The 72,089-nt window shown below is 39.7% G+C and overlaps 1 long non-coding RNA gene across 1 annotated transcript; it reads right to left on the bottom strand.

The window, feature by feature from the left end:
• Positions 1-12,727: 12,727 nt before the first annotated feature.
• LOC119867626 lies at positions 12,728-53,763 on the bottom strand. Its single transcript, XR_005384183.1, has 6 exons — positions 53,492-53,763; positions 52,456-52,565; positions 45,989-46,121; positions 21,942-22,039; positions 15,442-15,671; positions 12,728-12,861 (listed from the first exon to the last, which is right to left on the bottom strand). It is a non-coding gene; the product is annotated as an uncharacterized LOC119867626 (long non-coding RNA).
• Positions 53,764-72,089: the final 18,326 nt, after the last annotated feature.

Here is a 72,089-nt window from a genome sequence, read left to right as displayed (position 1 = left end):
TATTATTGTGCATGACCCAGGGCAAGTGTCTTCATTTCCACTCTAAAGAATAAACCATTTCAAACTCACACTGAGGCCCTCACATAACCGATGAGAGCAGGGTACTATCAAGAACCTGAATAAGAAAGAGCTTGAGAATTGATTTTCTATGTTGCTGTGACCAATCTGCTTTTCATTAGTTCCACTAACATCAGTACTAAATATATAAAAACAAGAGTTGTGTGTGTGTGGTGTGGCATGGTGTGTTGTTCTGTTTTTGTTTTATCTTAACATCATATCACCCCCCACAATGCTGTAGCCTTCCCATGAAAGGGACAAACAGTCCTCATCCTTCTCTTACTTGTCTTCCAGACCAAAATTTCCCTGTTTGCCCAAGTCAGCAAATGCCTTATACATAGGAAGCACTAGACTTGGCTCCTGAAAATATTGCCTGCTTGTTAAATCACCCACACTGGATAGGCCCTTAAAAAGCCAGACATGCCTTGAAATTTACTGCCACAAGCATATAGATCTTTCTAAGACCTGCAGTTCTCAAGTCTTTTCCCCAAACAAGGCTCCCGATATTCATCCCTGCAGAGGGCAACCAAGAGCCATGCTGCTGGCCAGATCCATCCTTGCACCCCGAAGAAACAGTGAGCACGGATTGCCTGGCTTGGGCTTTTGTAGGACCTTGACAGCTAATCAGAGTCATGTGAATGGCTTTAAGCTGACCCATCTTTTCTTTTTAATTTAGCAGTATGAGCAACTGCTTGGGAAAGACCAATTAGGCTGACCCATCATTCCTTCAAAGGCTTGATTGTTCTGCTGCTTGGTCAAGTACACACACTACACATAGATAGGCTGGAGAAGCCATATTCATAACATAAATCTACAGGCATTCTGACTTTTACTGACTCCAGCCCACTCCTTCTCTGCGTAGGCAGATTCGGTCTTATTTGGCATCTCAAAGATTGGCCCAACCCATCAGAGCTCCTTTAGACCATCCTAGAACAGATTTATTTCATTAATTAACCCCCCTTTGCACAAATGGAATCTAACAGTCATAAGCCACAATGCTATTAGCTTGGTAGCAAAGAGTTGCATAGCTATGCAGTGACATTTTAAAAAATTTCCCAGCTGAAGTTATCTCGTGTGCTGTGTTACCATTTAGAGCACAGCAAATTTGCCTCAAAGCTGACAATGTCCTGTTCCTCATTACAGTATCCCACGACTGCACCATTAAACATTCACGCAGTGGGCAGACATGCAGGGTCCCCCTACACAATTGCCCCAATCAGGCATATCCAGCTTCAGTTCAATATAATACTGCCTGCTTCCATTGCCTTGAAAAGTAAATTAACTCACTATCTGAGGGATCCCTGGGTGGCGCAGCGGTTTGGCGCCTGCCTTTGGCCCAGGGCGCGATCCTGGAGACCCGGGATCGAATCCCACATCGGGCTCCCGGTGCATGGAGCCTGCTTCTCCCTCTGCCTGTGTCTCTGCCTCATTCTCTCTCTCTCTGTGACTATCACAAATAAATAAAAATAAAAAAAAAATTAAAAAAAAAAAACTCACTATCTGAGAAAACACAGGTTTAAAATAAAATGTCTCTGAGATTTGTGGAGCTCACTGTAGAGCTTGTTTGCTACTGCTTCTTGCTCCCATGTAGCAGGTACTCTGTAAAGACCTACACTCCTGACCAATTTTCAAATTACCCTTAGCACACTTTAACTTCATTAATGGCATCTCACGATTTCAGGCCCACAGGGAACCACAGAGAACACAGGACAAACTGAAAAATTAAACCATATTATAATAACACCCGAGACCAGTGTTCTCAGGGAACGATCCCGGGACTAGCAGCATCAACATTAACAGCACCTGGAAAGTTGCTAGAAAAGCAAACTCCTGGGTCCTACTCCACAACTGCTGGCTTGCAAATCCTGGGTCTAGCCAGCTGTGTGCAATAAGCCCTCCAGGTGAGTCTGATGCAAGCTACATTGCCTTCGACATTCTGGAGGCTTATGAGATTTGCAAGTTATGACGACATATAACAGTGTCACTTCATTTCATAACAACTTTGTCAAATAAGCAGAGCAGATATTAGCTTCTCCAACTCCCTGAAGATGAAATTATACTTTAGAAAGGGAATTTGTTTGAGAGCATTCTGTTGCTAAATGTTAAAGCAAGACTAGGTCACAGGGTTTCTAGCTCAACATTCATTCTACTGCCTCCCCCTCCTTGACTAGCAAGGCAGCTACTAAATGGAGGCTCAGCTGGCCCTAGTGACTATCCTGGTTTGGCTGGCCAGGTAAAATCCGTAAAGGCCAAGCACCATGAAAGTAATTTTTTAAAAAATTTAGAAAATTGGATTAAGGACAGGGTACAAAGCTAAGGAATGAGGAGAATCCAAAATCCCAACAAAGACAGTATATGAGGTGAGAGAAAGCAGACACACCATAAAAAGTAGAAAAAAAAAAAAGAAGAAGAAAAGGAGGAGAGCCCATTTAAAAGATGGAAGAGGGCCTGGCTTAAACATTTTTCTTAGGCCATGTGGTGAGAAGAAAAATCATTCAGATTCAGAACAATGTCTATGACAGATATGGAAGCCACAATTGTTTTGGCCCCAAACACTTTCAAGACAGTCCACTGCCCCCCCATTTATCTTTGCCTCTCAATTACCAAAAATCAGTGTTTCTAATAGTGATAGTAGACCAACTGTACAGAAGTATCAGATTGTTTAAAATTCAGACTTCTGAGCAACACATTAAATTGACCAGATCTGGGGATGGGGCACAGAATCACTCTATGCCATGTCTCAGGTGAGCTTTCTAATTTAAGGTTGCTAGCTAGACCAATGAGTTCATGATCTGTGTTAGTGTTGTCTCTCTGTGTGTGTGTATATGTGTGTTATGTGCACATGCATGAACTAAATAGGATTGGTGACTAAAAAGAGAAAACAAACTTCCTTCTTGACATCCAAGGAAGGCCAAGAAAAAGAGCTCTGGTTTGAACCCAGAGTAAAAGAAAAAAGTCAGACCCAGGACAAAATGGAAAAGCCCTTTGTGTGAGTGATCCCTATCTGAACTGAGTAACAAGGAAATAGCATATATAATGGACCTATGTGGTCATGCCTGCTCAGACATATCACCATATTATGGTAAAAATAAATATTATTTGTTCTCAAAGTACAAATATTGCACAAATATACATTATATTAAAATTATTCCCAGGCAGCATGATTCCATGGAGAAGTAAAGAGTAATTTATGGGTCCAAGGATAGAGTGTCTGGAATATCATCTTCCCTGCCTCACCCCAAGTCCCTCCTTCTAACTAACAGGATACAAAGTGCTCATGCAGTAACACAACTGGATAGATTTCTATTTGTGTGAAAGGTCCTGACACTATTTCTTCGTGCCATTCTCTGTCACTCAAATATTAGGAAAAAGTCAGAAAAAAACAAATATCTAATAAATAAATGAATTGGCCCAACCCATCTCAAGTCAATTCAATCTGCTCCAACTAATACTTTTTTTTTTTTTAATGCCTAAACCAATGTTCCCCAACATACGCTCCCAGGGTTTATGATTTAATTGGTTTGGGATGTGGTCTGGGCTTTGGAACTTTCAAAGATCCCCATCTGATTCCAATGTTCAGATAACTTAGGGAATCATAACTTTAAATTAATCACATAAAGTGAAAGTAAAGTGAGCACTGAGTATAGTACTCAAATGCAATTATTTTCTCTGTGTTAAGCCTTTCAGTGGGTCCACTTTGCATAGACTATGTTTTTGGTCTCATAGGGTGAACCTCAAGTCTTCAGCAAGAAAAGGCAGCCCTGACCATTGCTGATCTTTCCACGTTAACGTCTGTCTTCCTACCTAGCAATTCACACTCAAGAAATGGGAAAAGTGTCTGCCTTTCGTTCAGGTCACGATCCCAAGGTCCTGGGATCATATCCTGCATCGGGCTCCCTGCTCAGTAAGGAGTCTACTTCTCCCTCTCTCTCTTCCCCCTGCTTGTGATCTCTCCTTCTCTCTCTCAAATAAATACATAAAATCTTTTTTAAAAAAATGTGAGACTTTTCCCATATGAAGATGTTCAACAATTATCTGTTGAATAAGTAAATGAAACTGAGAAAGTATTTCCCGAATGGATATCTAGAACCTCTCTAACATGCACAAGAGTAAAAACTGGGAGTGCTTTGTGGACTTGGGAGGCAGGGCAATATATTATTTATTTATTTAATTTACCAGCTGGTTTGCTGTCATTTTCAATCACCAATTATCAAATATACCAAATGCTTTGTTCTGAGGCTTAGTTTGTGTCAGAGCTACTAAGATGCGAGCCCTGATGATTGTCTTTCCAACTGCACTTCTTCTGCATGGTTCTTCCTCTTGTGTTGCCACCTTCTGGTTTCTGTAGCTTGCAGCCACACCTGCTCACATGCTGGCTTGGCAAGGTCTATCTTCAGTGGAAAATACCGTATCTCATCACTGTATAGAATGAAAATAGAAGTTGAACAAGAAAGAGGGGTGGGGGATCCCTGGGTGGCATAGCGGTTTGGTGCCTGCCTTTGGCCCAGGGCGATCCTGGAGAACCTGGGATCGAATCCCACGTCGGGCTCCCTGCATGGAGCCTGCTTCTCCCTCTGCCTGTGTCTCTGCCTCTCTGTCTCTCTCTGTGTGACTATCATGAATAAATAAATAAAATATTAAAAAAAAAAAAAGAAAAAAAAGAAAGGGGTGGAATCGCACTTCCTTTCCCTTGGCCTTAGACACACAGTTTCAGAGATTAACACGTCAAATATACCGGGATCCAGAAACATACATCTCAAGGAAGTGCATGCATTTCTGTCATCCCTTTTCCTGGTTTGGTTGCTTTTCCTGAGAAGCCACGTCTCTGTCACACCCAGCCATATCCGGTCCAGCCTATCCAAAAATCTCAGAATAGCCACTCATGTATATCCAAAATAACAGCCTACAAATATCTTTCCCAGCAATTTGAGCAGGAACTCCAACCAAAACGTTGGTCACTGTCTCACCCACATTCTTCCTGACCTCTAGTGTTTGCTTGTTTGTTTGATTGATTGATTCCTGGCTACCCACTCTGTCTTAATGAAGGTCTGGTTCTATCTTTTCAAATGACATTAGATTGAAAGCAAGCAAAGTACATTATTCCAAACTACCTGAGAAAACATCGTTGCTCCACAAAGGGACTGAGTCTGTTGGGCTCTACAATAGAGATTTATTGTGACTCTTTAACTTAATAAAGTTACTTTGAGGGCAAAATAAACAGTCTTGGGAAAAAAAAGCATCAGAAATTGCTACCCCTGTGGAGAGCTGGCAGCCAGCCCTCTTGTCTATCCAAATATGTACTTACCATTGCCAAACACAAGATAGCACATTTATATCAAATCCATAAACTTTCTCTGGGCTTAATAGTGTGAATCTACTCAAATGTATGGCAAAAAGTAGATCTGAAATTAGAGGCACACCTCCCACCACTGACCAATACATCACATAGGAAAACATAAACACAGGTACATTCAGAAATTATATAATAAGGGCATGCTGGACTTATGCCATGTCATTTGACATTTTCCAGGAGATTTCAGAAGCTAATGTATTTGCTCCCAGTGACACTTGTAGATAATGTATTCGTTGTTAATGAAGACATAAAGAAACTGATCTGGAGCTGGTACATTTCACAAATTGAAGTGGCTTATTATGATATTTCAGGGAAGGTGTTTTTAGTTTTGTTGTAAATAGAATACCAAAGATGAACAGGCGTTTGTGCTTGGACATGAGCAAGCATACCAAGACAACACTGATATTTAAAAGTATCTGGACAAGGAAAGATCAGGTGAATACAAAAGAAGGTTTTGGTTTTTTTTTTTTTTTTTTTTTTTTTTTTGAGTATCTATTATGTACTGAGCCTTCTATGAAATGCTTACAGCATAAACTTCATACACTAGGCTTACATTTGCAATTGGCTTTCACCTTAATTCTTGAGAACCATACCAGAAAGGATTTGCTTAATATTTAAGGTATATTTTTATGTTTTTTAATAGATAAATGCCAGCTTATTTTTTACATAAAGTTTGTAATGTCCTTTCTGTTTGCGGTTGCAGGGCTGAATAAGGAGACTGAAGAGAGAGTAGGGGTGTAGGAAACTTCTTACCCAGTAAAGTCAGTAACACCATTAGTCAATTTGGACACTCCCAAATATGGCACCTTATAAACTTGTTTTTGAGGTTAATGATTTTCCCTTCAGGTTTACATTTTGCATCCAGTGTCTTTTTTCTTAAAGAGGCTAATTGTGTCAATGAGACTAAGCATAAACATGAGAACTTTTTTTAAGCCCCAAATAAGGAAGAATTGCTGAGATTTAAGAGTGCAATATTTTATTCTTCAGAAGTAGGGATAAGACTATTTATTATTTTAAACCTGGGATCTGAATGGCCTTTGAAAATAAGTAATGATGCAAATAGGTTATTGATTACCTCTCATACTACAGTCTGAGAGAGCAAGGATCTGGTTCCTCATTTGACCAGAAGGAAGGGATGATTTTTTTTTTAATGGAAATAAGTTTACAGTTTTTAAGTTATAACAGTAATGGTGATTTATTATAAAAATTCAAATACCAGAAGGTAAACACCAGAAGACTATTGCACATGGTATTAGATTGTTTACAGGTTAAATAAACAACCTCAAGAAGCCATAGCAATAATTATTATTCTCATAAATCTGGAAAAACATTTTCTGACTTATGTGGGAGTTAAAGGAAAATTGGGGCATATCAACATACAGGAAGAGAAGAGAGAATTAAAAAATGGGATGGATTCTATTCATAAATATATGAATTTACCACCCATTAAAATATCCACCACAAACAGCTGTTAAAAAATTGAGATAGTATAGGCAATGTTCTCACAACATGATGGGCACCAAGTGAATATTATTACTCTATTCTCACCTTCTTTTTCACTGCCAAGAAACTGATATTATACTAACACTTCTTGAGCAACTTTTTAAAATGATCTCCCAAACCTTATATTTACAAAAAGCAAACAAATGAAAAAAAAGTTCAAGATAATTATTCATCAGAAAAATACAAATAAAGATGATATCACTAACAACCTGAAGAATGATAATTAATAATATAAAGGGTTGAGGAGAATGAAAACTCTTTTGAATTGTTGATGGGGCTATGACCTGGTACAATGACTTTAGAAAACTATTTGACAGCACCTATTAAATATATATACTCCATGACCTATAACTCCTTCTCTGAGTATATATACATTGTAATGAGTGTTTCGTCCTCCAAATTACATATACAACAGTTGTCACATAGTAGCCCCTCAGTGGAAAAAAAAAACAAATATTCATCAACAGGAGCATAAATAAATTGTGGTACCTAACTAGAACAGAATCTTATTCAACCATAAAAAAGAATGAATGAAAGGTACACATAATAATGTAGGTGAACATCATGGACATAATGATGGAGAAAGAATTCAAGTTAAAAACATCCATTCTGGGGATCCCTGGGTGGCTCAGCAGTTTGGTGCCTGCCTTCGGCCCAGGGCATGATCCTGGAGTCCCAGGATCGAGTCCCACATCGGGCTCCTTACATGAAACCTGCTTCTCCCTCTGCCTGTGTCTCTGCCCCTCTCTCTCTCATGAATAAATGAATAAAATCTTTAAAATAAAAAAAAGATGTGGTTTGAAGTTTCAACTGTTTAAAAAAAAACATCTGTTCTATATATATTTTTTATAGAATATTCAGAAAGAGGTAAAACAGAGTAATGGCTCCTCTTGGGGTATATACTGACTGTAGGGTGGGGTGGGAACCTTTCAGAGTGTTAGAAATGTTCTGTATCCTACTATGCATGGTGTTGAAAGAAGTTTATACAATATGCAAAAATCCATTAAGATTTTCATTTAAAATCTGTGCACTTCAATATATACATGCATGATATAACTCAACAAAATCAAGCAGCTCAAAATGAAATCTGCGATCCAATTAAAGAAAAAAAAAGAGAAATCTGAATCCAAATACTTTTCATCAACTTTTTGTTATAGTTTAATGTTGTTCCATGTTTATGTATCTCTTTATTTTGTAAATTTGAGAAAATTATAGCCTAGAAACTAGTAATTCCATACCCCAAAATATCTAACATATCTAATTGTTTTTATGAAATTGAAAAAAGAGCTCTAGTATAACAGAAAATATTTTTTTATGAGAGACAGTGCTCTCAATAATTCACACATTATTCTATTTTATTCTCAAATTAGACTTGTGAGGTAAATTCTACTATTTATTTTATAGATAAGGAAACTGATGCATAGAGGAGTTAAGGAGATTATGTAAGATTAGCTAGTAAATGATAAGGACAATGGCAGACTTTAGAATCTGCGGCTCTCTCAATCCAAAGATGATATAATTAAGCAGTCCACAGAACCGTCACAGGACTGACATAACTATTCAGATTTTATGGCAAATAACACAAAGACTAAGCAGACAATACTCCAATTCCCTCCATAGGTATTATTGTCTTCAAAAAGGTAAACGTATGATGCATTCTATCTTTAAGAGGTGAAGTTCTTCTGTAGCTTCTAGATCATTCTCCTATCAACTTGTTGAATATTTCCTCAACAACTCTCCTCAACCAATGGTGGAATGAGGTTTCTTCATTACTTCAACAACAGAGAACCTTTAGACACAATTTGTCTGCTTACTGATCACTTTTTCTCTGCTTTATTTCCTTGAGAAAACATCTAAGATCAAATGTAAGCTGTTTGTAGCCTTCGTTCACCTGTCAGTGAATGAACACATTGACGAATATTTCCCAAGTGAAGAAATAAGGCTGATTTCTCCTGGAAGGATGAGATATTGAGAAAGTGAAGATATGGCATGATTTTGCTAGACCTAGTGAAATAGGACATTAGGCTAACATTTTAAACCATACTCCTCCTATTTCCCCAGAGAAGAAAAAAAAAGACAAAAATGAAGCAATATTTTAGTGTTTCTAACATGTATATCTATTTCAGGTGACAATATCTTATTTGATCAATTTTTAAATAGTTTGCTATTTAACACGTAACTTTCCTTTTCTTAAACGTTTTGGTACATAAATACTACTTTCAAGGAAATTCTGGTATCCTTCTAACAAAGCATACTTACAAGAGGTGATATTCCCCACAGAACAAGCAAATGAGGAGTCTATTCATTGGTCTAAGAGCCAAGGTGACTGAAATTTAAATGGAGCCAGTGAGTTGCTTCTGCTAAGGCTTCACCTTGGCCCTAACAAAGTCAGACAGCAAGAGAGACTCAATAGAAGCAGAGTTGACATTAAGATTTTTCTTTTTCCTGGGATCCCTGGGTGGCGCAGCGGTTTGGCGCCTGCCTTTGGCCCAGGGCCGGATCCGGGAGACCCTGGATCGATTCCCACGTCGGGCTCCCGGTGCATGGAGCCTGCTTCTCTCTGCCTGTGTCTCTGCCTCTCTTTCTCTCTCTGTGACTATCATAAATAAATAAAAATTTAGAAAAAAAAAAAAAGATTTTTCTTTTTCCTATTTAATGGATGTGGCAGTGTTTTTCCTTTCCTCCAATTCTAATTTTCACTTCTAAATGAGTCTTAAAAAGAACACAACTTTATTTTCTTAGAGCAGTGTTAGGTTTATAACAAAACTGAGAAAAGGTACAGAGATTTCCTGTACACCCTCCTTCCCCAGGCACCCACAACCCCCTCCCCAGTATCCACATCTCCACCAGCACCATACATTTGTTATAATTGATGAACCTACATTGACACATCATTATCACCCAAAGTCCGTAGCGCATGTTACAATTCACTTTCAGTTTTGTACATTCTATGGGTTTGGACAGATGCGTAATGACACGTACTCATCATAATTCCGTACAGAGTATTTTCACTACCCTAAAACTCTCCTATGTTCCACCTATTCATTTCTCCCCCCATCCCAACTACCAGCTCTGGTGATCGCTAATCTTTCTACTGTCTCCATAATTTTGTCTTTTCCAGAATGTCATAGAGTTGAAATCATACAGAATGTAGCCTTTTCAAATTGGCTTCTTTTACTTAGTAAAATGCATTTAACATTCCTCCCTGCCTTTCCTGGTTTGATAGTTTCATTTCTATTTAGCACTGAATAATATTCCACTGTACACATGGACCATAATTTATTTCTCCATACACCTATTGAAGGACAAGTTTATGAATTATGCGTTGAGCTGCTATAAGCATTTGTGTGCAAGGTTTTGGTGTGGCCATATGTTGTATGGGTAAATACCAAGGAGAACAATTGCCGGATCATATGTTAATAGTATGTTTAGTTTTGTGAGAAACGGCAAACTGTCTTCCAAAGTGGCTGAACTATTTCACATTCCCACCAGCAACGAATGGAAGCTCCTGTTGCTCCACTAAGCGATTCCTGATGGAGGAAAATTTCTATGCATTTTATGCCTTAAGTAACCTGGATCTCTTTTTAAAGAGCTTATTGCGCCCCGTTTTGCTTTGCTCTTCTAATTATTGAACAATTAATGTCACCATTATTGATCACAATTTGTAGACCATGTTTATTTTTACCATTATATGCAATAATTTCATGTCCCTCTCCTAAGGGAATCATTCAATATGAAGATCAGAAACAAGACAATCTTGTTTTTGTTAAAAACAACACTTAAGAAAAATGCAAAGTTAAATAAAACAAATAATTCAGGAATAAAGCAGTAAGGAGGACTACCTGTTTCCCTGATTTTTATGACTCTAATGCCTTGGACTTGAACATTAATACAGCAGAGGCCTTCTCTGCACATGGCACATGCTGTTATTCTTCACAACAAATATCAGACATCCAGGAAGGAATGATTGCAATCTTAACTTTAAAAAGAGACAGAGGAAGAGAGAGAGAGAGATTCATGCAGCAAAAACAAAACCAGTCAATGCTATGGAATTAAAATGGAGTGTTAGTTTTATTTTTGAAGTACAATCGGAGGATCTTGGTAAAATCTGACCATGATTATCAAACACAGCAGCTTGCTAGGGGTCCAGGGCTTTTCCAGTCCAGATGCTTTCATTCTACTCTGTGTCTCCGGCTAATTCAAGGTTAGATGTCAGGACTCCATTTGCTCCAATGCTATGAACCATAAATAGCTCTAGCCTTGGATGGTTAGAAGACTCCCGAAAGTTTTGAAGAATGAGAACAAATGGTCGTGTGGGTTTCAAAGTTGGCTTGCACCTTTCATTGCCTTATTTGTTGTTCTGTTTTGTTTTGTTTAACTGTGTCTGCCCAGCACATTAGTCCACGAAGTCCTTCGGGTTGAACTGTGACCTGTGACCTCACTCCACTTAAAAATAGACCACTCACATTTGGGAGAAGTCCAGATCTGCTTCCAGCTTGCAACCTAACTGCTCCAGCCTCCTTGTCGCTCTGTGCTCACTACCGTTCATGTGCAAGTTACAAAAGCCAGAGCAATCTGCAGCCTCCATCAAGGGCAGGGCTCCAATTTAAGAGTAATGGCTGGAGTAGGTGTTATTTGTACCCCGTGTCAAGCGGTGATTGTTCACATCTGGCTGCAAGCTGAATAGGGCTTTAGATTATTCAGAGCAGTGCAGAAAACTGGTGGTGAGGTGGGTGGGGGTTGGGAAGGTGATTTTGACTTATCTTGTGGTTTTCAGGCAAGTAACCAGTGACCTTATTAATACAGAAACATAATCAAGTATGTTCTCTTTAATAACGAGGGATCCCATGGACATATATCCATTCTCACCAATGCCACAAAGTCAAAAGAATCAGCCTATTAAGGTATCAAAGTAGAAATGGCATTCTTGCCTGTAAGCTTTTCTGAGAAGGATATTGATTATGATGCAACAAAGAGGTGGCCGCCACTCACAGACACCGCTCGCACGTACACGTGTGCATATGTGTGTTAATATCAGCTGAGGTTTCACATCTAATTTCTCCAGAGCACAGAAGCAATGATATTGAAAAATCTTATTTCTGCTCTCTTCTTCTTCCCCTTTTTCTCCTCCTTGGCCCTTTTGGATAATGTAAACAAAGAATACATGGCTAGGGCTCAGTTCTTATACCCAAGGATTAGGATGAAGCCACAGGTAAAAGCTGTGTGAATACTGATAGAGAGACTCTAAGACGTCCCAGCTACTGCTTTTTCTTGAGAGAAATCTCCTGGGGTGAAAAGCACACACAACATCAGTTGCTATTCAAATATTTCATCTCATGCACTGATGCAGAGCTGCATAAAAATGTGTGTTGAGGACATACCATTCTATGTGACAGAAAAATAGAAATGTGGATTATAATTAGAGAGCACCTAAAAAAATCCACTACATGGGAAGCTAACCACAGATCTGAAAAATTAAAACAATATAGAAAATAGAATTTAAGCCTAAGAAAACAATTTATTCTTCAATAAACCTGAAGATCTGGTTAGGGTTGTCCTTTTCTCTGAAATGTTCCTTGCTACCTCTTCCAATATTAGTTTGCAAAACTGAGTTAGTCCTAGAGCAACAGATAGTAAAATATACCCCCAAAAGTATGAATTACCTTGTCATTCTTTTAATATCATGCCATGAGATAATGTAAATCAGATAAGGAGATGATTAAACAGGTCTCTTTTTTTTTTAACTACACAATTGAACCTCAAAGAAATAACGCAGAAAAGATAATTTTTTAAGCTGTCATCTTGACAGCTGCCCTTTAATTCATTTTTAGGTAGGGACCTTGCATAATACATAAGAAACCTGGAGAACAAAAGGTATAAATGGTGATGCTCCAATGTACAAGATCGCTTTGGGTATTTGTCTTCCTCTGCAAGGCTGCAGCCTTCAGCTAAAATACATAAGATTGGGTTAGGATAGTATGCCCTTTATTTCCTTTTATTTTGTAGATCTTTATGAGAACTCAGCAACAAGAATTAGAATTTCGCAGGAATGCACACACTCCTGAAATAGATATGATTTTGACTTTCAGAGTCTGATTTTTCTAAAGTGTAATCCACAGCAGTATGATCAGTATGATGAAACTACTCTGTTCTGGGATATTGGAAAACATGACTTCAATGAAAACAATTAATGTTCGAGATGACCACTGGAATCGTCTTTCTTCCTCCGGGGGCACTTTTTTTTCTACTTGGTCCATCCTTGGGAGACTAGCATCCATCATCATACAGTTATCTGCCTTTCTTGCCATCTGTACATTTTGCAGGAACCACATGAGTGTTTTGCAAGCTTCATTTTCAGACTTGCTACTTGCACTGATAAACACTGTGGATTGCACTTTGTACTCTGGTACACTGGAGTGCCTACAAGAGCCTGCACCTTCTGGTATTCACACCTTTGGGTAATGCCTTCTCCTTAAATCTGGGCTGGGTCTGAACCTTATATTGAACAACAAAACAATGGAAGCAGCATTGTCCCAGTTCCAGGCCTGAGGAGGGAAAAGGCCTGGAAGCTTCTGCTTTTGCATTCCTGGGAGCCTTGGCTTCCCTATGAGAAGTCTGGCTACCTGGCTAGAGAGACCATGTGATGAGACCACGTGGAGAGAACATACAGAGAAGCAGAAACCCTGAGTCTACAGGAGGAAAACTGATTCCCCAGTTGAAAGAGAAAATGGAAGTCCCAGATATATGACCCCAGTTGGGCCAAGCCGAGCCATACACCTCTTACAATCCCAATAAACTGTTGCCTTGTGCCATGATGAGAAGAGATTAAAGGGTGGTTGTTTGAAGCCACAGAGGTTTATAAATGTTTGTTTATAGTGATATACAACCAAAATATTTCTATTGACTTGACTGCCTTTACATTTTAAAAAGTCAAATAGAATTTATTTTTCACAACCAGTAATACACAGGCCCTCTTCGATTATGATACTGTATCCAGCATCCCCAGCTTTGAGTCAGTCTCCTAGATTGAGAGTCTCTAAGAGACTGGATAATGCAATTCTTAGAGAAAAAACTCTTTAATGGCTTTAGGTCTTTAAAACTATTAGTTCATGTGATTATCTAGAGGAGCTTCTTATTTCCTTTCTCAATGAAGATACTCTTACGTGTTGCCTTTCTTCTTGGCAACTCTTAGGCTAAGGGGAACAATTTTCTAATCAAGAAAACCCCTAAGGGAAACTGAGAGAAAGATAAGAATGATTTCAACTCAGGAGAATGCATTCCAATCTAGAAAGCAAAATCTCCCTGGACTCTCTCGATCTTCCTGGGTTTAGAGTGAGCACTGAGATGATATTCCATTTTCACATCACATCTATTCATTTGTGGAGAATTAAACAAACTTACAAAGAACTCCATGATGTGTCAGAAGTGCCATTTTCCTTCTGCTACTTTTTTTAAACCTTTTAGTACCCATCAAATATAAGGTGATAAAGTTCAAGAGTAATCTATTTCTCTCAGATCTTTTGAAACCAACTAGATTTAAAAAAAAATCCATCACAGTTGAGACATTATACTCTTTTCTTTTTAATGTTTGTTTCAATATGTAGAGCTATCCAGAAAGGATAAGCATATGAAATGGATGGATGGAAGGATGGAGATACATAAATGAACTTATATGAATGAATGAAGCTGGATTAAGTAAAGAATGAGAAGTTAAAATACTACAAATACATCTCATACTGAACATTTATTGAGGTTTATCACTAGAAGATAAAATAGAGCCATATTTGGAAGGCAGGAAGAATGTTAATATAGTCCTGGAAGAAGAAAACTGGAAGGTCAGTGGACTTGAAAATAAAGGAGAGAAAAATAAATTCCCTGTTGTCTGGGACAGGAGATGGCAGGACAGAGGCCAGCAGTGTCCTGTAGGCACTGTAGAGCCACTACTGGATGCCATTCATGTATCCTTTTGGTCTAGGAAAATAAGCAGAGAGAATACAGAGGCCAGGAAGCTTGCCAACCCCATCATACCAGACAGATTCCAGTACTTCCTAGTAGGGTCCATTTGGCTCGGTTTCTGGGAGGAGCCGAATTTGAGGTCAAATATTAGATACCGTACATAGAAGCAGAAAAAAGTGAATGACTGTAAATGTATCCACTAATTGCTATGCAAGCAATGAATAGAAAGCTCAGGGAGGGTGAAAATATGAAGAAAATTGCCTGTATCATCTAGAAAAAAACTCATAAATGTTCAGACGACAGGAATGCTAGAAAGCAGAATTATCTATTATATAGAGGAAAGGGAAAGGGGGTGGGTGGTGGCTTTAGGGCAAATCCAAATCTGTCTTTGTTCTAAAGACAACATTACAAATACCTTGCTATGTAAAAAAACTACCCTAGGCCCTAGGAGTTAAAACAACACTGATTTATTTGCTCATAATTCTGCAATTTGGGCTGAATTGTCTTTTACATGGTATCAGTTGGTGTGGCTCAGCTAGGGCTGAGTACATACTTTCACATGTACTACTCACTTGGTAGTCTGGGAAACTGATGCCACTTCTCAGCTTGAAGCTCATGGGCTGCCAGCAAGGCCTTTGTTCTTCCTCAATTGGCCTCTTTCTGGACTTAGGTTCATCTGTCCTCTGGACCTCAAAGATTCAAGTCATTTCCACATGCAAAGTCTATTTACTCCCCTCTATGATCCATAAAACTTCATCTCATTACAGCATGGTCTTAGGTTTAAAGTCCAGATACTCACCATCTAAATTCAGACACAGATAAGGTTCATCAGGCGTAGCTCCACTTGATTTGAAGATCTGTGAGCAAATGAGATAGACTTTCCCTCCCTCACATCCCTAATACACAATTGTAAATCAGGAATAGGAAAATCATAATAGAAACTCCCATTCAAAACCAGGGTACAGAAGGCACGTAGTATCATTGGTCAAAGAAATTCTGAAATCTGTTAGGGTAAACATAAACAGTTCCTTGATCAGGGTCTAGGATTGTTTCCCCACAAAACAATCCTCTGACCTGTCCTTCCTTTTCCATAATAAGTAACCCATATTTGTAGATAAGGAGCTTTCTCAATCTACTTGCTGCCAATAGAATGTCAAAGGTCCAAAGTTTCCTTAATTCGGAACTGTATCTGTCCCTTTTAATCCAAATCGGAAATCCTTCTATTAGCACAATTATCTTAAAAGCTTTGTAGATTTCCAATGAATCTCACTGCAGTTCATTAATCCCATTACTATGAAACATAAATGTTACAACATACCTCTTCAAAAAGACTCCTCTGTAGTTTTGGCCATGGCACAATGTTCTATAATATTTAAACTTCCTTTGTTTATCTGAGGAGCTCAGTGTGGCAAACTTTTACGATGCTCAGAAACCCTGTTGTCTAGCAGAGAGAATCTAGGAAACACCACTTTAAGTCTTTCAAAGGAATTAACAAATGGCCTTAAGATCTGACCCTAAACCAGACATCACATTTCGTCAACAACGACCTGATTTGATCCTTGCCCTAAGGCCATTTATAATTTTGAGAATTATTTGACAAATGGAAAAGCTGGGAATGAAAAGCAACTTTATATTTGAATGAACCAAATCCTGACTTCTTTCTAATTCTTTTTAATTTTGCTTGACAACTAAAATTTCCTTGTTACTGCATCTCACGCCTTTTACCTTTATCAGAGGAAATACACTGGCACTTTCAACTTTCTGCTTGGCAATCTCCATAGCCAGATCCACAACCTGATGGAGTATCTTCCATATCACCTGCCTTACCACAGGTAGAAGTCTCCCACTCACTTCTCTGTCGGTCCCATTTCCTCCAGGGATCAAGAGGAACTTCCTTCCACCTGCACAGCTGACTTTCCTCAAGGAAAGTCTCCTTGAGGCCGTTCACAAGTTCTGCCCACCACCTAATCCCAAAACCAATTAATACCATGTGGTTCAGCTTTTTGTTATGGTGACATGCCACTTGCAGGTACCAAAATTTTTTTTCATTTTCTGTTGCTGCCTTAAAAAAAAAAAAAAAAAAAAAAAAAATCACCCAGAGCTTAATAATAGCTTACTAGTGCTCACCATCATCAGTTGACTTGGCGTTTTTTTCTGCTCTGCCGACTGCTGACTGATGGCAAGCAGGTTTAAAATACCCTCACTTCCTAAGATAAGTTGGTGCTGGCTGGCTGTTGGGAGCCCAATTGAGGCTGTCTGCCTGGGACCTTCGGTCTCTCTGCTGGCAGGGTTCCTGGGTTAGCTCTCTATGTGCTTATCTTGAACATTCCCAAACACGAAGTTCTCAGGGAAGTAAGGCTTCTTACCAGTGGCTGATTTCCACAAGCACAAAAGTAGAAGCTGCCAGGCTATTGTAAGTCTCAAGTCCAGAAATGGCACGGTATCATTTCTGCCTCATTCCATTGTTTAAGGCAAGTCACATGCAAAGGGAGTTGACCTCAGGAGGTGTGATTTACAGGGGGGCACAGCAGTTAACAGTCTGTCACAATAAAATTCAGTTCCCTTTGCTACAAGGGAATAGTAGCACAAGGGACCTTAAAGTGTGGTCCCCAGACCAGCAGCATCAGTATAACCAGGAAACTGTTTCCAAACACCAATTCTTGGGCTGCATTCCAGAAGCACTGAATCAGAAATTCTAAAGACAGGTGCACAGATCTATGTTTATCAAGCCTTGCAGGTAATACGGATGCAGACAAAAGTTTGAGAATTCAAGGGCAAAAGAAATATATTAGATTACATTTGTGTCATATGTGGGAAATGTTAAAGCATAGCCAACTAGTTAACACTTAATATGAGTTAGTTAACTTGTACTTTTTAACTTGCTGTTAGTTGTAAGAAATTTGTTTTGCTAGCAGTGTTCTATGACTATTAATATTAACTATTCTCTATACTATAAGCATAGCTGATAATTAACAATTTTCCTTGTTTCTATACACACACACACACACACACACACTTTTCCTTCTATTTTTTCACCCTTGCTGTTGTTGGTTTTATTGTTGTTTTAATATTTTATGTTTCAATGATGAGTATTTTTGTCACACATAGTTGTGTATTCCCAGACATGTGAATAAGGAGGTGGACGATGGTAAAGAAAAATACTGGCATACATGACAAATGTCACCAAGAGCCATGAACAATTTTTTTCTGTGAAATTATTTTTGAAAACAACTTGAAAATGTAAATTTCAGATGCAGTCACTGAGTTAGTAAGGGATTAGCATCTTGTCCAAGGACATTTGGTAGAGAAAAAAATTATACTTATATATTGATCATTCTCTGTTCGTTCCACTGAGGTTATGCATGTGCCATAACTTCAGGCTGCCTCACAATCCTCCAAAGTAGTCAAGTGTTTGCAAAATTAGCCTCTCAAAATATTGCAACTGCAAATGGCCTATTGAATTCCATTAATTGATTAAATTTGCCATGCCATTAGAGCGGCATGTCTGATTGCCAATAAAAATGAATCACGGGAAGTGGCTTGTTGGGCATGAAAAGACAAAAATAAAAAGGATCCAAATATCTTCTTGGAACCAGAAAGAAATTTGTAGCACTAATCTCTGTGCAAAAGTTCTAAAATCAAATGACATACTTGATGAGGGTACTGAGAGCAGTTGTGGCCAGAAGAGCCTTGAGCACATTCTATTTTCTTTATTTCAGCCAATGCTTATGGAGCACATTACATGTGCCAGGCCCCATTCTACATCACAGAGTCCCTATACCATCCTGGGTGGTAGGCAGTATTATTATTCACATTTTATAAACGAAGAAACAAAGTCAAGTAGCAAGATTGGGATCTGAACTCAGACCTGCTACAGAGTTCATGCTCCTATCCATAGTGTGAAATGGATTCTTTACATTGATTTTAGACTCTCACTGTGAAAATATTTGGTTATGGACCAATATGGCAAATTTTGAAGAAGTTAAAACAATATTCTTACAGTCTAGCCATCTCAAATTAAAGTGGGGGCTAGCACCATAGAGCAGATAATAACCTTCTCCCTACACAGTTGCTTAATTTTATAAGGTCCTGAACACACTCCATCTCATTTGATTCACAAAATTCTCAAAAGGGCTTTGTTCCAATCCGATCTTATGGGAAAAAAAAAAAAAGAAAAAAGGAAAAAAGAGCCTTCAAAAGATTAACTAATTTTGGCAGTTTGTACAACTGGTAGGTGCCACGGCCAGAATTCTTTGCCAGTGTGCTGATGTCAAGTCCCAAACTTTTCCTGGAAACTCCAGAAGTTCTCAAAAGTCAACTAACAATTCACAGAAGAAAAAAAAAAAAATAGCAGGGGAGATTGTAACCAATTTCCTCAGCCTTATTTATCCCTCTGAACAGCAAAATCCCTGAGCTATATATAGGTCTTTAAAATGAGGCATAATTTTTTATCTTACTTTATTTCAAATAAACTTCAAAGATATACTCCTAATGCATCCCCTACTCTTACATTTTAATTTCTTCCAGTGGGAGAGACAGAATGAAAATAGAGACAGATATCTGGGGTAACCCAATTCCTGTTTTAGGGTACTCACAAGCAGGAGTGCAATGGGAAGTGAAGTGACCTTTCCCAAGTATTTCCTGGGAGACAACTGCCTGACAGTCATAACTGTGGTGACAGAACATAGTTTTCCTTTCCTTAGGATGCACCTAGCACCTAAAGACAGGTAGCACTTGATGGCTCTCTCTACTGGGTAAGTGTATATTCGTAAAAAATAATCAGTCCCATGACCCCATTTCCACTCTGCCTCCCTTCAGCACACTTCCTGAGCAGCCACTAAGTTTAAGAAAGCTTAGAGCAAAAAGAAGAAAAGAGTGCATACAAAGGGAGGACTGAATATTTGGGGAAGGCCTCCATAAAACCAAACAACCGGGAAGCAACGTGGGTTACAGATAAGCAAGCACTCAGGGTGGGGGGTTAGAAGAAGGGCAGGGCTGGAGAAGATTCATATTACATCCAAGGAGACAGACTAGCCCCCATTCGGCCTGGACTCTGCTAACTAGCAGGACCGACCACAGTCAGCTTCACTCTGGCTCAAGTGAAGTAGACACTTAGCCGCATCTGTTGTATGAATTTCTGTCTGTGTTCTGGGTGCTCAGGGCAAACACTGTTTCCATTTTTTCCCCCCATTTCATGCATCATTTCAGAGTTGTGTAGTCACTGTGCAGAAACTATGGGTGCTGATTTTAACAAGTAGGAAAACAAGAATCGGAGAGCCTGCGTTGCCTACATCTGCCCCTCTCATTTCCAAACCAGAGGATGGGAGGAAAAGGGCAAGAACCAAATTAACAACAGAGGATCCCGTGTCTGCCCAAGTGTCCCATTTTAACTAAGAGGCAAGTGTGTGTAATCCCTTCAGAGAATCAGACTGCTGGTTGGCGGGCCTGGGGGCCCAGAACACCTGCACCGTGAAGAGGCACGATGCTCTGTGCGGGGTGCCAGCCCTGGCCTTTCCACATCACGTGCTGGGCATCTGACTAAGGACAGCAGTTGTTTGCAAGGGCCAGGTGCTTACAGAAAATAACTAGGTCTCTGTTGAGACTCTGCTACTTGCTGCTTTTCTCTCTGAATCTGACTACACTCTTTCACGCTCTGTCCCATCTTGTGTGGCTTTTTAAGCCAAAGCCTGAGACATTTAACCGGTTTATCAATGTTAAATACAAAAGGCATAATCTATGAGTCCCTGAAACATCAGGAGAGCCGTGTGGATGGATAATAGAAATTGGATGGCATTACGTGGCAGTCATTTTGCTGAGACCCTGATATTTCCAAGCACACGGAGGATAGGGTCTCTCCTGTGGGTTCACACCATTGCCTTATATGGCAGGGGCTTTTCCATCCCACTTCTAATAGTGTTTGGCCATGCCTGGCGGAATGAAGGAGTAGCAGAACTGACAAATGAATGGACAAAGAACTGAATGCTAATTTATGTAAATGGACTAGATCTGGACTTTATGTTGCTTTTACAATTTACCTACTTGGATAACTTTCAGAAAGTAGCTTATTTTTAAATATCTTGCCTTTCCTCCTTCTTTTATTTCTTCCTTCCATTTTCCTTCCTTTCATCCTTCTTTTTCTTTTCATTCATTTATTCATTCATTTTTTTCTTCTTTCCTCTGTCTTTAATGTAATATGAGAAGACAAATCCATAGGTAATGGACCCAAGTTTGCCTCTGAGAACAGAAATTTTCTGAAGGTACACTGGGGACTGTTGTATCCTAACTGACATCTTTCTAAAAAATGTGCATTTCCTTAAAAAAGAAGGAAACCATGCCGTTTGTGACAAGGATGAAACTAGAGGGCATTATATTAAGTGAAGCAAGCCAGACAGAGAAAAACAAATACTTCATGGCATTATGTACATAGAGATCTAAAATGGAAAAAGAAAAAAGAAAAAAAAAAGTTGAACTCCTATAAATAAAGAGTAGAATGGTAGTTGACAGGGGCTGGCAGTGGGGGGAAAGGGGAGGATGATAAAAGGGTATACACTTTCAGTTTTAAAAATAAGGTCTGAGGATTTCACATAAAACATGGTGACTGTTGTTCATAATACTCTATTATATAATTGAAATTTGCTAAGAGTAAAATCTAATGTTCTCACCAAAAAAATCATATATTTGTATGTATGTAGAGGTGATGAATGTGTTACTAATTCAGCTGTGGGATGTGGGAATCCCTTCATGATACACATGTATGTTGAGTCATCACACCATATACTTTAAATGCCTTATAATCTTATTGTCAACTATATATCAATAAAGCTGAAAACAATTCAAAGCTGAAAAAAAAATAACAAAAATAAATGTGTATGTCCTTCCTGATGGCATTTACCTTCTCTTCCATTTATTCAGTGTTCTGGAAAAAAAAATGATCCCACCATGCTGATTCCCTGCTCTGGATCCAAACCAAAATTAGAGCCATAAAAAGGTCCTGCATAAGTAATTCGGCAAAAGTTTTATCTTCCAGCTGTAAACCAGCCTGAGACTGGAGTCCAATCAGAACAATACTTACCAAGATAGTTAAAGCCAATACCCATCATTGAACATTTCACTGGGTGGCATTAGCTGGGCTGGTCAGCTGTGTATCTTCACACCTCCCATCAAATGTACCTGTGAGTTTGAGAGGAGAAGGACCTTGTTAGATACTGCATGTACTGTATACACCTTTCTGGAAAATTCTAATTAGGAGAAGAGCAATGCATGAGATTGGACGACAGCTTCCCTGGAAACCATGCTGTCAGTATAAGTGCTAGATACTGTTGCAGGTACTCTCAAACTGTGATTCACAGGGCATCCACTTCACAATACTAAAATCAATGAATTAAATTCCTAAGCTTACCAAGGAGCTTTAAAGCCCATGTAACAATGATATGACCCCATATTTTTACTAAGAATATAATATTTACAATAAAAAGAAACTCATTTGGTAGTTTTTGGCTGATCTTTATTAGTTATGACAGAAATCCACATGACCTCCATGTTGTTGGTTCACTATTTCCCTTGGAAATGTCCATCTCCATCACCACCCTCACATGGCATCCACATTTTATTCAATTTTCCTTCTAATCGCTTTCCTGAACTTTACTTATCTTATTTAGGATGGTGCCATCCTTTATATCATAAGACTAAGGACAGATCAAATTGAGGAAATGAGTGAAACACCGGTTCAATTTTCTCCATGAAAAGAGAGGTTGGGAAGGTAAGTAGATTTTGTACTAAAGCTGAACTGATTCTGTTCATTCCACAAGAATAATTACAAAAACCTACCAGTGGCTAACACAATATTACCATTGACTACTTGTACTCGGTGGGTGGTTTAAAAGGTTGATCACGTATCATAGAATAGCAAATAAATTCAGATCTTAAGAAATGCAACTCTTAACATTGTTAAGAAAATGTTAGGAATCTTCTGCTTGCCTCCTCTCTGGTGAGAAGCAAGGTTTTATTTTACAGTTTTGAATATGAGATTAATGCTAGGAGATTATTTTTTTTTAATCTCACCAGTTTCTACTTGGCATGAAAATCCATCAAGAGAAATAGGTTCAAAAGACATTTCTTTAGAAACACCAGCTACCAGAGCAATCATAACATACTTAATAATATGATTAGAACTATTTTGATGTTTTCAATATAAATGGCAAGAAGTAAAATCTTTCATTTTTATGGCACTTTCTATTCTGGATAAAATTCGGTAAACTTGGTATCTGGAATACTAATCTGAATATTTGCTACCCATGAAAACAGCAAGTCAGCCATGAAAATGCCTATCTTATTAACTGTGAAAACTGAAACACAGAGGGAAAATACAATCTGTCTTAAATATTTTCTAGCATGCAGAGAAGTGGAATGTATTTGGAAGGTTATAACTGGCAATATCCTCTCGCTGTTTTCTAGGATGTGTTTATGTAGAATTAGCAGAGCCCCAAGAAGAGGCACAGAAAGAACCAGTGACCTGATATTCTTGTTTGGAAAGGCTAGAGGAGGATACTTAGAGTATTTTATTTGTATTCCTAGGTGACAAGGTAATATCTATTTTTTTAAGAAAATAAATTTTCTTCAAAAACATAGGCAAAAGGGTTACAATTAAACCTCCTCACTATAGAAGTGTGTGAAATTTTCCACCCTTGAAGCTATAGTATATGTATTTCTCAAAAAGACAAAAAAATATATATATTGGCAAACCACAAACATATGTGCACTGGGAAAATTGGATTGTTTCTCTTAACTGAGTGAATAGATTCATTTACTAACTTCTTAGTCTCTATTTGAATATAAATGTGTGAGAAGTGATTATTTCTATTAACAACAGGCAAAACAAACCTACAGAAATAAGAGTGGGTTGAATCTAGCACCACTGGCCAGGTCAGGTCCTGCTGCTACCATTGACCTTAATTACGATACCTTCTCTTTTTTTGCCTATCTTGAAGACTAAAAACTCCATAAGGCATTCCCCACACTGACTGGGACAGCTATCTTTCCAACATGAGTTATTCCACCCTATTAATCAGAACAGGAATATTTGAGATCCTGATATTTTACCACTATTTTCCATAAAAATAAGGATGTGACAAGGATGTCGGCTCGAGTAATCTTTTTGGTTTTACCTTTGGGTGTCCATTCATACACAAATCATCTGACAAAGACGACTCCAAAGCTTTGAACTCTCATAGTACTCTATGTATGATCCACCAACTTCCAGAGTGAGCCCCTACATACCTGTATAATCATGTAACCATTTTATTTTGTCTACACTTTTTCTTTCAAAAATATTCTTAAAGCTTCTTGATGACAGGAACTTAAACTCCTCTACAACCATCAGGAACTTTATAATTGATGCATCTGGTAATTTCCCATCTTTCCTTCCTGTGGTCACTCACTTGCTTCTCTTTCCTCTTCCCACCTTTCTCACAGGTAGGCAATCTGAGACTCCACCCTACTGTGCTTCATCCCACCTGCCACGGGCCAATACTTGTTGATGTAATTTGTACAAGAGGGCTAGTGGGTGTAAGATTTCCAAGGAGCACAGAGCTCCCTATGCTGAAAGGAGATAAATGATGCTTTAGTGAAAGAACATCACAGCTAACACAAGTTCAGAGAAGGAAACATTCTGGAAAAGTGTTTCTAGAAACCTAAAAACTAAAATCAGCGAGCAATGAAATCTACATTCGAATCACAGCATGGTCCACGTTACATTACAAAGGGAAGTGTGAGTATGTTCAGGGTGCTGGAAAGGGGGCAGATGTCAGGTGGGCAGGTCAAATCCAGGGCAAATTCTGACAAGATGGATGTTCAGAGAATTCAATTATGAATGATCTCATTGTAGAAATTTGACTTGGTTTCAGTGATATGGCTGATTTGTTTTGGACGCACTTGGATTCCAGGTCCCCCAAGATCACTACTTTGATCTATACATTGTTCTGGATAATGTGAATTTCTCTACACTGAGGAATATCCTAAATCATAAAATATTAGAGCAGGCCAATTTGTCTCAGTGATTGTTTAGAATGCAAGATATAGGATAGGTATATGCATACATAGAGAGAGAGTGAGAAAAGAGAGATTTTTGAACAGAGAACAGTTCTGCATCCCAAACTGAACTTTATACAGAACAGGGGTATAAAAAACATACAAGAGTAGAGCTTGTACCAGTTTTTCAGTTTTTGTAAAAAGGATATATTATAATCTTCTCTTAGTAGTTACTACAGAACCATTACAAAGCCATCCGTTGTTTCGGCCCAATCAATTCCATTTACAAATGAAGGGCACAAAGGCTCTGGGGAAAATTCATGCAAATCCACACAGGAATTTCTAAAGCTGGGGTACAAGCCTACATCCCCTGACTTGGACCAAGTGTTCTTTCTAGTACATTACACCGCTTATTTACATACATCCCACTGTAACTCCTTCCTTTCTTTTCTGTTTATTTACTTGCTTGCTTTTAGTTTAAATATTTTCAAGTTCTAACACTGATAAGTTATAAGAGTACACTTCCTTATTTAGTATTTTTACTAGGCTTTATTATTGTTCCTAAAATCTACTTTAGGCTCTTACCATCAAACTTTTGGTCAAATGCAGAGCAAAATAAATTCACCTAGTTGATTTGATCAAAGGTTCAAACTAATGAGGTTTAATTAATCACACCAAACCATGGAGTCACACTCAATTTTGAAGATAAAAATCCTATAAAAGTAATTTACTTAGAATGTTCTATACTTGGTTTCATTGTTTTATAAGATTGAAGTCAATAATGGCAGAGTTATCTTTTTGTAATTAATTGCAAGCTACAAACAGTTGGCAGTTTTCTAATGCAGAATCTACCAATAATAGAAAAAAAGACTTTATATACCTAATGTAAGTTTTTTTTTTTTTTCCTAATGTAAGTTTTAAAGACAGAAAATGATGCACATGGGTAGAAAACATGAAATTCAAAAAAAACATGATAGTAGTAATTAAAACAACAAAATGTCTGTTATTTTATTTGTTGTTGTTTTTAAAAACACACCTTGTTAATTACTACAAGTAATCTCTGAAAGAGTACATTTTCACCTTTCCAAACTAAGGACCTGAATTAACATCTTTTAACAAATTCAAAAATTTTTTTAAAGATTTTATTCATTCATGAGAGAGACAGACAGAGAGAGAGGCAGAAACACATGCAGAAGGAGAAGCAGGCTCCCTGCAGGGATCCCAGATCCTGGGATCACACCCTGAGCCAAAGGCAGACGCTCAACTGCTGAGCCATCCAGGCATCCCAACAAATTCAAATTTGATACTCAAGGTAATTTTACATTTTGAAGATTGTTCTGAAACATCAAAGATCTATCTAAGCATGGCACTACTTTAAATTATCATAAATGAGCTTTGCTATATTATTAAAATAAAAAAGTTGGTTACTATTGTTGGCCCTTCATAAAGAAGGGGTAGGATTTCCATAATACACCAATGTGAATAGTTTAAAAGTTCAGTAAACAAAGCTGAAATTTTCCCATTTTTAAAGGCTGAAAAATATTTTTATAAATATATATACTAATAAAAATTATATATATATATGTATTTGTGATGAACTATATTTTTCAGATGGCCAAATAATTAAAATAATTAGGCTGCCGTCACATTAAACAAACATCAGTTCTTAGACTTGGTGAGTCAATAAACAATGAGAACAAGATCATGGGCTTTGGAGTCAGAAAGCCTGGTTTGGATGTCAGATCTGGTAGTGTGACTCCGGACTAGTTGCTGAATTCTCTAACTCATGATTTCCTTACTTGTGTAATGAGGATACTATTAACTGACTGATAGAGTCACTATAAGTATGTAAAGTAGATTCTTGATGGAACTAGAAGGCATTATGCTAAGAGAAGTAAGTCCATGAGAGAAAGCCAATTGTATAGGATTTCACTCATATGTGGAATTTAAGAAACAAAACAGAGGAGTACAGGGGAAGGGAAGTGCCCATTATATCACATGTTCCCCTTAATGTCCATCACCCAATTACCCCGGGCCCCCACCCCGCCCTCCAGCGACCCTCAGTTTGTTTCCCATGATTAAGAGTCTCTTATAGTTTGTCTACTCTAATTTCATCTTGTTTTATTTTTTCCTCCCATCTCCTATGATCCTCTGTTTTGTTTCTTAAATTCCACATATGAGTGAGATCATATGATAATGGTCTTTCTCTGAATTATTTCGCTTAGCATAATATCCTCTAGTTCTAGCCACATCATTTGAAATGGCAAGATTTCATTTTTTTGATGGCTGAGTAGTAGTCCATTATATTTATATACCACATCTTCTTTATCCATTCATCTGTCAAAGGACATTTCAGTTCCTTCCATACTTTGGCTATTGTGGACATTGTTGCTATAAACATTGGGGAGCAGATGCCTCTTCAGATCATTACATTTAGTTTGGGGGTAAATATCCAGTAGTACAATTGCTGAGTTGTAGGGTAGCTCTATTTTCAACTTTTTGAGGAACCTTCATACTGTTTTCTAGGGCGGCTGCACCAGTGTGCATTCCCACTAATAGTGTACGAGTATTCTTCTTTCTCTGCATCCTCACCAACATCTGTTTCCTGACTTTGTTAATTTTAGCCATTCTGACTGGTGTGGGGTGGTATCTCATTTTGGTTTTGATTTGTATTTCCCTGATGCCAAGTGATGTTGAGCATTTTTTCATGTGTCTCTTGTCCATTTGTAGGTCTTCATCAAGACATCATGCTACTGGCACAAAAGCAAACATATAAATCAATGGAACAAAATACAGAGCCAGAAATGGACTCTCAACTCTATGGTCAACTAATCTTCAACAAACCAGGAAAGAATATCCAATGCAAAAAAGACAGTCTCTTCAACAAATGGTGTTGGGTGAATCGGGCAACCATATGTAGAAGAATGAAACTGGACCATTTCCTTACACCATACACAAAAGTAGAGTCAAAATGGATGAAAGACCTTAATGTGAGACAGGAATCCATCAAAATCCTAGAGGAGAACACAGGCAGCAACATCTGTGTCCTTGGCTGCAGCAACTTCTTGCTAGACATGTCACCCAAAACAAGGGAAACAGAGGCAAAAGTGAACTATTGGGACTTCATCAAGATAAAAAGCTTTTGCACAGCAAAGGAAACAGTCAACAAAACCAAATGACAACCTACACAATGGGAGAAGATATTTGCAAATGACACATCAGATAAAGGGCTAGTATCCAAATCCATAAAGAATGTATTAAACTCAACACCCAAAGAACAAATAATCCAATCATGAAATGGGCAGAATCCATGGTCTTGTTTCTATCCACCACACCACCCTGCCTCCTCTGCCCAGCCCAAGTGATAGCAAAAGCAGAAGCTCCAGGCAAGAGTTGGACACAGAGAGAGATAAATGTTAACCCAGCCAACAAAGCAGCAGTACTCCATTAAGATAAGCTTTCTCCCTCGCCTTCCCTCATCCATTTCTCCAACAAATACTGGAAAGCATCAGAACTCAATCCCCACATGGTCGGAAATGGAGCATATCTCTCTGCATTTCTGCCCACAGCATGAGAATGGCTGGTCACAGTCTATGGCCATTACTTCCAAAGTGAGCAACACCAGAGTCTGATCACCAGCCCCTGAGGCAACTTTATTTTTAAAAGGCCACTGCCATGAAAACGAAGTAGGAGTAGAGAAACATTTTGATTCTCATGGAAAACAGCTCGGCAAACATTCCATCATATTTCACAGCAACTATATCCCACCCACCCGCTCGCATAGAACCCTTGTCCGCTCTGAGTACTTGCAGCTTTAAAAAAAAAAAAAAAAAGAAAAAGAAAAGAAAAAAAAAAAGAAATACAAAGAAAACAATCTTTCTTTCTTCTTTTGAAATTTCCATGTGGCTAGGGTTTCTAGCCCCATTAAACCCAGTACTATTTAATGGAAAAACAGCCACTCCCATTGCTGGAAAAGGCAAAACTTGATTCACTAAATAATGCTTTCAAGCCACCAAGGTTAAAAAAAAAAAAAAAAAAAAAAAACAAGGTTATTACTAGAAAGTCAGGCAAGTCCCTTTGTATTCATTCCAACAGCTGTTTAACATGATTGGAGGCCAAGTAAGGAAAGTTCAGGTAAATATTCCAATTTAGCAGAGTTATCCAGGGGTCAAAGAGGAGCTATGTGCTTTTGGGGGGGATGGTGTTGCATTTACCCTTAAAAGGCAATTTTTAATGGAAAAAGTGAAGTCCCTTGTTTTTACAGACCTTAACATATTTTAGACACAAAAATGTAACCATGTTATGCTTGCATGACACCGCAGAGTGCACGGCTAGATTAAGAGCTGTGCCCTGGGTCCCAACTGGCCAGCAGGACAGCAAAATGAGAGGCCTGGTCCTACTGGGAACACCATTATCCCTGCCTTCCTAGGTATCCGAGGCCACTTGCAGGGCTGAAATTCTATGTCACTAAATAATATGATTCCCAGCACAGTGCTTCTATCTCGATGGCACAGATTATCCATACCTATTTACCCTCTCTACTCAAAAATCATCCTATTGGCCTATTTAAGAATTGGATTTTGAAGACACAAGAAATGGTGTCTGAATGTAACAACAGATCTCTTCCTCCCCCACCTCAATAAATACAATTTTAGACAGCCAAAGCAATCATTACCTGAAAAAAAAGTCTTGTTTCTGGCAGAAAAAAAAAAAAAAAATCGATTTAATTATATGAGATGTGTCTTACGTTTTAATTGTTGTTAAGTATAGTGCATTATTGACAAAGCCTCCCTGGATCTCAGTTTATGAGCTTTTACATTACTCAGATAACTTGCTGAGGAGAAAAAAAAAATCCATCATGTTACTTAAAAGAACTGAAGCGGCATTGTGCCTGAGTCATTAGGCCCCTTGACTGCACTCATAATGATGAATGCATCATTTTTCTTGCATGAAACTTTGGTAACAAATAGCACAGCCAAGTCTTTTCCAGCACTGTTATTCTGTTTTAAAAAACACTGACATTTTCTTAAACAGACATAATTTACAATTTTAAGGAGCACAACAGTGCCTTGGTGTTTGAGGGCCAGAGAGCAAACAACACTCCTTTCAGTTCGATTTTTTTAAAAAAGGAATCTCGTGCTCAGTGAGTTCACTCTAGCTTAAGGCCAGAGAGACAGAGCAGCAGCAGAACAGAGCACCACTGCAGCACGTGAAGGTCATGACTAGGCGGTCACGTTACAGTAAGGGTCGGCGGGCCAAACGGGCGAGCAGAGCTGCAGAGCCCAGTACACCCAGCCCTCCCGTGAAAACACAGGCACCGTGAAGGTGCTATTCCTGACCCCCCCGGGGGGAGGATCCCTTCCCACCAGCCCAAGAGGGAAACAGCAGCCTCCAGATACTTCTGTACTGAAGAACTCCCCGGAACAGGCTCCTCTGTAAATTTCACACAAAGAGAGCCCTGCCAGTGTCCATGTGACTGGATCAATATCTGGAGCAATGTTCGATTTCCAGTGGGGTCAGCTCAGCCCAAGTAGATAAATGGAAGTCTGCACAGGATGCTGCAGGTCTGTTGTTTGGATGAGACCTCAGAAGCTAAGGTTATGTGTAAAGATTAAAACTCCCAAGGTGTTGTTTCTAAAATGGTTGATGTGCTTCGGTGCCACTGGTGAGGTTTCTCTTCCTATATTCCCTAATAATCCTTTGCAGACATGAACTCTCTGCATTTTCTCCTTAGTTTTTCCTTAAACTGGTGATGCTCTTAAAAAAAATAGTTCAGTGAAAGGAAGAAAAGAAATCCTCCCATTGGGGGTGTTTGGCCACCTTCTTCCCGCACCCCCAGTCTTAGTCAGAGCCTCTGTTCTCTGTACCCGTGGAGCCCTGAGGACCCTCAGGCTGGCTTCAGCTGGCAGTTGCCTGGTATCCCTCTCAGTAAATGGCCTGGGGACAAGTTGTTCATGACAGAGCCCCAGGGATGGACAAGAAGGCTCTGAGCTGGGTCTACCGAAGAGAGATCAGAGAGTGAGATGTGGTTCAGTGAAATGAAAGGTGGCAAATGGAGCCCAAGGAAGGACCCATCTCCTCCCCAGAGGCCCACTTCTGAAGATGCTCCATGGACTGGGGACCCTCCCTGAGACTGTCATGGGAGGAGTGGGCTGAAGATGGAGGGTCCCATGAGGGAAGGAGACCATGTCACTGTGTCACCTCCAAAGCCGAGTCACCGCCCTCCAGGAACACTTGAACACTTGAACAGGGGCACACTGGCCTACAGAAAATCCATGAAATGTTAAGACCTGCCAATTTTGATTGATTTCTCCTGACTTGTTAGGATTGGAATCCAGGTCTCTTAGTTAATACATTTGGGGAGACCCTTCAGTCCGGCGCCCCTGCCTCCCTATAGTGACAACATACAAAGGCGAGAGAGAACCTTAGCAGGGGCAGATTCCTGGGACCCTGTGGGCAGCGCCAGGCTTCCTGCAGCAGAAAGAAACTTTAAATCAGAAAAATGAGGCTCACGCAGGGACAGGACCCCACCACTGCCCTGACTTGCTCTTGTGCACAGAAGGGGACATGGCCTGGCCCTGCTTTGATCCCCTTCCACTGCTGCCTGTGCTGGATAAGTGACACACGTTCTGTTTCAGGGCAGAGTTAGGGAGAGCTGCTTCCTAGCACCTGCCTGGCCACCCTTTCCCCTGACCCAACTGATCTGCCCTGCTTGTCTGGCCCTGGTCTACCTTAGAGATGGAGCATTGCCCAGGGTTCTGAGCTGCCTGTGGAGCCGCACAGCACACGGGCACCCAGAGGCAGAGCAGTGGCGTGCCATGCAGCCACGAGGGCCTACCGCCTGCCACCAGATCCACTTTCCAGCTGGTCTAGGAGCACCTGCGGGTGCCCTGCTGGGGATTTCTGAAAGCTGGAGCCATGGCCCGAGTCTCTGCATTTCCCTGGGAGATCCGGGCATGTACTGCGGTGCTGGTTTTGATAGTAAAGACATGATGCACCTTAAGAAGCGTGAAGGCGCTTGGCAAACGGTGTTCTGCGTGCAGTGAAGTCTGCGGGAATGGGTGAGAAGAACGGACCAAGGCCACAGGCCGGGGAGGCCCTCAGGTCGCCTGGGGTGGAGGCCAGTCCCCTCACACGACAAACCTGTGCTTGTCGCCAACCGATACAAACCTGAGCGGTGCCACTTCAAGACACTGTCGACTTTCGGAAGCAGGCAGAGAAGAGCCAGCCTCCCGAACTTGCCCAAGCAACTGACAAAAATCCCATCTTCAGAGCATCAGACAAGGATGGAGGACAACTCTGGGAGGACATGGTAGACGAGCTGAATGAAGATACTTCTTTTCCCCGGGAGGCCAGAACTGCCTGAACAAGAACTTGCGAGATGGAAAGGGGAGAGTCCAGGAAAAGGAGGAAGCGAAAGAAAGGCTGGAGCCTCTGCATGCAGCAGGAATGGAGCAGGTCCTGAAGGAGAAACCCCAACAGTCAACACCAACGGCCGAAAACCTGCTGAAGACCTTCCTTCCCCTTCTCTGCTCTCCTGAGAGGTCACGGAGCCGGGAAGGCGAGTGAAAGAGGGGAGCAGAGGGCAATCACCCCGTGCACCAGGCAGCAGTCGGCTCGGAAAGTACCACTGGTGACACTGACTTCCACGTGTCCCTTCAAAGTACTGAAGGGAAAAGTGAGGAACTAGCAGGGCCATCGTGGGAAGGAAAGCCGATGAATGAGGGGCTTAGGGACAAATAAGCTTCCAAGCCAACGAAGCATCTTTGCAGCGTGAAAATTCACAGCTTGAAAGTGAGATTGAGCAGCTGAAGCCGAAGCTTCAGATTCTGCCTGAATTACACCAGGAACACATCACGCAACGTCAGAGAAAAGTGTCTGAGGAGGAAGGACTCTGCTGGGGAATCAGTAAGAAACCTCCCAGCACGTGGAGAAACATGAACTGTGCAAATCAGATTTGCAGCCTCTGCAAGAAGATGACTGAAGACGCAGGCAGAGAATCGAGAGAAGCACTTGCACCATCGAAAGGAGATCCTCTTCCATGAGGAAAGGGCCCAAGACAGCGAGGCGGCCTCTTGTTGACTGAGAGAATCCTCAAGGAGCTGAGAGAAGAAAATCATCACGCAGGCAAACGCTGGCCACTGCCGGGTCCAACTCCAGCCTCTCCCAAGGGGCCCGTTTGCTCCCGCTGCTCCACCCGCAGCCCGCAGAGGCTGCAAGTGTCCAGGGGTCCCCAGGGTCACTTGCAGGTGTGACTCAGCTCACAACGGCCGGGTCCCGAGCACCCCCAGCCAGGGCACAGCATCTGTACATGTCTTTACAGCAAATTTTCATTGATCTCTTTTTTGGTTTAACTACTGTAATTTATTTATTTTTATTTTTATTTTTTTATTTTTATGATAGTCACAGAGAGAGAGAGAGAGAGAGGCAGAGACACAGGCAGAGGGAGAAGCAGGCTCCATGCACTGGGAGCCCGACGTGGGATTCGATCCTGGGTCTCCAGGATCGCGCCCTGGGCCAAAGGCAGGCGCCAAACCACTGCGCCACCCAGGGATCCCTAGCTACTGTAATTTAATTGATGCTACAGTCACTCTTATTCAAGTAGATCTAGCAGTCTAATTTTAAGATAGTATTTTTCAAATAAAGATTCAGTTAATATAATTCTTATGAATTCATTATTTTCACATCATTGGGCCCTCTAGAATTAGATAATGTAAGTATTGTATTTTTATTTAAACAAAAAATTCACTTTGACTTTAACCGTCATTAAAATTTGGCATGGATACCGATATTCAAAACAATAAAGAACATTTTTGTATGGCATGAGCATTTTTATATGCCATCTTGAAATATATGAGCATGTATTAGAAGTCTGTACAAGAACTTTAATGTTTACCTGAAAAAAATCTGATTGACTTTAAAAAAAAGGGGGGGGAACCCCTAATTAACAGCAATACTCATTCAAAATTCATATTTCTATTAAATTAGCCCTATAAATTAGCCCTATACTCATAGATGAATTTAGGGGAGGTTAAATTTTGCAACTCATTTCTTCTTATTTTCTTAAACTTTTCTTGTTTTATTTAAGATACTGTTTTTTTTTTTTTTAAGATTTTATTTATTTATTCATGAGATAGAGAGAGAGAGGCAGAGACACAGGCAGAAGGAGAAGCAGGCTCCATGCAGGGAGCCCAATGTGGGACTTGATCTCGGGACTCCAGGATCACAGGGCCAAAGGCAGGCATTAAACTGCTGAGCCACGCAGGCATCCCCTGTTTATTGTTTAAATGTTTTTAACTTTCATATAGTTAAAACATCTTTAAAGATTTAACTTTATTTTTTAAAATTAATTCATTTAAGATTTTATTTTTGAGGGGCACCTGGGTAGCTCAGGGGTTGAGCATCTGCCTTTAGCTCAGGTCATGATCCCGGGTCCTGGGATTGAACCCTGCATCAGGCACCCCACAGGGAGTCTGCTTCTCCCTCAGCCTGTGTCTCTGCCTCTCTCTGTGTGTCTCTCATGAATAAATAAGTGAAAATCTATTTTTAAAAAAGATATTTTATTTTTAAGTAATCTGTATACCCTACATGGGGCTCGAACCCACAACCTGAGACCAAGAGTCACAGGCTCCACTGGATGAGCTAGCCAGGCACCTCAAAATAAAAGTTTTCCCTTGATGGCAAACACACACACATATATATACACATTCACACGATGCAGATATGAATCACTTTTAATATGTCTGTACCAGGGGATAATATAAAGAAAGCTGAAAATTTTTTAAAAATGTAAAAAGAAAGGAAAATCATGCTCACACAATTTGCATATACACAGAAGATACTTAACTCACACACACGCAAAAGCAGAGTTGCCTGAATATGGGACAAGATTCTACCTGGAGACACTTCATCCCAAAAGGTACAGATAAAAAGACAGTCCTGATGGCTCAGTTCGCCAGCTATGGCATTGATGGGGAGGGGGGTGGGTAGGAGAGGGATGGGGAGACTTCCAGAAACTAGCAATAGGAGAGTCTGTTCCCATTCCTGGGCCTGGAGGGATGAGGGGGTCATCTAGGCCCAATAAGGAGCTGTCCTCATGACAGGCAAAGCAGGAGGGAACAACAAAGATGGGCCCCACCCTCCCTCCTCCTGTCCTCCCATCAACTGCTGATGCAAGTGGCAGCCACCTAGGGCCTGGGTCGTCAGGTGAGGGCACACAGCAGGCCAGGAAAGGGCACAGAAATGATTTAGAGAATGACCAGTAGCACACTTAAGTCTATTCCATAAAAAGTATGCATGTGCTTTATGGTTTTCATTCACATCTATTTGTTTAGTGCAGACAACCTCAGAGATACTGTGGTTCAGTTCCAGACCACCACAATAAAGCCAATATTGCAATAAAATTTGAATCAAAATTTTTTGGTTTCCCAATGCATATAAATCAAATTTTTTTATTTGATTGCATATTGAATCAAAATTTTTGGTTTCCCAATGCATATAAAGGTTATGTTTATGCCATACTAAGTGTGCAATAGCATTATGGCTAAAGAAACGTACATCCTGAGCATGGATTCCCCATTCTAGAAGCCACTCAGTTTATTGAAAATTAAAAAAAAAAAAAAAAAAAAAAAAAAAAAAGCTACCCATCATCTGAGCTTGCTGGCAGAGGGTTCTGTCTCAATGTTGATGGCTGCTAAGCAATCAGGGTGGTGGCTGCTGAAGGATGGAGTCGTTGTGGCAACTTTTTAAAATACAACAAAAATAAAGTTTGCCACATCAGTTGACTCTGCCTGTCGCGAATGATTACTCTGTAGCGTGTGGCACTGTTTGACAGCATTTTACCCACAGCAGAACTTTTGAATTTGGAGTGAATCCTTTCAAACCCTCCCACTGCTTCATCAACCCAATTGATATAGTATTCTAAATCCTTTGTTGTCACTTCAACAAACTTCACGACATCCTTACCAGAAGTAGATTCCATCTCAAGAAGCCACTGGCTTTGCGCATCCATAAGAAGCATCTCCTCGTCCATTCAGGTTTGATCATGAGATGGCAGCAATGCAGTCCCGTCTTCAGGCTCTGCTTCTAGCTCTCTTGCTGTTTCCACCACATCTGCAGTGACCTCCTCCACTGAAGTCTTGGATCCCTCAAGGTCATCTGTTGAGGGTGGGAATCAGCTTCTTCCAAACTGCTGTTCAGATTGTTAATCTGACCTGTACCCATGAACCACAAATATTCTGAGTGGCATCTAGAATGGTGACTCCTTCCCAGGGGGGTTTTAATTTACTCAGCCCACACCCATCATAGGAATCACTGTCCATGGCAGGTGTAGCCTTTTGAAACAGGTTTCTTAAATAAGAAAAACTTGGAAATCAAAATGCCTCCTTGATCCATGGGCTGTAGAATGGATGTTGTGTCAGTAGGCATGAAAACAATGTTCATTTACTTGTTTATCTCCATCAGAGCTCTTGGTTGACCAGATGCATTGTTAATGAGCAGGAATATTTTGAGAGAGATTTTTTTTTTTTTCCTCCTGAGCAGGGTCTCAACAGTGGGCTTAAAATATTCAGTAATAATAATAATAATAATAATAATAATAATAATTCAGAAATAACCATGCTGTAAACAGATGTGCTGTCATCCAGGCTCTGTTGTTCCATTTATAGAGCACAGGGAGAGTAGATCTAGCATCCTTCTTAAGCGCCCTAGGATTTTTAGGATGGTGACTTAGCATTGGCTTCACCTTCAAGTCAGGGGCTGTGTTAACACCTAACAAGAGAGTCAGCCTGTGCTTTGAAGGCAGGGACTGACTTCTCCTCTTTAGCTATGAAAGTCCTCCATGACATCTTCATCCAATAGAGGGTTGTTCCATGTACAGTAAAAATCTGTTTAGGCACCTTCATTAACTATCTCAGATGGATCTTCTGGAGAACTTGCTGCAGCTCCTGTATCAGCACTTATGGCTTCCTCTTGCTTGCATTTTTGTGTCATGAAGATGGCTTCTTTCCTTAAACCTCATGAACGAACTCCTGGCTTCAAACTTTCCTTCTGTAGCCTCCTTACCTCTCTCAGCCTTCACAGAATTGAAGAGTTAGGGTCTTGTTCTGAATGACGCTTTGGCCTAAAGGAATGTTGTGGCCAGTTTGATCATCTGTCCAGACCGTTCAAACTTTCTCCATATTCTCAATTTGACTCTTTCATTTTCTTATCATTCATGTGTTCACTAGAGTGGCACTTTTAATCTCCTTCAAGAACTTTTCCTTTGCATTCACAACTTGGTCAACTGTTTGGTGCAAGAGGCCAAAATTCTAGCCTATTTTGGCTTTCTAGATGCTTCCTCACTAAGCTTAATCAGTTCCAGCTTTTGATTTGAAGTGACAGACGCATGGCTCTTCCTTTCACTTGAACATGCAGAAGCCATTGTATAGTAATTATTTGGTCTAATTACAATATTTTTATGTCTCAGGGAATAGCAAGGCCTGAGGAGAGGGAGAGAGATGGGGAATGGCCAGTTTGTGAAGCAGTCAGAATGCATATATTCATCAATAAATTTTGCTGTGAAACGTGGGTGCCAGTTCATGTCATGCCGAATCAATTAGAGCAGTAATATCAAAGATCACTCACTGATCACAGATCACCATAATAAAATAATTACAAAGACTGAAATATTATAAGAATTACCAAAATATGACAGACATGACATAAGCAAGTACTGTTTGAAAAATGGTGCCAATACTTACCTGACACACAAATCTTCAATTTGTAAAAAACAAAACAAAAACAAAAACAAAAAAAACCCACGTCTGCAAAGCATAATAAAGTGAAGCATAATAAAATAAGGTACGTGTATGTGAAATAACTATGTTTTATGACTGGAGAAAATGATGTCTGGGAAGGCAAAACTGCTTGTGTGCATCTCTTGCATACATATAAGCTGTTTATGTATTATGCATGTGTATGTACGTATATATGTATCTATGCAGATGTATACACACATATCTTATGAATATCATTTGAGAACATTGAATGAGAACATTGAATGAGAATGAGAACATTGGTGCTTTTATTTCTTGATGTACACGTTTGTTTTTGTTTTTTTTTAACTTAAAGATATCTACAAGCTTAGAATCCCAAAGGATGTTACCGCTGTATGATGTGGCCATTCACCTATTTTATAAACATCTTTTAAGCTCCTACCATGTTCCAGGCATTACCCTAAAAACTAACGATGTGCACGGAGTTGACCTCTTGCATCCATTTTCTCATAGCCACTTGAGTATACGAGACCCACAAGCACAATTATAAACTCGTATATGAATTCAACCACAGCGTGAACAAGGAAACAAAGCAAGGCGGTAGATCTAAGGAGGATGGATCCCCTCTAATGAGCAAGAGTCAGGGAAGAATTCTCCATGTTGGGGAGGCATCTATTTTGATTTGGGAAGATGAGAGAGGGTAAGTTTGCCAAGCAGACAAATGGAAGAAAAACACTCTGGCCAGAGGGACGAACAAATGCAAAATCACAGATGAAGATCCCCTGCATCTGTGTTCACGTAGAATGTAAATGCTTCCGGGAGCAGAAAATCAGACCATGTGATAGGCAGACAAGAAATAACATGTCACAATGTGCCCAGCGCTACAAAGTTAAACAGCTTGGTTTTCACCCCAGAAAACATTCCCTTGGTGTCTCTGTGGAAACAGGTACTGTAGATACTTAGTAGGTAAAACTTGAAAAGGAATTCCAAGACTGAACTTGTTAAAATTCTGGATTGAACACCTTTCCTTACTGTAGCCATCTTCAGAACCATTACTGCTCTGAATTATGAATGCATATGGTGGAGTCTCCAAGAGGGGTTTCCACTATGTTGATTTTTAAATATGTGTTCCACCATTTATTCATTTGCTAAAGTTTCTCTCGGATTCCCTGTTGGTTTTGTTTGTTTTTATTTGAGAAACTGCGGACATAATTGCCTGGTAGGAAGTGAAATGTTTGAAACGCCAGAGCAAGAGAGAGACTTTACCAGTCTTGCATTCCGACATTTTTGACATTATCCTCTGGTGGCAATGTGAAAGGCGAAAGGCCTAGGCCTGACAGCAGAAGAACTAATTGAGAGGTAATTAGTGATGAGGAATAAGGTCATCTTAGGCAAAGGGAATGGAGATAGGAAGCAAACAAAAGTTTGAGGAAATGATAGTTTGTAGAATCATCTTTACCCACTGGCTCTGCACCATATATATGTATTTCTTTAGATATGGATCTTGGGTGAAATGATTTGTAACTTAGAAAAGCATAACGTGTCCCAGGTGTATCCTGAAGATCAATGATGAAATTAACTCATTGTTTAGTTTGTGCCCTGTCAACTCTTCTGGAGAAATCAGATTTGTGAGAAAACATATCCGATCTTAGTCTCCCAAATGTGGAGCCTGAGGGTACTTGAGGGAATGAGCCTCCCTCTTGTCTCAAAGGATAGACCAATGACCCCAGCAAAGAGCAGAGTTCTAGGGCCAGAGAACAGCTGAGAAGTTAGCTGAGAAGCCTTAATACTGCAAACACAGACTTCCCAAAAGTCACCAAATGCAGAGGAGAGTGGATGGGGGTGGGGGCAGGCACACGGCGGGGAGAGCTCAGTCTCAAAGCAGGAGTTCCCAAATTGTACCATAGAGCAAATGGGAGATGGGCTGTTTCCCTAGGGTCAAAAGTGAAAAGCAGAAAAAGGGTTTCTTATGTCCTGTGCAGCTCCGTGAAACAATGGGAATCTGCTGCCAATATGTGTAAGTTAAAAATATCTTCCTATATCACTAAAATAGATAAATTCCTCAAATCACCAAGGATGGGGTGGGGGTTGAGCATGAATTTAGAGGAGGCAATGGGGTGAGAGGCAGGAAAGAAAGAAAAACCTGACCATGGATTTTAGGAATGCCCACGAAATGAACCCAAGCAAAGGATGCTTCCTCCTGCACGCACTGCTCACCACGTCAAGCCTTTCATTTCTATTTTGAACCAAAAATAGGCCTTAAAAATTTTCAGACATCTTACAAGACAGCCGTGCTATTTAGAAATGTATAGCTACTTTGTTCGGATTTGCACGGTTTGGGGAGACCCCCATAAACATGTGGCGGGTTTGTGCACCACGTGTGGGTCAGAAGCCCTGGTCCGGAAGGGCTATGGCACACATCAGGCATTCTGCTAGTTGCTTCAGGAATTTTCCACCCTTTCCCTGCTGCCTACATGGCTCCCTTTGATCTGAGGGCCTTAGGGACACCTGACAGGCAGCTCCCTGTGCCTTCCTCGCTCTCCATCTATCTCCTGCCCATTAAGATTATGGGCTATTTGAATGTAAATGAGAATTTGCAAAGTGGCTGGAGCTGGAGTCCTTTGCGGCAATGCCCCTAAGTTCACCGGATCAAAGCCCCGGTCCGGGTTCACAGGAGCTTTTCAAAACTGTTTAGAAAAAAACAAGCAAAGGAAAAATCTTCCTCATGCCTGGCCTCAGGCTGCTGCTCCAAGACACATCAGGGAAAAGCCAGAAAGCCTGTAGTGAGCCCCGATTCTGGGCTGAGAGCTGCAGTCTTTCTGAAATATTTTTTAAATCCCTTCCTTCCCCAAAGAAATGAGTTTGCCAACCCGAAAGTCGCACCTGATCCTCTCGGCTCCCTTTGAAAGTGCTCGCTTACCCAGTTTACGTCGCTGCTGCGAGGCGGGGTGGCATGTGGAGAGGGCATATAGGGCTGGCTTGAACTAGGAAGAAAAATGCTTCAGAACTGAGCATTGTCCTCCCGGGCGATGGGAGCAGCCCAGGGTGGGCCCCTGCTCCACCCCCTGCCGGGCCTCTATTCGCCTGCATTGGCTCCACCTGGGGAGGTGTCTACACCTGGGTGTTAGAGAATCAGGGAAGGTTAGGGGTACTGCTCCTTCTCTGTGCCTTCCAGTAGATTAAAAAGAAATGGTTATTTCTTTAGACTTTAAAATGGAAACTCCAGTACATTCTGTGCTGCTGCCATGCAGATCTTGGTCACCAAAATTAGCAACCAGTTCTGAAATGCGGCATTGTCATTGGAATTACGTCAGGGACATTACGGGAGTCAGTTTGGCTAAGATGTGATCCCTGCCCTCCCCACCCCCCCTCCCAGGCAAGGATGGGTGCAAAATAGAATTATAATTTTCAAGAGGAAAGGGGAAAAAAATTCAGCTCAGCTGTTGCCATCTCAGCAGGAGCCTCTACTGTACTTGAAGGGATTTCAGGGGCAGGGCGGGCCTCCTAGGACTCTTCCCTAGGGCCACCTGGTACCACCAACCCCCTCACCTATCCTAATGGCAGCCTTACCACCCCAGACTCCCTTCACCCACCAACACTGCTCCAAGGAAAGTGTTGCCGGTATCGATTTTGTACTCTCTTTTGCTTATTTTTAACATCCATGGAGCAATTTTCAGCAATGCTGAGCCATCTGCCTGGGCCATCTGAATTAATTCCCAGATATAAACTCTTTTTCTTCCTTCCTTCCTTCCTTCCTTCCTTCCTTCCTTCCTTCCTTCCTTCCTTCCTTCCTTCCTTCCTTCCTTCTTAGTACTCTGATTCTTTTTAAAAAATGCATTGGACTGGTCTGTTTCTCTCGAGCCTATTATTTTTAATGTGCATTTTTTTTTAGGAACACACACAGCATTGGAGAAGAAATGCCTGTCTTCTCATTCCACTTAATTTTTCATTATCACCTTTATGTTCATTGTCATTAAAAAAAATCAGTAACCATAAACATAGAATGAATGCTATTTATCAGGTACTATGCTGAACACTTTATACACATTATTTCATTTAATCTTATATAACAACCTCACAAAGGAGTCAGAAGTCTTAATGAATTTCCTCAAGATCACTCTGCTTTCGTAAATGGAAAAGCTGGGATTCAGAGTAAGCCAGGGAACTATGCTTTAAATTATCCACAAGGGGGACGCCTGGGTGGCTCAGCGGTTGAGCCCTTGAGCGGCTCCCTGTGGCTCAGGGCGTGATCCCAGAGTTCCAGGATCAAGTCCCCGCATCAGACTCCCTTCGGGGAGCCTGCTTCTCCCACTTCCTGTGTCTCTGCCTCTTTCTCTGTGTCTCTTATGAATAAATAAGTAAATAAATCCACAGGGGACAGTATTGAGTTTGGATTTGGATAAACTGTAAAACTCCTAAGACAAACTTGAACCTGGGAGATGCTTTACTGCTACTACTCAAAATGTGATCTGCAAACTGGCAGCATCAACATTCTCTCTACATCTGTTAAAAATGCAGATTCTCAGGCCCTAACCAGACCTATTGAATCATATATTTCTTATCTTTTTCCATCCCAGTCTGAACCATGCAAACCATGAGAAGACAGGAAATGGGATTCATGACTATTCATGGGAGCCATGAATCCAAAGGAGCAGTAGGCATTGTCTGTGGAATAAGTATACTTTGAGAATTTAATTTTTGCAAAATGTAAAGATACTTTTGAGCCGTTTCAATATATATTTATATGACTCTAGTTCTGGACCCAAATAAATGTTTTTATGTTACTGTATATACTTTCTCATGTAACAGATAGGAGTATTAGTATAAGAAGACCCATTGAATGTTTTGTTTTTTTTTTTTTTAATTAAAAGGAATCTTCATAGTTAAAAAGACAGGAAAAAACTGACACATTTCAAACTCACACCAAGATGCTGGAATTTCTTTTCCGACATCCCTGACAAGTGGTCATTTAGTCTGTGTCTGAGGATTGCTATGGAGAAGAACCATATTTCTCAACAGGCAGGCTCAATCCTTTTTTTTTAGATCTCAGGTTTTTAATTAATTTTTTTTTTTTTTTGTATGGACTGGGTATTAGATGAAATTTAGAAGATCTAATTTTTAAAAGTTATTTCAATATTGAGTTTAATCGTACCTCATTGCACTAATTTCAGCTTCTCAAGCTAAAGAAAATTAGAAGCCTAATCTCATCATTTCTTCAAATATTTGAAGCTATAACATGTCTTCTCTGGCCTAAACATTGTAATTAGCTCCTTCAACTTTTACTCATTTGGCATAATTTCCAGGTCCTAAGGGCTTCCTTTCTTTTAGTCTTTGTCCCTTTAAAATAGAGTACCCAAAGACAACCCAATGCTAAAAATGATATGTTTGCCAGTGAGGATAAAGCTATTCCTTGCCAACTTACATCTCTGGGTATTTCTTTTTTCTTTTTTTTTTATAAAGATTTTATTTTTGAGTAATCTCTACACCCAATCTGGGGCTCAAATCTATGACCCCAAGATCAAGATTCACACTTTCTACTGACTGAGCCAGCCAGGTGTCCCTGGGGTATTAAACATAAAATCAACCAAATACGCAAATCTTGTCACTTTAACTACTGCAAAGCTAGATCTTCAACATCTTCCCATTTGCCTTGTTTGATTGGTTTCTTAAACCTAAACTCAAGACTTTACATCTGTTCCTCTATATTGTACCTTGTGTGGGTCATTATTCCAGAAGGAAAATATCATTCTATTTTGATCTTGTCCCAATGAATCAGCTTTCTCCAAACTTTGTGTGCCCTCGAATTAAGATATAAATGAAATACAGTTGAAATGACTTCCCACTCTTGCATTTCCGTTAACCCCTTCATGTGAGTGACTGTTCTCTAAACACAACTTGTCAGAGTAGCTATTGTAGAATTTGTCAGGAAACTCCCCTAATCACATGCCCTTACTATTTGAGTGCTGAGCTTTTGGCACTTCACCAGTTCTTCATAACTCCTCAGAGATTATGAGTAATGGCTCTTTGACAGCATCTGGAAATTAATTTGCTCTTCTGGAATAATCTCAGCCTGGAGACAGGAATTCAGTTCAGGCAAAAAGATATTCTTTAAGTTTCTCTCTTACCTTTCTTTGGATCCATATACCTGTTTTCAAGTTGAAGATGATTCTTTTGGGAAGACCAAGAAAATCATTGTAAAACTCTGCTCTTGTAGTGTCATTTGTTAATATATCACATGCCTTTTGCTTACATTCTCTCTGCTTTAAATATACATTACAGAGTGCTTTTAGTTACTCTTAACATTTTTGAACATTCATTGGGTTTTTCCTTCTTGATATTATCTCCAGTGTTCTGTGCCATGTCTCCTTCTCCATCCTTGGCCACTAGTCCCGTCTATATACACCATCTCACTCAAAGAACCTCTTCATCTAACTGAGCTAAGATCACAATTTGGAGGATTTATTTTAAACCTAAAAATCAACCAAATATCCCAGATTTTTTCACTTTAATTGCTGTAAAGATGGATCTTCAACATCTTCCCACACTTAGGTCAATACACTCAAAGTGGAAACAATTATTTTTTTCTCCATCATTGCTTATCATTTTATCTTGGCTAATGGTGTCACAATCTAACCAGCTGCCCCAAGCAGAGACCAGGAGTGATTCCTTGACTCCTTTTCCCCTGATTTTCTGCATTCAACCCTCAGCAAATCCTTCAGCCATCCTTTGGCATTTTTCTCCAACCATCTCTCTCCCCATCATCTTGACCACTGAATTCACCAAATGCCTATAATATCCACTTTCCTGGAATATTGCAATCATCTCTTTAGGGATGTGTCCAATTCCTCAACAATTCCTCAATCGAGGGTGAATTCCTCGATAAATTCTCCTCAACACTGTCAATATAAAAAATCTACTTAATGCACATATTGGATATGATAGCTACAGTGATGCAATGCCACAGACAATGCCTCAGAATCCATAAGTGATTCCACATTGCACACAGGATGAAATTCAAGGTCTTAGCATAGTTAAGCACTTGCTTCTACTCATCATTGCAACTGCACAGCATCCCTTACTCCTGTCCTATACCTTGAACTTTTATATTTATCTTGAATCTCCACTTATCTGGTATCTCTGCAGAGCTTTTCTTCCCATTCTTCAAAACTTAAGCAAATTCCCTCATCTCTCTTAAAATGTTTTATGATCTAACAAAACCGAATTTGCTATTCTATCCATGGGCTTTGCAGATTCCTCTATTATACTGCTTATTACACTGTATGATAAGGATTTGTTTGCACTTTTATCTCTTGGTATTGGCCATATAATCACTGAAGGTAGGATCATGGCTCAATCTTATCTGAATCTACTCCCCATACACATATGCCAATGTGGTAGGCAGCAAAATGCTCTCTTCCTCCAAAGATATCCATGTCCTAATCCCCAGAACCTGTGAATATGTTGTCCTTATGTGGCAAAGAGGAATTAAGTTTGCTAAAAGGAAGATTTTTCTGAGTTATCTGGTGTGCCCAAAGTAATCACGAGAGGCCTAAAGTGGAAGACAGAAGCTGAAGAGAAGGTCAGAGTGATGCATCTGGGGGGCCTCAGCCTGCTCTTGCTGTCCTGGAAGATAGAAGAAAGGGACAAAGTACAGGCATCTAAGTGGATTCCAGAAGCTGGAAAAGACAAGGACAAGAGTTATCCTTTGCAGCCTCTACAGAGGAGCACAGCCCTGTAACACATTGATGTTTCCCAGTGAGACCTGTGTTGGGCTTCTAAGATAAGAAGTTCATGTTGTTGGAAGACAGGAGGTTTGGGTTAATTTGTTACAGCGGCCAAAGGAAACTAATACAAGTAGCACTTGCCAGAGAGATGGTTTGAGACAGGTTCAAGGTGAATGCCTGTCCTCTAAATCTCAGCTCAGTAGGCACAATCCATTCCAAATGTAGAGTTGGGGATCATCTCATATTTCAAAGAATACTCTAACATTTGTCCTAAAGAAGACATAGCCCCCCAAAGGCATTACTGCTCCTCCAGGCCCCATCCCTTCAGGGGAAAATCAGGAGGCTTTCTCAGATGTTCCTGATTGTGTGTCTACCTCTAAGTACCACAGCAATTAGTGGTTACCTGGATCCCCTACCATGGTGGAGAGTGGCGAACCATTATGGATTAAAATTTGATGTCTTTTTGTCGGTGAGTGTTTCTTAAGAAAATATACTCACCTTAAAACAAAAAGCCACCATCTCCTCAAGCTGAACTTTTTCACCTAATTGAAGTGAAACTGGCAGAGCTTTAAATACATGTATTACTTGTCTCTCTGCTGTCATTATGTACTCACTGGGACTTGAGACCAGGATGGCAGAGTCAGTCCACTGGTATTCCAGAAGAAAGGAGGAAAGCAGTGGTAATTCTGGGAATATGATGCTGTTTATGCTCTCAGCTTTATTCTCTGCTACACAGAGAAAAATAATCTGTAAAAACAAAGACAATCAATAAGAAATGGAAACTGCTGAATGTGTCTAGGCACTAGCCTGAGACCCTCAGTCTTCCTGGGCTCTGAGGTCCAAGTATGGCTCTTCTCCTAACCCTCTGTAGCCTGAATTTTGTGACCAGCCATGGTCTGGTAATCAAATCTCCTATTTTTCTTAAATTATTTTAAATTGGGTTTATGACTCTTGCAATGAAAAGAGTCCCGACAAATAGAACTATCATCAAACAAGTCAGGGTAATAAAAAAATTCAAGTAATTCACAAATCTTGGGTCACAAGACCCTGAATATGGCTGGAGATAAAATGACTCCATACACTGGTGAATTAGCATGACCTCCACCTGAGCAAGGACTCTTGTGTTCATTGCTGGAATGGCCTGAAAGGTCTTCAAAGCAATCTAATGCACACTTTTAACTGGTGCAAGCTACACAACTAGCCTTCCTTAGCCTGCAGTATTGGTTCTCAAAGTGTGGGCCCTGGACCAGCAGTATCACCCAGAAACATACCAATGACAAAATTACCAAGCCCCACCTCAGATCTATTTCAAAATAAGTTCTGGGACTGGGTCTGGTACTCAGGTTTAACAAATTCTCCATGTGATTCTAATACCTTCCAAAATTTAAGACCCACTAACTCACATGCTAACCATATCACTGGGGTTTTTGGTAGGTTGGTTTGGGTAGGTCTTTTGTTTTTTGTCTTTCTGCAGTTCATTTTATTTGAAATACTGATACATGATATATGATGAATTCATAAATTACCAATTCATCTTATTGCAGAACACTTCAATCTCCACCCAAAAGCCCAGAAAATAACAACATAAACATCACAAGTTGGTAAATTTATTTCAAGTGAATTTTTTGCCTACCTTAGGTAATTTTCAGCCTGGTACAGTATATGCTTTGTATTTTGGAGCAAAAGCATTTTAGAGCTTAAATTACTACCAAAATTAAATATACATACGTAACTTTTTAGTTAGATTATAGAAAACCAGGTATTTTTTGGCAGGTAGATCTCACATCAACTTTATGCTCTCTTATAAATCTCACTGCAATTTTTAGTTTTCATTTTCTTTGAATTTCTTAGGATTAAAAATGGAAACATATATTCCATGACTCAAGTTCACTATATGAAAGAATACTCTATATTGAGCTTACATTCTGGGAGAAGCAGTTCTTTGCATTTCCCAGTTATGTTGAGAATTCTTGGCTCTGGTTACCCAGATTTTCAATGTGGCTGACTGCTGAACCCCACTACCCTGGTGGGGGGCCCTCAGAAGAGTCTTGTTAAGTGGGCATGACACTTTCAAAATTTCTAGGGAGAAGAGTGTTTGCTTTCCTTCTGGCAAAAGACTTAATGTGTTATTTAGTTCTGCACTAACTTCATGGATCTACAACCTGGGGTAGAAAAGAGAGTAAGTGATTACATTCGGTGAAATGGACAAATATACCAGATTAAGAAATCCTGTTAAAATGTTGGATGTATTCCCCAAGGCAAGTGATGCTATAATTATCATAATATACTACCTCTCTTGTATTGCTGTGAAGTATAAAACACAGCAACTTACCTACCTTTAATTAGCTGCATTTAGTATTTTTTATGGCCACTGAGCATGGTACTCAGATTATCATATATTAGCATATAATTTGCATACACACCTCAAGGTATTTGGTTTTATTGCTATTACCTTTTGTGGCCCTATTTCAGTAATGACTCTAATGGAATATAAAAAAAAAGAGATTTCTGACTTAATTTGCTTTACAATCTTGAGAGTTTTACAATGGAAAGCTCAAGGTTTAATATAAAATTCTTCAAAATAATTTTTCTGTGCCTTATTTTAGTCAATCGGCCTTGGTACTTATCTGGCAAATCCCTGATAGGCGCCTCAATGAAAGAATTTACTTTCTTTCTGAGCTCAATAAAGGTATATTTTATAAGTAAGTCTTGGGGTATAAATTGTTTCATGTTTGCTTAAAAGAAAATTATACACACACCACTTAATGAATTTTACCAGTCTATCAGCAGCTACAGGCCCAGAGAAGGAAAAACAGCAGCTGTAGCTAGAGTTTGGAGAAAGGTCAGAGGTCAGAGCCTGCATCTGCATTCACTGGGAGTCTGAGAGGAAAAATAAAGGGTCTCTCTTTGTTGTAAGTCAGCACAAAATATTTTAGAAAGTGCAGATACTGACTTAATTATCAAATGTTCCCTTTTGCTCTGGGGGGCTGTGGCGGGCTATGAATCAATACCTAAGGTCACGTTGCTAAAAGCATGGAGAAAAAAAAAAAAAAAACCCTCTTTGTGGGACTTGGGAGCATTGTTTTGTGCTTATTTCTCAGCGCTCGATATCAGATAGAAACAGAGAGTCGGAGTCCACACAGAGGGAGTCAGAATTATGAAAAACCGATGTGTTATAAGAAGACCTTTTGAACTCCAGGCAACTGTTCAACTATGTCTAATCTCCTGTCATTACTTGATTGTTTGTTGTTGATTAGTTTGTTTTTAATCCCTCCACCCAATCCTTGAGCCTAATTGCGTTAATAAATATTACTGCGAAGGTTTCTGCCAATTTGGAAGTCAAGCCAAGCAATTTTTTTTTCAACTCAAAAATAATTTCAATGTGATGTGTTTGGGACTGCTTACGCATTTGTATTTACCTTTCTGTTGACGTGCTAGGCAAATCCCTACATGTAACTTTGATAAACAGGAGAATGTCACTCTGTTTGTTAAAAGTGGGTGCCAGCCCCTTTAATGACAGCTCTTTTTGTTAATTTAGAGAGGAACAGAGCGTAAGATTTGTCATCTGCAAAATTAAAAATAGCCATCACCAGGTAAGATAGTCTTAAAATAACCCACTTTGATGGATAAAAAGAGACAGAAAGGAACCCTTTTATGATTTGTATGCATCGAAGAGACTATTTGGGATGCAGCTGAGGTGTGGTTCTGACCATCTTTGCATAGAATGGCCATATTAGGCTTCTGACTATTTCAGAAACGGATGCTACCATCATGGATCATATCAACCATGCAGCAGGGTGATCTGATCAAGATAAACAAAATAACTACACTGGTTTTGCTGGTGGGAAAATAAATAGATATCATATCTTTAAATATTAAATTTTATGGCTTATTCTACACACTTGGGAGTGTCTATTAATAGTTTAATTTTTGATGTGTACTATAGGCCTTAAATAGTTTGTGAAAGTAGGTAAGGTGCAAACTAGAGATATATGAAAACAACTCCATGATTTCTGCAAACCATTCCCATTTTTGTTTTTCTTCACATTAAAAAATTGTTTTAATGCTGATACACATTTTAGAGTTATTTAATTTGGCCCAAATTTCTATTTTACTTGTACTGCGTAGCCTGGGTCCTTATGGAAAGTACATTCTTCTAAAGATATCCAATTTAAAGAATACAACATGTATAAATGTCATCTTATCGTTTTTTTCGCTGAATCATACATTTTGAGCAGGATTCTCCCTTAGAAATCATCTGGTTGAACCTCCTTTTTAATTCGTGAAAAAAGAGGCCATCTTGTGTTGCTGGGAGGACCCGGCTGAAAAGAATATGACAGTTTAGTAACATTTGCTTGCAGGGAAATTGTCCAATAAGTATGAGGCACTACTCGATGCTGAGCTGCAGGTCGGCAAGTGTTTACTTATCCAATTATCTCTACAAATAGTCCCCCTGCTAATGCAAAATCTGCTACCTTTCCCAGAGTGGACAAAAGGACATTTAGCTTAACATGAAATAGCAGCACACAGCAGCAACTCGTATTTTCGCAGCCTTGGCCATCAGAGAAACGTGAAGTGAGAAGGCAAGGTTCGCTTGCTATTCTCTCATGAAAATGGGAAATAGATGGGAAAGGCTGTTTGTTCTGTTGCCACAGAGAATTCTCCAGAATGAACACACATATTATTATAACTGCTCAGCGTACAAAACACAAGTCATCACTGAAGGTAGTGTCTACCCTAAATAGTGAGGGCAATCTGCCCTGGCATCTAGCTACCCATCCTGCCTTGAGGGGTCCATTGAGCATATGTGCATTCCATCAGCCAGAGTCTGCCAGCATATAATGTCTCTCTGGGGGTTCACTATTATCCTATTTGAATGCTGAGAAGATGCTCATAATTGCTTATTATGACATTAGACAAGAGAATTCAAGTCCCATTTGATTGTAATGAGTTTGTGGAGTCTCTGCCTTTTGCGGGTCCAATCACATACAGAACTGAACTTAAGGCATCTAAATTGAAACAGAATTACCCTTGAACCATTGAGCATCAGGCTTGGACCCCGTTCATTTAAAATTTCTATTACTTTCCACAGTGGTTGATAGAAACAAAAATAATATCAATTATAAAATCTTCAGCAGAGACACCTAAACTTCTTTCCAAACTGGGATTTATTTCCCCAGGTTACCCCTGAAATAATTCAGCCTTACTCTCTCTAGATAAGCAAATAATTAAATGGTTAAAGAAAAAAGACAAAGCTATTCCTTGAAAAATATATATGAAATAAATGGCAGAACCACTCAGTTTTACGTGTAGCATAAAACCAAATAAAAGGAAGTAAATATGTATGTTATGAGCAGGTGTGTACAAAGAAAACACCAATTTAGAGCAAGGCGGAACACCTCTGTGTTTGTTTAAGGAAAGTGTTTAAGAAATTGCCAGTAAACAACCTGTATCCTATTTTTACAAGATGGAAAGTCAGAGAAGGCCTATTAAGTTAACACAGAATTGGCTACAATAAAAGGAGCAAAAAGAATAACATGATCAAATTTGACTTCTAAGTGGAAAAACCAAGAACCATCTCAAGGTGCTTGGGATTTCATCGTTCTGGGCTCTGATGAAGCGTCAGTGCTTCCCACTCACTCACAGTCTCCAGGTGGCCAAGGAGGCGACGCTAATGAACTGGGATTCTATGGAGAGCTCGCCCAGACTCCAGGGCTCTCCATTCCGAGCCAAGGCTGAACCATCCGCAACGAGGAAGCACAACCGGTCGGCGATGCGGGGCAGCGACCAGCAATGCACAGGTGCCCTTGTGACCCCTGAGTTTGCACACACGTATCACCTTGACTGTTCGCTCAACAGAAGTGGGTTGTGGTTTTGTTTTGTTTTTTCATTATAAATTTTAAAATGCTGCTGTGGCTCTTCTGAAAATGATGCTGTAAGTTCCATTCATTTTAAACTGGCTCTGAGTTACTAAATAAATATCTGATTGACTAAAGGAAAAGCAAGGAGATGGGGGTTCTCTTTTGCAGAAATCTAACAAGTATTTTTTTTTTTTTTTTTTTTTTTTTTAAAGAGAGAGAGGCAGACTCCATGCAGGGAGCCCAACGCAGGACTCGATCCTGGGTCTCTAGGATCATGCCCTGGGCTGAAGGCGGCGCTAAACCGCTGAGCCACCCGGGCTGCCCTCTAACAAGTATTTTCAAAAGAACACAGAGGGCATCCCAGCTGGCTCAGCGGTTTAGCACACCTTCGGCCCAGGGCATGATCCTGAAGACCAGGGATCGAGTCCCACATCGGGCTCCCTGCATGGAGCCTGCTTCTCCCTCTGCTTGTGTCTCTGCCTCTCTCTCTTTGCATCTCTCTGTCTTTCATGGATAAATAAAATCTTTAATAAATAAAAAAACACAGAGCATATGTTTCTCTCTCTCCCCTACAAATGTTACTAGGTCATTGCACTCCTAAATGGGGTGGTGAGATTTAAGAGTAAAGTAATGGGACCATCTCCCTCTACCTGTGTCTCTGCCTCTCTCTCTCTCTTTGTGTCTCTCATGAATAAATAATAAAATCTTAAAAAAAAAAAAGTAATGGGACCAGAAATGGACTAAAGTTCTTGTGGTTTTTTTATCTGTCACCAGTTAAATGGGCAGCCTTCAGCAAACCCTTCAATCTCTTCATGTGGCTGGATTCGCACATGTATGAAGCACCCTGCTTTCAACTTTGAAGTTCGGCAGGGTGTTGACTGATGGGCACCATGTCATGAGGCTAGCTTTGGGATGCTCAGTTGAATAAATCACAAAGATACTCATCTATCATTTATTTATTTCTTAAAAGAAAATAACAGTGATCTGAACTAACCAGCATCTGCTCAGTATGTATGGAGTACCAACTGTTTGCCGGGCACTGAACTGAAATGCTAGGAAGGTAAAAATGAATAAGTGGAGCAGCCATATAGAAGTTTTAAAATCTGGTCAGGGAACTTGCCACTTGCCCCCCACCCCCCGCCCCCGGCCATGACTTACCTAACAACTGCTGTAGGGGTTTCACAGAGCTCCTGCGCAGGCAGAGGGCTTTCTCCACTTACCAGTCACGAGCTTGGTGAGCCCATGAACATCTCCACATCTCAGTTTTCTTGCCAGCACAATGTGAATAATAGCAGCATCTAGGTCATATGGTTGCTGTGTGGCCCAAATGCTGGAATTGCAAATAAAATAGGGTTAGCCTGACAGTAGTAGGCATTAAATGTTAAATATTAATTACTGTTGTAAGCAAAAAGGTAGGTGTAAGATGTTCAAATAATGTAAGGGGGAATACATAAAATGCCCTTTACCAATAATGTAAAGGAATTGATGTATTCTGATGTTATAAATGGGATCATGACAACTGCTATGGGCTGAATTGTGACACCCACCCCCACCCCCACCCCCACCAGATTCATATGTTAAAGCTTTAACTCTCCGTACTTCAGAATAGGACTGTATTTAGACATAGAACCTTTAGAGAGATAATCAGAGTCACATGAGGTCATCTGGGTGGGTCCTCATCTAATCTAACTAGTGTCCTTATAAATGGGAATTTGGACGCAAGAAGAGACACCAAGGATGTACACACACAACAAAGAGACCACGTGAGGACACAGGGAGAAGGTGGCCATCCACAAGCCAAAGAGAGAGGCCTCAGCAGAAATGAAACCTGTCAAAACCCTGGTCAGGAACTTTCTACCTGCAGAACAGTTAGTGACTAAATTTCTGCTGTCCTAGCCTCCCACTCTGTGGTATTTTGTTATGGCCACCTGAGCAGACCAATGCAAGAGTGAAGTACATTAAATAATATAAATAAATGTTCACACAACAATTACAAAGATAGAAATATGTCATCTTAAATATACTAACTTCTGAGCACATGTAGTTTCCTAAACTCATATTTTTCAATTAAAATAATGTATGTACGCAATAAAGAAATAGTCAAACCGGAGAGTGTAAAAAAGTATAAAAAGTAGCATCCCTTCCTTACTTCTATTTGAAATAGATAGATGTTACTGTAAATGTATATCTGGGCAAAACATATGCAACAGGAACATTTTATTTGATATATGGATGACCCATACATAGTTCATATACCTTCAGATGTCTACAGCAATTCATCCAGGGCCTTCCTTTGTCCCCTGTTCTGGTTACCACCAAAGAGGAATATCCACATCATTCCAGAAATCTGAGCCTGTTTCAAGCACGCCATCCACACTGGGTTTTTCAGCTGGAAAATGTGATACAACACCCAACACAGAGCTTCATGCACAGTGTGAACTCAACAAATATCTGTCTATTAATTTGATATGTTTGATTAATGGTGCCTCTGGTAATAAGCTTTACAGAACCAGATGCACATGGTTTCACTGAATATAATAAATTCTCATTTTTGGTCAAGTCTATATGACTGCAGCTAAAAAATGAAATAATATATATGTTAGTGCCAGGGATTTGGCAAAACACTCCTTCATGTTACCTTATTTGGTTCATTTGACATATATTCATGCCTACATTAACACAGTGCCAATAAAAACTTTGCCTTTAGTTTTTTTGTTCTTCTACAAGTGTCAGAGCATCTAAAAATGAGGATTAACTTTACCTGATAAATAAAATCTATGGGCCAAAGCAATAATCCAGGTCCAATTACAATTTTCCTCAATTTCCTAAAGATTCCCTGCAGTTTTCTAAGAAATAGCAGGGAGGGAAAATAAATTATGGAGACTGTTTAAAACCACAGCTCCTGCAGGAAGTGAGAGTATTATACTGGGCAAGTCATCTTTTTTCTGTTTTCCTTTCATGTTTGTAAATCAAAATACCACCTCAGATTTCTAATAATAAGTCTTAGGAGTCTGTGTATTGACCAGTTGGTGCTTTTGTTCACCTTGCCTGGGCTCTCTCAGGAGGGGCTTTCAGCTGATGGGTCCTCTGGGGGTTAGGTTCACCTGGGCACACCTGTGCGCACTGGGTCGTCTGGATCCTCCCTCCCACTGTCTAACAGGATTGGGGCTTTCAACTCTGCTATCTGCTTTTTCTCCTGGTGGCTTCTCATCTGCAGTATCTGATGGTAAAAATTGGCCCATGAGGGGAAAGGCTTTATTTTAAAATGTCTTATTTTGATGTTCTTTCATTATGACTTGGCTTTTGCCTTTTCATTTTACAGATAACATTGACCTTTTTGGACAAAAGTCCTTTTTGAACAGACATATGAAAAATGACTTTCATTTTTCATTTTCTACATTTGCTTTACCATATATCTTGGGTAAAAATATATCCAACATTAATTTTGCACACTTTTAAGATTTTCAGTTCCTTAGATCAATTCTTTACTATCACTAGAACATAAATTATGTGAAAATCTTGATTAAAAAACATGATTAGTGATTTTGCTAAGATGAACATTACAGAATACATAATAATATATAATACATAATAGAATATATATTTTGTGTCTTTATTTTCTTAATCATCCTAACATAATCAGACTGTATTAGAATACCTAGGCATGCACAATAATATGATTTAGCTGCTTTTGAAATACATATTTTTTAAGTAGGTTCCCCACCCAGTGCAGAACCCAGTGCAGAGCCCCAACTCACGACCCTGAGATCAAGACCTGAGCTGAGGTCAAGAGTCAGACACTTGACTGACTGAGCCAACCAGGCACCCCTGACTTCATTCATACAAAAAACCATGAGTTTATGTGTAACATAAAGACATACATTTCACAGAATATCTTCTGTTCATCAGTTACATTGATTTATACTTATGCTGTATTTAACTTTATGTATGTGGGATTTTGACCTGTACTCTTGCCCAAGCCCTGGTTACTGAAACATCTTAAGTAAGGAAGGAGCATTATCAACATTGCTGGGCATAGTAAGACCAGTTAGGAGGCTGGTCTCCCTCTGGCTAATGCTTCAACCTCTAGCCTGAACTTCTGAGTCAATCTCATTCACTTCCTGTATCATTGGGGGTGTGTGTTGAACCCTGCCATTGTACGTTTCCTGACCAACAAATTCTTGGCTGCAGGCCTATCCATTTTCAGACCAGAGATTCATTCATTCATTCACTCATTCATTCATTTGCTTGCTTGCTTTTTTTTTCTTCTTTCTCTTTCCTTCCTCCCTTCTTCCTCTTTTTTTCTTTCTTTCTTTCTTTCTTTCTTTCTTTCTTTCTTTCTTTCTTTCTTTCTTTCTAGAGAGAGAGAGAGAGTGTGTGTGTGTGTGTGTGTGTGTGTGTGTGCATGTGCACACAAGCCAGGGCATGGCCAGGGAGAGTCAGAGGGCGAGAGGGGATCCCAAACAGGCTGCATATCCCACATAGAGGACATCTCAGGGCTTGATCTCACCACCCTGAGATTATGACTGAGTGCAAATCAAGGATCAGAGGCTTAACCAATTGAGCCACCCAGGCGCCCCTCAAATGGGGCATTTTTGACAACTCAGCCACAGGGGTGGACAGGTGAGGCTGAAGCCACCAGGTACCTTGAAGCCTAAGCTCTGGAATCCAGCCACCATTATTTTTCCACTGGTGAATGCAAGGCACAAGTTTGGCCCGTGTTCCAAGGGTAGACCAACAGAGTCCCTACTTTCTGAAAGGGTCATGGAACAAAGTCAAATAAATCTACATAACAAAACATACAAAGGATGAGAGATTGTTAGCAAACTACCACAAAGACCGATTTCAAACATTATATGATTTTCATGGAAGGTCATTTAGTTTCTCAGGACTCTGGCCTCCTCTGTGTGCCCTAGCACACAGGCTCTGAGAGGAAACAGCAGCTGAAATGAAAATAGACATGCTAGAGATAGACCCCAAATCTGAAATAATCACCAATGACCTGGGCATTCTTGGCTGAATTTTTATTTTATTTGATTTGATTTATTCATGAGAGACACAGAGAAAGAGAGGCAGAGACACAGGCAGAGGGAGAAGCAGGCTCCATGCAGGGAGCCCGACATGGGACTCGATCCTGGGTCTCCAGGATCAGGCCCTGAGCTGAAGGCAGGTGCTAAACTGCTGAGCCACCCGGGCTGCCCCTGAATTTTAATTTAAAATGCCATGAATTACAAACAGCCAGTACTTGGCAAGTAGCCAAAAATAATGTTTTCTGAATTTCTCTCAAATTTTACTAGATATGCCTCAACTGCTAGCTTCCTTTGTGTTGGTATGCCATTCTATAATTCACCATTATCAAAGTAATATGCTGAGTTGGGGGTTTTTCCCCAACCAAAAATTGCAAATGACCAAAAGTGTGGCCATATGGGAATTGCTGGTAAGAAAAAAAACAAAACAAAACAAAAAAAAGAACACCAAAAATGTTAACAAATATCTATTTCACTCAGTTTATATCTGTCCAACACAGGCATGCGTAGCTCATTTGCTGTGCCTGTTACCAAGAGAATGAACCCCATTATATCTCAGCCAACACAGCTCTTTATATGTGGCAGGGTGGTAGGGTGGGGAGGAATTGCTATCTCCCCATTAGATGAGCTGCAAGTTTAAGATGAGAATTCATCCTCTATTAGGGCTATAAGATTTGGGGGGGGGGGGGATTTAGATAAAATACTCTCACACTAAGAAATTATTTGTTTTATATCTGAAACTCAAATTTAACTAGGTGTAGTGCTCTTATCCGGACCCTACCCTCTATGAGCTTGAAGAGAAAAAAAAATGTATATATATATGATTTTTATTTCTGCATTCATGAGAGACACAGAGAGAGGCAGAGACACAGGCAGAAGGAGAAGCAGGATCCCTGTGGGAAGCCTGATACGGGACTCGATCCCAGGACCCTGGGATCATTCCCTGAGCCAAAGGTAGATGCTCAACCACTGAGCCTCCCAGGTGTCTATATACTTTTAGTATATATATATTTTTAATGTTACTTCTCTACTGCACAAGGCTCTCCTGGTTTTAGTCTTAAAAGGCCCACATCCAGGGACCTCCACCCCTTAGTCCTAGGCAAATAGATGGCCACTAGCTTATCATCTATCTGACAAATTGTGACATTTCAAAGACTGTGTCTGAATTTCATTATCATTTTCTGTACCCTCAGTGTTAGCCCTGGGTCAGAGACTTAGTGCATCCCTGGTAAATGTTTCTTGAATGAATGAATGAGCAAATGCAAATGAGAAAACAGGTCCCTAGAGGGCTGAGTAAAAGGCAGGGAAGGAGGTAGGACATCTCAAGACCTGAAATACGCTGCAGACCTTTCACAGAGCAGAATGATGGAACAGGTTGGTTAGGGCACAAAGCAGTTGCTTCAACTTTGCTGCATCCCTGAAACCTCCAGAAAGCTTTTGAAAAACACCAATGCCCTACCAATTGAATGAGGTCTCTAGCCATACAGCCCTGGAATCGTATTTTTTTAAGAAATCCCCCTAGGGTATTTCTCAAGTGCAGCCAAGGTTTAGTATCACTGGCACCGGCATAGGGCCTCTCCAGGCAGGCAAAAAACACCCGGCAGTGAAAAGATTTTTTTTGGGGAAAAAAAAAAAGAGCCATAAAGTGAAAAGATGTTAAGAGGTGGTGTGATTCTAACACACTTCTCTAATAACCTCACTTGGGTGAGTTTCTTATTTTTATGGTTATCCCAGCTGCCACTCTGGACACATAATTATCCTCCCAATGACGTGAGTTCATGGCTAATTTCTGGAGAGGCGAAGGGGGGAGTCAGAGGAAGGTGGTGCCAGACTGTTCCTAGATCTAATGGCTATGGCGAATCTGTCTTCCAAGAGTTGTTTGGAAAAATAAATAGCGTCCAAGGCCAGGTAGAGAAAATAGTGAACGTTAGCAGTTTTGTTAACATATCCAGGAAATAGACTTGCTACCGGCAGGCTAAATAAATGTGTGCCACGCCTGACCTTCAAAACCATTGATCTTAAAGGTTATAAACAATACCCAACTGACCCATTGGTCTGTGTCCTCGGACTAAGAGATCCTGCCGTGGAAATTCCCCTTTGGAGTGCACTGCTGCCAATAAGGAAGACTACTTTAAAAATATATATATTGAACCAGGTTATATGTGATCATTAATCATAGACTCTCCCCAGGACTGCCGTCATAAATACTGCATCTGCATAAAATTCCCTGCTGAAATCGCCTCGACATCTCTTCCACCTTCTCTGATGAAGCTGACATACTTGGAGGAAAGAGAAATTAAAAAGGCACAGGGAAAGGAAACAAAGAGCAGGAAATGTGCTGCCTTTTATGTTTTGATTTAGTGTTTTAGAGTTAGATCATTTTTAATATTTCTTCAGATGTTATTAAAAATAATTCAGAATTATCTTGACACGTGCTAGGCCTCTGCCTCATAGCACTGTTGATGGTGATGTTGAACATGATACGTTGCCTTGATCTTTTATACTTTGGGTATTTCTTATTACTGAGTACATCTTTTTCATGGGGCAGTTCCTTATTTGGTGGTGCCAGAAACTTCCACAAAATGAGGAATGCAAAATTAAGCGCTGGGTCTGGGAAGGGGTCCTGAAGCTGAGGCTTTATTAATATAATAATAACATAATCATAATAATCACATTAATATTATAATATTAATATTATATTATTATATAATATATATAATATAATAAATAACCTAAAATAATATATTATGTATTATAATATGACATAATTATATAATATATAATATAATGATTATATAATATTAATATTATATTATATTAATATTATTATCATTAAAAACATTATTGCTCTAGGCCATCAGCTTCATATGCAGGGATATAAATGAGACTTCTTTCCTCCTATTATTTTAAAATGACACCCAATCATATAGGCATATAAATTCCAGTAACACAGAATTGCACACATGAAAATGGAAAGACTTTTATCTTCACCCCTCATGTCCTTGGCTCTCCAGAGGTTATCCCTTTCAGCATTTAGTACATCAGATGTACCCATTCCTAAGAAGTGCTTATTTTCTCTCCAGGACTTCACATTGCCGGGTTTTGGTTATTAAAGGCTTTTTGCTTCGATTTGTGGGTGATCAGGGTCATTACCTTCTCTACCTTCTCCAAGTGTGTACTTGATTTGGGGGAAATTAGGTCTGTTACTACCACTAAACCAATGGGAACATGGACAACTCGGGAGTCAGACCTTGGTTTGCATCCCTGCTCTGCAGTTTCATAATTACATGACTTAATTATTAATACTACTTAATTATTTTGAATTCTCCTTAACTAGGGAAGAGTTATGAAGTTCAAAATCAGGATAATAATGATAATTGCCTAATGGGGCCGTTGCAAGGATTAAATGAGATAGTACTTGCAGACACCTCAGCACCAGCCCCAATTGTCACATATGCAAAATATGAAAAATCATCACATCGACTTCAGGGTCTTCATTATTTTTACTGGCATCATTTTCATCATCAGAGAATGGTTACAGAAAGGGGGATTATAGGAAATTAAATATGATTTTCACCTCTTACTCGTAACTTGGCAGATGCTTTTTGGTGGAAGAGTTTGAAGTTGTTGACCACGGTGAAATTTGGGGTGCCCAGTGGAAAATGGTTTCAAGTAACCTCCAAGTACACCAATTTGTATGCTGTCCCAGGGGTCACAGAACAGAGAGGCTCGGAGATCAAATTATCACACAGCTTGCTAAGTCAATACAAAATGTACAGTGAGAACAAAGGGAAGTATTGGGTGTTAATAATCCTGGGGCAGTGTGCAAGTGAGAAAGGAGGAGTCCCCCCCACCAGCCTACCACATCAGCCTGCCCTGTGGATGCTGTCTTTGCAAAAAGCACAGCAAGGATCTGAGCCAGGGGGCTCAGCAGATGGGAGACGCCTGGAGCCAACACACACTTGCACTTTCCAAAAGACACAGGGCAAGTCCATCTGGCCAGTAACTATAACTTGCCAATTAGCCTGATGAGCAGCTATGATTTAGCTGCATTTCTCAGGCAGGGGACACATGGGGCCAGGATGAGCCCCTTGGGTGGATGATTTTAGGCCTCATGAATATGTACTGCCTCCTCGACCCTTCCATGCCTTCTTCTCTATCTTTAATGTCTTTGGCTCTACTCAGCTCACTTATGCTCAACATATGTTCCAAAGTATTTTCTCCTCTATCTCATTTATCTATCCTTTTTTATTTTTATTTTTCTACAAAAGAGTGGAATATTCTGACATCATAGAGAAAACACTCTTTTTCCAGGGTTTATACTCATTGTGGTAAAGTGGAGCTGTTACAACTCTGCTCTCAAGCCAGCTCATCTTGATTCAAATTCCGGCCCACCACATACTGGCTATGTAAATGTGAGTAAGTTACTTCACCTTCCCCTGCCTCAGTTTCCTTCTGTGCAAAATGGGGATGATGCTGACAGTAACAGTACCTACCTGATAAGACTGTTGTGTTGATTAAATGCATTATAAGCTTAAGAGTTGAGAACAGTGTCTGGCACTAGTAAGGACCCAATATGTATCAGCTCATATGATTTTTAGCCCTTTGGATGGTGTGCTCTTAGCTAGAAGCCTGACCTAGGGGACTGGGAGGAGAGGTCAACGTGTTTATGGATGGAGAAAAACGAGTTTTTCCATTGGCAGAGTGCCTGCAACTTACAAAGAATATCAAAGTAAATGATCATTTTAAGATTTGAAAACAACTCTGTTAAAAAGGTAATATAACCCCTACTTCAAAATGGTGAATCTCAAGTTCAGGGTATGAAATGGCTTACTCAGAGGCACACATTCATTAGGTCATGATTCGAACCCAGACCTTCTAATTGTGCCGCCCGTATTCCCTCCTGTTGAAAATGAAAGACTTCCCTTCCCACCACACACTTAGACTGAAGTATGAAAACTCTCTATACAGGCAAAGAAAAGATTTAAAAATGGCTTCTCCCCAATGTAGAGTGATTAATTCACATTATTTCATAAATGGCTTCTAACCAATCATCTTTGATTATGTCCTGGGGTGAAGTGTTCATGGTTGAGACGGCTAGGGAGGTTAGAAGATGTGTAGAGGATGGATCCCAAAAGGAAGGGCTGATTCACCATCTGGTCTAGGATTGCTAAAAATGAGTTTCTCTGCAACACGTATAAATCTGTCTCAGTACAATCTATGGGACCATGTGTTGTCATATTTAGTACTTCATTGTAATTCAATCTCTCTATTCAAAAACTAGTCTAACAATGTAAACAAAATACAGGCACCAAAGGAGAAAATATTTACATATCTCATGAAAACATTTGCACAAATATAAGTATAGGCCTGGGGAAAACCTCCAGAGTTCACCTTGTCTCTCCCCTTGCCCCCAGTGGAGGCTCGGGATCAAGCCAACTGTCAACAACTGCATTTAGTGGGAAAAATACGTTAATATAAAAATACGTTAATATATACGTTAATATAATATAATACATGGAAATGTCCAGAAGTAAAAGAAAACCATGTGGAAATAAAATGACTGTTGACAGAGGACTGAATCCTATTGACACACACACAAGCATGTGTGTACACACACATATACATAAACACACACAAGTGCATACACACACCAACACACACGTGTGCGTGTGTGCACACGCACATACACAAACACATGCACATACAGACACACACACACACACCAACACACACACGCAGCCAAGTGAAATTAAATTGGCTGTCAAACCATGCCTCCCCTCCCTCACATTTGATCAATGTGGATGGTGGCACCATACCAGAAGGATCTTCTTTTCTTGCAGAGTGCATTTTTCTAATGCGCTGGTGAATTCAAGGATTATTTATTTTCAAATTTCAAGTAGTCAAACATACTCTGACAGACATACTCTGACAGTCCCCCATCAACTGGGCTCCTGTGTCATCCTGGCCTCAGTCATAATCAACTCTTTGTATGAGGAGGTGAGACGGGGTTTCTTCTCAGACATCTTAAGGTCTTTACAGTCATATTAAACAGAAAAAAAAAAATGGATACCTTGTAATTTGCAGAAAAACATATCTCTCTTTTTCAAGGCACAAAAATACTCCCAAGGATGCTCTGAGGAGCAATCAACATTCCCAGAATGCCTTCCATTGTGAGATGGGGGAGATGGGGGTCCAGGGGATCCAGGGGAGTCGGGACTGATGAGGGTGGTAGGGGCCTAGTCCTGGGTCTTGTGATGGCATAAGAATTTAGAAATCTCATTATCAGTATCCAGGAACTACTTGTCCTCCCAATATTATTTGATGTTCTTCCCTTTTCCTCAGTCAACTTCACGGTGATATGGCCTCTTCTGTCAATACAGGGAAACCTCTAACCTAAAATAGTCGTGATTTATTTTGTAGTACTATAGTTTACAGCACTACGTACATGTGTTACTGAGGGTGTTCCGTCAGCAAAGCAGAAGCATAGATGTATAGGAGAAAGTCACTGCAAGGAATGGGTTTATGCTGCCGTGGGGGGGTGGCTAGGCAAGTCTGACCCGCCAGATTATCTAGGATTATCTCCCTCACTTAAACTCAACTGAAGGGATGCCTCCGACTCTTGGTTTTGGCTCAGGTTATGATCGCAAGGTCCTGAGATCAAGCCCTGCACCAGGTTCCACATTCAGCATGGAGTCTGCTTGTCCCTTCCCACCCCTGCCCTCTAGAATAAATGAAACCTTAAAAAAAAAAAAACTGATTATGACTTGGTGTCTCCCAAAGACCTTCACAGCAACACCCAGATTCGTGTTTAATTGAAAACTGTCAGGTGTAGCCCGGCCACATTGACACATCAAAAAGACCATCACAATATACAAATGTGTCATGCACTAGTCTAAGGATCTCATCTTTTAACTCATTTATGTTCTCACCACAACCTGAGGAGGAAACTAAGGTACAGAGTGATGGATAAATTGTTCAAGATAGTATAACGAACAGGGCACCAGTACTGGAGGCCAGGTGATCTGGTTCCAGAGATAATGCTTCCACCACAACTTTGCTGTCCTTATATTCAAGCTTCCCAGATGCCTTAAAAAATATTTTCTAGAATGTTGTTTGGTCAAAGGACAATTGTTTTTCCTACCAAAATTTCTCTTATACTCCAGAGCACACTCTGGCTCCTTTGTTTGCAAAGTTACATTTCTTTAAGGTAATGATGTTTCTAACAACTAGGCAGTTAGTTACCCTGCCAATTAATAACAATAGTTTATATATTAAGTTCTCCATCCAGTACTAAGTAATATTGTTTAACCCTTATTGACATAATAATCTATTTTGTGGGGCACGTGGGTGGCTCAGTGGTTGAGTGTCTGCCTTTGGCTCAGGTCGATATCCCAGGATCCTGGGATCCAGTCCTGCATTGGGCTCCCTGCAGGGATCCTGCTTCTCCCCCTGCCTATGTCTCTGCCTCTCTCTGTGTCTCTCATGAATAAATAGATACAATCTTAAAGAAAAAAAAATCTACTTTATAATCCATTTTATAGGTGGAACAACAAAGGCTCAGTGAATTCCAATGTCTTCCTAAGCTGACACACCTAGTGCCAGAGCTAGAGATGTTTCTTTGTGGAAAGGAATTGTTCTACAAGCCAGATCAAATTTCTGTTTGCTGCTTGGACATGGGAGCAGACAACGAAAATAAGTCTGGAAATAAAAAGAGAGAGAGAGAAGAGAGAGAGAGAGAGATGCAAGTAGGATGCAAGTTCATAAATAGTCTGGAAATACTTGGGAACTTAATCATTTTATATAGGATTTTTTTTTTTCCCCATGAGTAACGGCCAAGAAGGAGAAAAAAACGTTCATTTGTATCAAACTCAGTGGTGGTTTGATGGCCACACTTGGTATGTTTTTCCCAGCTGTCAAGGGTGTGAGGAGCTGGACTGTACTTGCCCGTCCTGCTGACCTTCACAAGCCCGTAAGGAAAAGACCTGAGCAGGCAGGTGTGAGCACTCCTGAATACGTCTACCAACCAGAGGGAACTGCTTTTACAATCCTGCCAAGTTGACTTCTGTTAAAAATCCCAGCAACATCCCAGCTGTCCTGACCCTGGGGTGCACACACAACTAAGGAGGCTTGTTTGCGAGATGTCAACCTCCCCCCCAACCTGTCACTTAGAAGACTTGTCACCTTCTCCATCCCCCATTGAATCTTCACTGAGGAACATTTCTTTCTCCAGATTGCTGCTTCAGGAGATTGAAAAATAAAATAAAACAGCCACAGGGAAGGTACAGGTTTATTACTTATAAAATTCTTACCAGGCAATTGCCTCTTGCTTGCTTGCTTCTTTCTTTCAGAATTATTTCAAATTAATAAATATTTTAAATACACAAAGTAATGGATATCTATGTGCCTACCCCTGAGACTAAACAGACATTAACAAGTTTTGTCTTACTTTAGATCATTTAAAAAATAGAAAATGTTACCGTATGAGTTCACACATTACTCCCTACCTTTTCCCATCCCTTCTTCCCTAGGCCATTATCTTGATATTGCTGCATATCACTCCCATCTACATTTCTGTGCTCATATTCTGTGTTCATGAGTCTGTCAATATATCTATCCGTATATCACCTACCTATCCAGATGATTGAGTCTTTAACATTACACACATTTGACATCTTCAACGTATCTTTTTGTAATGAACTTTTTAATGTTAATTGTCTTGAAGATTTGTATATGCTGGTAGTCATAAAACTAGTTCAATTACCCTCTTTTTGTTTGTTTAGATTTTCTGTTTGCTCTTAGAAACAGCAACGCAATAAACATTATTTTATGACTTCCTGTGAGCATGTGTTGGAGTTTCAAGAGGAAGAATATCTAGTAGTAGAATGATTGAGTCATTTGGTGTGTGTATCTTGCATTTTTTTTTTTAAGATAGCCACTTTGCTTCCCAAAATGCTGGTACTGATTTCCTGTCTCCACAGCAATGTGTGGGCAGTGTTGCCATGAATGGTACAACCATAGGTGGCACCACTCCTATAAAGGAATAGATGATTGCCATCCTCAGAAGTGAAGCAAATTTCCAGTTCTTTGTATAGAAATTCTTCATTCCTGCTGTCTTCACCAAGACATGTTGTTACCATATGCAGTATCTGTTTTGCCAATTTATAATAATATGGCATTGTTTTTCGCTTGTTTGTTTGCATTTCCATGATGAGTAGAAAAGTTGAGTATCTTTTCATATGTTCATTTGGTAAAAAATTTGACTTCCTCTATCATGAATTGCTATTTTTTCAATAGAGTTTTCTTTCTATTTATAGGATTTATTTACCAATTCAGGGTACTAACCTTCTGTGGTTATTTGTTTCTACACATGGCAACATTTACTCCCTTTTGTGCTTTACTTCGTGTACCTTTTGTCTCAAAGAAGTTTTAAATTCTACTGCAATCAAACATATCAATCCTTACTTTTATGTGTTATGCTGTTCATCTTTCCATAAGAAATCTCTCCCGACTCAGATATAATAAAGGAAATAGGTTTTGTTCTTCATATTTGGTCACTGATCTTCATTAATGAATAGTGCATGAAAGAGACTTCATTTTATCTTTTTTCATATGAATAAGCTGTTGGTCTAACACTATTTATTGAATAGTCTCTCTTTTCTTCAATACTCAATAATACTACTTGAGTTTCTTTGTTCCCTTTCTACCTTCTCTATTCTGTTCTATTAATATTTTTTCTATTCCTTAATTATGTGTGTAATGATTATAGCTTTCTAATAACTTTTTTTAAAGATCTGTTTATTCATTTGAGGCATGAGTGAGGGGCAGAGAGAGAGGAGAGAATCCCAAGCAGACTCTGCACTAAGCGTGTTCCCCAATACAGAGCTCAATCCTATGAACCCTGGGATCATCACCCAAGCTGAAATCAAGAGTTAGACGCTCAACCTACTGAGCCACCCAAGTGCCCCAACTCTTTTTCAAATGAAATACAATTAACATATAACACAATATTAATCTTAGGTATACCACATAATAATTTGAACTATGTATTGTGACACCACAGAAATCTAGTTATTATAGACCTTTTAGTATATAGGATAACTCTTTATATTTTCCATTTGAATTTTTCAATAAATTGAGTTCCATGAAGAGGCTCATGGAACTCTATTAGTTCTCTAATAGAAATGACACTAAATTTATGGATGAATTATAGGCAAATTCCCTTCTTTATGATGATGATTTTGGAACTTCCCCTCCTCAAACACAGCATATTCTCTATCCTTTCCCTTGTGAGCATCATTAAAGTTTGTAATTTCTGTAGTGAACTATGTACCTATAGTTGGATTTATTTCTATATGCTTGTAATTTTCTTCCATTGAAAAGTTACAATTTGACTGTTTAGTTTGAAATAATCATAAATTCACAGGAAGTTGCAAAAATAGTACAGAGGGTCCCATGGCCCCACCACGTGGCTGACTCAATACACTTTCTTTCATAACTATAGTATGGTATCAGAGCCAGGAGATGGATGTTGGTTCAACCTGCAGATCTTATTCAGATTTCACCAGTGTGCATGCACTTATGTGTGTGTGTGTGTGTGTGTGTGTGTGTGCACCTCTGTGCAATTTTATCACATGTGTAGACTCATGTTATAGCCAACACAGTCAAGATATGGGCTGCTCAATTACTACAAAGATCCATTCTGCTATTTCTTCATAGTGCTACACTATCCTCCCACCTAAACAACTGACCACTACAACCATATTTCTCTGTCTGTATAATTTTGTCATTTTGAGAGTAATATAAAATTGGAATAATTTTTTAATATATGTAATCATTTTGAGATTAGCCATTTTGCACCCAGAATAAGTCCCTTGAAATCTATGTAAATTTTCATGTGTATCAATATTTTATTCTTTTTTATTGCTAAGCAGTATTTCACAGCAAGAGTGAACTTCAGTTTCTTTAACCACTCAACCACTGCAGGACCTTCATGTTGTTTCCAGCTTGGGGTTATTATTTAAAAAGCCACTGTGAACATTCACATATAGGTTTTCATGTGAACGTAAGTTTAATTCATGCTCAGTAACACACTTGCTAGGTCAGATGGTAGTCACATATATAGTTTTGTAAGAAACCTTCATAGGGGGATCCCTGGGTGGTGCAGTGGTTTGGCGCCTGCCTTTGGCCCGGGGCATGAGCCTGGAGACCCAGGATCGAATCCCACGTCGGGCTCCCAGTGCATGGAGCCTGCTTCTCCCTCTGCCTGTGTCTCTGCCTCTCTCTCTCTCTCTCTCTCTCTGTGACTATCATAAAAAAAAATTAAAAAAAAAAAGAAACCTTCATAGGCTTTTCAGTGATGATACCATTTTACATTCCTACTAGTAGTTCATGAGAGATCCAATTTCTACACATCCTCACCAGTTTTGCTGTGTGTTTTTTTTTTTAAATCTTAGCTATTCTGATGAGTGTGTTATCTTTCATTGTGGCTTTAATTTGCATTTCTCTAACGGCTAATGATGTTGAGCATCTTTTCTTGTGCTCAGTTGCTAACTGTACATCCTCTTAAGTGAAAAAGTCTGTCCATATATTTTGTGTTTTCTAATTAGATTGTTTGTTTTGCTGTTCAGTTTTGAGAGTTTTTAATATATTCTAGACATTCCTCATTTGTCAGATATGTGCTTTGCAAACATCTTCTCCCAGTCTGTAGCTTATCTTTCTATCCTCTCATGGGGCCATTCACAATGCAAAAATTTTTGTTATGTTTTCCACTTTCTTTTTTTAAGACTTTATTTTTAAGTAATCTCTATACACAACGTGGGGCTCAAACTCATGACCCTGAGATCAAGAGCTGTATGCCTTACCAACTGAACCAGCTGGGAATCCCATGCTTTTCCATTTCAATGCAATTCAATTTATTGGTTTTTCCTTTCATGGAGTCTAACAACTCTGCCTGGCTCTAGTTCTCAAAGATTTTCTCCTATTTTTTTCTAAAAGTTTTATAGTTTCATGTTAAATTTAAACTTGTGGTCCATTTAGACTTAATTTTTTACAAGGTATGATGTGAGGTTTACAGTAAGGTGCTTTTTTTTTTTTTTTTTTTTTTTTTTTTTTGCTTCTGGATGTCCAGTCGCTCTAGCACCATTTTTTGAAAAAGCTATCTTTCTTCCAGTGACCATATTCCATAATTTTGTCAAAAATTAGCAGAGTACCTTTTTTTGCAGATCTATTTTTTTGGGTTCTCTAGTTTGTTCCATTGATACATCCCTCTGCTGATACTATATTTTCTTGCTGTTGTAGCTATAGAGTAAGCATTAACATTGGACAGAGTGATCCTTCTCACTTTATTCTTCCTTTCCAAAATAATTTTAGCTCTCTTGGTCCTATGCCTTTCCATATAGAATTTAAGAATAAGCTTTTCTATGTTCACAACAACCTTGCAAGGATATTGACAGGAATTATGTCCAATCTATAAACCATGTTGGAGAGAAATGACATCTTTACTATGCTGAGTCTTACAGTCCATGAACACAGTATGTCTCTCCATTTATTTAGGTTTTCTTTGATTTCTTTCATATCCTTTGTCTTTCCTGACAGACTAAATATACCAAAATTGACTATTTTTATCTGATTCTTCTAGACTGACAGATTTTGGGCACCCAAATTCTTCAGCCTAAACCATAGGCTGGTAGTGTACTTAAGGTGAGAGGAGAGTGGACAGGATAGAGTCACAGAAACAATATTAATTTCTAGGAAGGTAGCAGGAACTCATACTTATTTGGAATGCCATCTTGGGAAAGTTACATCATCTTTGTTTCTTTGATTTCCTTCTTTGTGATGGACAGGGAGGCAATGTAGAGTTCCCCATCAAGGATACTTGTGAAGATTAAGTGAGAGGATACATTTAATACTGAAAGCAGAGCTTGGTGTACCTAAGCCCTCAATTTCATGATTTTATTTATTCACTTATGATTTTGGCTACATTGTTATTGATATTACTTGCCTATCACTTTACAGCTTCCATCACAACAACACTGTGCAGGTAAACTGTATTATCACTGCTGAGAAAAATGAGATCTGGACATGGAAATAAAAAATGGCAGAATCAGTCTGACCTGCTTGGCTTTAAAGCCCATTATTTCCACCCAACCACATTCTCAGGCCTGGATTTTTAGTCTATCCTCTGAAGAGTCACAACTTGCACTTGGTGGCCTCTAAAGTCCTTGAGACATCCAAACCAGGAGAGGGGCGTTCTCAAAGAAAAAACACCCTTTTTTTCTCCATAACATGCAAACAGTGAGAAATGGGAAATCCTTCTCTTATGTTTATGCTTACTCATGCATCTGCAACTGAATTTTAAGTCTCTTTTCCTTTGTTTGGTGCTTTGAAAATAGTTTATTACCACTTTCAATGTAATTTCCCACCATTCACCACAAAAGTTGTAATGACTTTTACTGTAAGTGTTAAATCACTTGTCACTTGAAGACAGATGGCAGGACACTAAGAAATGAAGAGAGCCTTGTCTGAAAGGAAGAGTCCATATATAAGAAGGGGGCGGGGAGTGTATGACTTTTCAAAATTAAAGATAATTCATATTTTACATTAGGAAGATTTCGATTTGAGCAAGATGTGCCTTGCATTCTCCCTCATTTTGAAGGAGCTGAATTAGGCACACTGTAAGCCCCGAAACTAGGAAGAGCCTGGCACTTGAGTTTCTGGAAGCTTTCCAAGAAGCTAGTCCAAAGTATGCATTAAACCATGCCAGGAACAAAGTACCACAGCTTGCAGATTTCTGTCCCCACTCTCTTTTCATACTCTGAGATGGTGGACACTTGCTGACAGCCTCCCACTTTGTGGACCCTCTGCCTCTAAAATCTGCTACTCATTAATTCTGAATTGGGGAGATGCAGACATTTGGGCAGCAGAAACTCGCTGGGGAGCCGTATGATAGGATGCTTAGTCAGAATAAGAGTGAGAACACAGAGGGTATACATGCAGGAGGAGATGCAGTAGGTATATTAGTTTACTTGGCACACCAGCTGCTTTAATACATGCAGTGACTTAACAAAAGAGAAGTTGATTACTTACTCATATTTAGTCCAAAATAAGGCTTCCTGAATGGCAGATCACCTTGCACATGGCTATGTAGTGACCTAGGCACTTACCTTGTGGATTCACCTTCTTACCCCCAAATCTCTGTACAGTGATGTCACAGAGAACCTAGTCTCAGACGAGCTTGTCCAGAAGGCAGACCAAATGCTGGCAGTTACACAGACCTGTTCTCTAGGACTCTGGGGAAACAGGATTCCATCAAGTTAGTGTAGGGCAGGTGCCATTTTGATTCACAGAAGAACTCGGCTTAGAGGAAGATGTTTTATTAAAGTGTCCCTGCATGTTAATATCTGCGAGGCACTTTCTAGTCTCAGATTGCACAGTGTCCATTCTCAGCATATTTGCATTGTTGGCTTCTCCTCATCATTCTCATTTCCCTTTAAATGCAATGACCTCAGAACCTTCTCTCACATTCCTCTTTTATAAGTCTTCCCTTTATCACCAAACTCGAACATACTACCCTGTTTGATTTCCTTCATAGAACGTATCTGGATATGAAATTATTATACCTGTGACGTATTTATTTTCTCTCTTTCCTACTGGGATATAATCTACAAGATAACATGGGATCTCCCTGTTTCATACACTAACAATGGCATTTCCTCAATAAATGATGGTTAGATGAATTAATAAAATACATCCTTCTACTTATAAAACTGGGGAAATCCCATTCCATTTTCTGTGAGTATTTAAGAAAACAGAAGTCTACAAATATAGGCATTCCCATGCCTAAGAAATGCCAGTGGCATATTAATTCACGAGTATATATAAAGTTTTTTTTTCTATTTAACTGTGTCACTGTTATTTCATTTCATTGTAAAGCAATTCAGAAAGATTCCTTTAGAGTTCTCTGTGTCTAATAGGTCTGCTTGAGGTCTGAAAAGTCCTAACAAGCACACACACAAATAACTGAACATGTCCAAAAAGTCATACTATGGCTAATATAGGGTAACTATAGTAAAGTTTAAGGGAACATGGAAACATGTAATGAAATAAATAGTATTAGTCCCTTCAGAATCAGTGCTGTAACAAATAACCAAGCTTGTCACTATCCATTCTATTAATCCAAAATCTGTACTATTACAATCTTTATTGCAAGCCAAAATATCATTTTTACCAGAAAATTAAGTGAAGGTATAAAGGTGGCAGTCAAGAAGTACAATTAACTATAGAAATTTTAAATCTGAGTATTCAGGAGATCATTATGTATCTAACTTAAGAAACAAATAGACTTTATTGATGGATTTGTAGACAGAATTCTTGCAACCAGAAAAAAAAACAAAAACAAAAACAAAACAAACAAACAAAAAAACCTGTAGTCTAGAACTAGGCTAGCCTATTGCCTTTCTGTGAAGCACAATCTAAGGCTATAGACGCTCCTCTTTAAGATCCAGGCACCTAAAAATGTGTATTTCATCTAATGAACAGAGAAACTGTGTAAATAGATAATGCCTTATATTTGCATCCAACACCAACATCCCTCTCTCTCTTCCTCTCTCTCTCTCAGAATACTTGGGAATTCAGTAAATACCTACCACAGATTTTGTACTGTCACTTTATTTATTTCATGTTTCTGCTGTTACAGGCTTGCTAATCATCCCAGATAGTATTGGCAGGTGCCTACACGTTATGCAGTACCTGCAGGAAATCTCAGATTGTACCTCCTTTATGCTGTGTGGCATCCATTTTATCAGCTCAAATAACTGAGCTCTGGA

The sequence above is a fragment of the Canis lupus genome, chromosome 35, assembly GCF_011100685.1.
Source record: "Canis lupus familiaris isolate Mischka breed German Shepherd chromosome 35, alternate assembly UU_Cfam_GSD_1.0, whole genome shotgun sequence".
Lineage (NCBI taxonomy): Eukaryota > Metazoa > Chordata > Mammalia > Carnivora > Canidae > Canis > Canis lupus.
The sequence above is the reverse complement of the archived record's forward strand: the minus strand, read 5'-3'. Positions and strand labels throughout refer to the sequence as shown.